The sequence below is a fragment of the Erythranthe guttata genome, chromosome 2, assembly GCF_056151865.1.
Source record: "Erythranthe guttata isolate IM_541 chromosome 2, IM_541, whole genome shotgun sequence".
Taxonomy (NCBI): domain Eukaryota; kingdom Viridiplantae; phylum Streptophyta; class Magnoliopsida; order Lamiales; family Phrymaceae; genus Erythranthe; species Erythranthe guttata.
In genome coordinates, this window is record NC_142534.1 from 10,160,582 (window position 1) to 10,211,922 (window position 51,341).

Sequence of the window (51,341 nt, forward strand, 5' to 3'; positions counted from 1 at the left end):
GAACTTCGTGTCTCTCTCTACAACAGCTCCACTCCGCGTGCCTTGAAATTCCTTCAAGCCTGAACTCCCTTCGATGCTATGAAGTGGTTTTTCTTCCAATAAATGTGCACCGTTATTCAGTGTCTTGGAGGATTATATAGCCACGAAAATAACCTCTTAGACCCAACTTGAACTTAAAGAAATCGATTTAACTAGGCAATAGAATCCTAGTCGATTTCTACTTCTATTCTAGATAAGTACAAAAGAAACCTAACTAGAATACAATACATGAAAATAAATCTAAGTCCTAATACAAGTATTATAAGAATAGAAACTAATAAATTCCAAAATAAACATGGAAAACAAATCTTTGCCAATCTTTAATTTTCAAGTATGGCGGATTTCTTAACTCACGGAAATCTGGCGCCAACAAGGTGGTTACAAACTTAACACCGATGGTTCTGCAAAGGAGGGGCTTTGCACTAGCAGTGACATTATTAGAGATTCAACGGGGTATATTGTACCAGGTTACTCGTCATTTTTTAGGCTTGGTACGAACAACTTTGCATAATTTTTGCATTGTTTATGGTCTTAGGTTGTCTAGGCAATTGGGGATAACACAGATTACGGGAGAAAGTGACTCGCTGTTGGTTTTTAACGCTATCAAGACCAGGGTCGTTGCATGAGCAGCTCGATTACATTGATCGACTCTGTCTGAAGGAGGTGGAATCTTCTTTTGAATTCCAGCATTTAGTGCGTCAGAAGAATACGGTGGCGGATCGTTTAGCTAATTGGGCTTATAGCCATAAATCAAGTCAAGAATATTTCTCCGGAATCAGCTTACCGGTTGAGGCACGGGCTGCTTATATCAGTGATAAGTTGGGTGTAGCTAATTTTCGATCATGAGCTTGTGGAATTCAAACAATTCTTCATCGTTAGTGGGAAGAATGGATTCGTCTGGGTTCACGGTTGGCTCCATACTCATGTACTAGGTTGGTGTGTATTTTTGCTTACTCAAAAGATTCTTAGATGGAATTGTGTTGTTCGAAAATTTGGTTGTGGATATTCATATAGAAATCCACAAAGATGCTAGTTGAATTCCGTATGTCCTCTTTCATCCGTTCGTGTGCACCCTCCACCCTATTATTAGTGTATGTTCCAAGATGATTACTGTTATTTGTTCATGCCATTACAAGCTTTTCCTTGAACGGATCCAATCCTAAATTAGCCACGTAAGCTATAGCCTCTAGATAAACAACAAGTGATTGTTGCATTGACTATCGATCAATAAGAGCCGACCAAGCTAACTGAACGACTTCGACACCTTATTTTCAGCGAGCATCTTCTTACAATTAGCCAACATATTCTTGTTGACATGCCAACGACACAAAAAGTGATGACTAGATGGATACACATTTGCTACTTATTTCATCAAAGCCAAGTACCGATGTGTTTCAATGCAATTAGGCAGATGACACTTTCCCATGGCCTTCACAAGGCTACACAACACTCATTCAAAAAATTTTGTCTTTTTGTGATCCTAGTTAGGGGTGAGCATCCGGATCAGGTTATTCGCGTTGTGACCCGACCCAGTCGGGTTTCATCCAGTCGATCGGGTAATTTTCAAGTCTACCGGGTTTTCCGGGGTTCGGGTACCCGGTGTTCTTAAACCGGGACGGTTCCAGGTTTTAGTATTCCTAGCCGGGTACCCGATCGGGTTTTATATTGCAACAATTTGTTTACTAATTCAAGTTTTTATAATGGCACCTATTTTTTATTATTTTTTTATAATAAATAAATTGCTTCGTAATAGGTAATAGTTAGAATATCAACATTATTATTGAATATTGATGCCAGAAGTAAAAAAAAAAAAAAAAAAAAAAAAGAAATAAGAAACCCGAACCCGACCCGATCCGAATGCCCACCCTTAATCCTAGTAGGCAAAGGCTATGAAGAATGTCTTGTCATTACAAGTAATACCCGCAAATCTCAAAAAATGGGAGTCCGTAACGATTGGATTGGTACGTGCAATTCATGATGAATGCGTATGGATAGGTGCATGCCAACTTAATGCACTTAGGGTGGGTTCACAACAAGTCGGTAACCTCACCAAGCTTGTTAGATCTATAAAACGAGAAGCATTCATCTTCATTCAACTTCGCGAACAATAATTGCAATTGAGATTTACCAGATAAGTCTTCGAACTTTATCTTCTTACGAACATTATAAATTGTCTTCATACTAGTTAAATTTATCCCATCTCGTTGCTTCAACGTTCTTAGAATTTCCATTTGTTTCACCATTACTTTCGACGAAATTTCAACAGGTAACGTCTCTTCTTATGTTAATCTTCCGGCATATGAGTGTTCTTACAAATTTACAAAACAGTTGTGGTTCTGAATACCACCGACAACAAACAACTCCCACCCAACATTTTCATCTTGCTTACCTAATTTGGTATCCTTCAAATTAAACAGACAATTGCATTTCCTAGAACCGGTGCTCCTTTTTTTTTTTTTTTTTTTTTTTTAACTTTTTTGTCGTATTCACCGGCTACCTTCTTGCCACAATTAACACCACCATACTCATCACCAAGCACCATATATGGTCTCCTACGTCCTTTTGCCCCGTCTTTCAAAACCGCGATCATCATTGCCATTCCGAGTGGTTTACTAACTCCACAAACTCATTCAAGTAAAGCTTCTCTTGTTGCAACTATATATGATGTGGTAAATTCATTTGAACAATCCACCAACACAAAAAATGGAGAACTTAAGAAATTTGTAACAAACAATTTTTGACACTTAAGTGTCAAAATTAAGAGTATTTTTTACACGTAAGTGTTGAAATTAAAAGTATTTTCGACACTATGGTGTCGAAACTTCTAAAAATTTCGACAATTGAAGTGTCGGAAATGACAAAACTTTTAACATTTTATTTGCTAATTTTTCGACAATTACATGTTTTTTGTAAAAAAAATCGACATGATGATATCGAAAATTATAAAAAATTCGACATGTAATTGTTGAAATTAAGCGACTGGGTTTTAAAAAAAAACAAATATGAAAAGTGACTTCCAAGCTCAAAAAAGAAATGAATACATACTTCAATGGGTTCTCCTTCCATGTAAAGTACCATCTTGTTGTCTTTTGTAAGTTTTTGTGAGGTTTTGATTTGTTTGGTTTTTGAGGTTTTGAGAGGGTTTGTGAAGAAGAAGAAGAAGAAGAAGAAGAAGAAGAAGAAGAAAAGTTTTGTGAAGGAGAGGGGTTTTGAGAGTGTGGCTTCAACAAAGAAAATGATATTTTGTGTTTTTGTGTAGTATTGATTTTCATAAAGGTATTAATGACATTTCCTTTTACTTTGTTAGTTAGTATTGAAAAGAGAAAAAAATCGGTATTTGTTTTAGCCGCCCCTTTATTTTTTCTTTTTAATTGATTTTATATAGACACTAAAGTACAATCTTGATATTTCAATAGATTTTTTTACGAAAGGTCTATTTTCTATTTAAACACACAATGTATCCAAAATTCCAAATGTTATGTTTAAAACCCATTGTCTTCATTCTTGTAGATTCTTTATATGGCTGCGGCTATATGCAATACTAATTTTAATCGTGCAAGACCAAATTAAAGAAAAATTTCAAAAGATTCTATTTTATTAAGATAAAATTACAAATATACCCGTAAATAAAATTGTCTTTTGTTTGTTCATGTAAGACCAAATAACACATAATCCAAAACAAAAAATTAAAAGAAATCATAGAAAAAATAATAAAAAAAAAATGAGAGAAAACCCACCCCTGTGAAACCCTTCCTCGTCGCCACACTTGCGCCGCACAAGCTCCGCCGCTACAAGCTCCTCGCCGCTAGCCCCGCAGCTCACAACCATGAGCAACCTAAACTCGTCCAACAACGCCGCTGCCGCCACCGCAGGTATTTTAATTTACAACTTTGATTGAAAATTTCGAAAAGGGTTCCGATAAATCCGTAGTTTTATTATGTTAAAATGACATTAAGAAGGTTCCGTTGATGAATTGTTGTTTGTAGGGCATATTTTTGATTTGTTTTTGTTGATTTATATGCCTATAGAAATCAATTAACCTAAGTTGTAATACTTAAGTTGTGGGAACAATATTCAGTTACAACTTTTATTCTTGTGTTAACACAGTTACAAACTACTGGAAGCAAATAAATGAATACAACAAATTAATGTGGTTCAGACACAAATGTACCCTACATCCACGTGGACCTGCAAACATGATTTCACTAGTTCAGATTTACAGTGTACATTAATAGGACTTATTAAAAATAATCAAGACTCCCTCTTTAATGTTTACGCCGTTCTTGTACACAACTCGAACTTCGTGTCTCTCTCTACAGCAGCTCCACTCCGCGTTCCTTGAAATTCCTTCAAGCCTGAACTCCCTTCAGAAACGCGGTTGATCGCCCTTGAGATCTATACAACAACTTTGTATATGTTGGCACACACAACGATGGCACAGTCCTGCTCCGCAGAATGCCTTAGCAAACCTTCGATGCTATGAAGTGGTTTTTCTTCCAATAAATGTGCACGGTTATTTAGTGTCATGGAGGCTTATATAGCCACGAAAATAATCTCTTAGACCTAACTTGAACTTAAAGAAATCGATTGAACTAGGTAATAGAATCCTAGTAGGTTTCTACTTCTATTCTAGATAAATACGAAAGAAACCTAACTAGAATAAAATACATGGAAATAAATCTAAGTCCTAATAAAATGATTATAAGAATAGGACTCTAATAAATTCCAAAATAAACATGGAAAGCAAATCTTTGTCAACCTTTAATTTCCAAGTATGGCGGATTTCTTTACTCAAGGAAATCTAGCGCCAACAATCTCCCCATTTGGCATAGATTGGTCAGAATCCATGTTTAACAATAACTCCCCATGTAGATGAGATTTCTCCCCTTGTAACAAAGAGTGTTAACACCAAAGAAGTTACAACATCTAGATTTTGTAACACGGCCGAATTTCCTGCAACACAAAGTTATTCGAAACAAGCACAAGGCACAAAATAAGGATAACAAAGCCAATATCCAAAAGGCAGAAAAATAATCCTAATTATAACAGTCCTAAATAAAGACATAAATTAAAGCAGTTCAAAAAGGACAAACAAAAAACACAAAATGTTTTTCAAGAAATCTTCCCTTAATAATCATAGTCGGAGAGCAGATCATCATCATGAGAACTGTTGGAGGCTTTTGCCTTGTCCTTTTCCTTGTCCTTTCGGTTGTGGACTGCTGCTTTCCATTGAAGTTCTCCCTTGCGTATGGCAGTTTTTGCTGGGGAATCTGGAGTGGTTGCTACTCGCCTTTTCTGACCAGACTGTGCCAAAGTGGCAAATTGTTCATGCATGGTTGTAAGAACAACTGTAATGCTCACACCGTGGTAGAGGCAGCATAAGTGTGCTCAGAAACAGATTGGTCACCATTCGAGGAGAATGATTCATCCTTAAGACCATACTTTCTCTCAAACTTCCGTTGAGGGCGGCGAAGCTTATTTGGAGCTTGGGGTTGTTGACTGCACATGTGGCCGTGGGCTCCGAATTTGTGGCCACGGGAAAGAGGAAACTTCAGAGACTACATTTGTTGTCACAAACTTTTTGTCGGATGGAGATGCAGAGTGGTTTGTGCTTCTTCATGTCAGACCCCTCGACCGATTTGTCTCTTGCCATAGTGAATTTGTGGAGCACAGGAAATAGAAGAGACGAGTAGTTTTCGAAAAACATAGAGAAAAATTGAGAGAGAAGTCGAGTAGAGGAAATATTGAGAAACCCTAGGAACCATAAACACGAGAATTTAGTGCACAACTTTTTTTTTAATGGGACTTGTCAAGTTAACCAAAGAAATTTTCAGATATGTTGACAGGATAGAAATAGATCCCCCAAAAATCTTGATAAAACATAAATATATTCTCACACGCTTTTTCAGGGATTCGAAACAAATTACGTGACAAGGCGGCCACGTGTCAACAGTCAGCAAGATGCCATAATAAACTCAGAAACCCTAGATCTCCAGAGATTTGAAAAAAATAAAAAATAGAAAGGAATATGTGTATATGTATATATATAGGGGTATTGCAACAGTTTGTAGAATCCAAGTTTTACAAGAAAAGGAAATCAAGGAGGTTGCAAGAGCAAAAAAATAGAGTGCCTTGTTTTCATGGATTAACCAAAAGAACTTAGAGCAAGACACAATAGAAGGCCACCAACATGCTCTTGGATGCATGATATACCTAGAGCCCCATGACCATACTAAAGACATCATAAATTAGGTATTTTAATGGGGTTATGAATGCATATGCGATTAGCACAGCAATTCGATCGTGAACTTCAAGAAGTAGTACCTGAACAACATCCCAAAGAATCACTCCCTTGTTTTCTTCTGCTTTTCCCTTTTTTTTTTTAATAATATGGCAAAAATCCGTAGATTTTGCAGACACATGGTTTCTCCCTTTTTTCTCTTTTGTGATTTTTTGACATGAAGTTCAACCAAATATTATGAGGGCAACCTTCATAAGAACTCACCTACCTTTTAATTAGAAGTCGGGAATGCATATGCAAATGGCATAATTCTTCATATATGAGTATGATCTTTGAGATGAATGAGGTCATAGCATTGATCACTCCCGATAGAGGGGGCAACACACTTATATCAGAACTTACCGCGGAAACAAAAGGTTAATCCACAAAAACTATCAAACCACAGTTAGTCAAAATAATACCCCTATCACTACTATTCCAAGAAAAATAAGGGTTAACATAAGCTGTGCTATGTTATCACATAAGAAGGTGACATATAATATGTCCGATTAGTAGATCAAGTGCAACCCGGACAGAATAAAAAGATGATTGCACTATCATTTTTATAGCTTAATTTTGCACATTGCAAATTCCAAGCGCTTTACGCAAGGAATCAAATCTAAGGAAATCCAGGGGCTTTGTGAAAATATCAGCCAACTGATTATCTGTGGACACATAGTCTATAGACACAAGTTTATGTTCTACTAAATCCCTGATGAAATGATGATGAATATCTATATATTTTGTCCTAGAATGCTGAGCAGTATTTTTTGAGATATTTATGGCACTTTCATCATCGCAAAATACATGCAATTATTTTTCATGAAATCCATAGTCATTCAACATATGTTGCATCCAAAGAAGTTGTGTGCAACAGCTATCTGCATCTATGTATTCAGACTCAGCAGTAGGTAAATAGATTTAATTTTGTTTCTTATTGTACCAAGATACTAAATTGTTACCCATGTAGAAACAACCTCCTGTAGTGCTTTTCATGTCATCCACGTCTCATGTCCAGTCAGCATCACTGTACCCTGCAAAACAAGTGTTAGTATCTTTTGAATACCACATTCCCAATTCGGGTGTTCCACTAACATATCGGATAATGTGCAGCACTCAGATAACTCTCTTTAGGGCTTGCTTGGTACCTAGCACAAATACCTACACTTAAACAAATATCAGGTCTATAAACAGTAAGATAAAACAAACTTCTTATCAAGCTTTTGTATAGTGTGGAATCACCGCATATGCCATCAAAATCACATCCTAACTTCTCAATTGAGCTCATTGGTGTTGTTAAAGGCTTTGCCTTTTTCAACCCAAATTTACTTACCACGTTCTTGGCATATTTGCTCTGTGGGATAAATATCCATTCTCTAGTTGCTTTACCTTGTCACGACGCATAACCAGTTCTCACATGTCATTTCGAGAAAACTGCTCACGTTCCTCTAGCATAGCTAACACCCATAATTCATCAAGAATTCTTTCTTTGATGTTTTTTGGTTCAATAGTGGAAGTAAAACAGACATACCTGACCATTTCTTGGTAGTCAACCTTGAGCTTATTGCATGTTTCATACCTTCTTTACCAGTGGTAACATCGTCAGTCGCGACATTAGATGTCTGCGCTGATACTTCAGTGATTTTGTCTCCTGGTATTTTTATTCCACTGCTCTCAGTTTGTTTACCCAGTCGAAAGTCACCACATGACGCTGGTGTTAGGATAGTAGACTAAAAGTCTCGCTTTTAGCTACATAATTTTATTATTGAATTAATAAAATAGTATATCATCATCTTATAATGCGAATTTGCACTAGGGAATTTAGTGCATTTGATTTATGGTTTGTCCATTAATTAAATGTGCAAGTCTAATATTCTAATAGTATTCGAAATGGTGTGCTATGGCGCACATAAAGATCATTTCCAAAGTTCGTTTAGAATATAAAGATAAACGTTCACAATCTACATGGAAATGGACTAACCATTGGTAAAAGATTGTAGCACAATATTTAAGTTGATCACAGTAAACAGAGAATAACTTTTGTAGTTATTGTTTTTACTTATTATGCTAGCACCCCCGGCATGTGTTGAACCGGACAAAGTGAAATAATTGTTTCATCACTGTTCATAAATGAAACTGTATTATTTCTAGTTGACAGTAAATTACTTACTCTCTTAATTCCTAGATAATTAACGTACACATTTAATTGATGATCTCTACTTTGATGTCACAATGGGAGAGATTCCTATATTGAGTCAAATGGCCCCCGGTGTGTTGGGCAGAGACGTTAAGAATTAATAGGTGGAAATTAATTATCGAAAGGAATCCACATCTCTGAAATATGTGATTGATAATAGCCCTTGAGTAGCTTATAAGACTTGTTTATGCCAAGTCCTGGCCAGGTGGATTTCGTATCCGGCATACTCAAATAAGTTAAGCGGGTAAGACTCATGAAAGAAACCACTTAATTTAGTTAGCAGTGAATAAATTATTTGGTGGTTATAAGATATCTTAATGTAGGGAGATTCTAAGTAATGATCGACCGGAGCTCGAACGTAATAATTGAGAATATAAACGGGAGTTCAATAATTATTTGGTAGTGGAAAATAAATAATTATTTAATGATTAATTAAATAAATTCTTTTAAGAGTTTGGATTTAATTAATTATTAGTTGCCCGATTTATATTTTCTCTGTAACACCCCACGTTTTCATAAGCATATTATAGAGATTTATTAAATAAATTATCAATATGCTCATATCTATACATACATAAGCTTTCATGAATTAATTAGTAAATGCTATGCACCTTAATTATTTATATGCATTAAATGAGATTATTTTGAATAAATGATGAATATGCACTCATGGATTAATTAGTGATTTATATGCTTTATAAGTGTTTAAGTGATTTTTATAAATTATGATATTTATGAATTAGGTGTACTAGTTTGGTTAAATGATTTGGTAATTTCGATTATGTGATTAAGTGATTTATGTGATCCAGATACTCTACTCCTACGAATTATATGAATTAGAATTTATTAATCAATTTAATAGTTTAATTAATACATCCATAATTAGTAATTTGTTAATCCCATGTGTTTATGTGAATTATAGTGTTTTATAATAATTTCATGTTTATGTTTATTAGATTCTACAATTTGGTTTCTTTCGAATTAAATGATTAAGATAATATGATTACATGAATAATATGATTCGAATTTTATTATTTGAATTAATATAAATGTTTTAGTTAGATAATTAATCTATGTTAGTGATAACATTCAGAAAATATTTTATGTAATAATAATTAAAACAATTTATGCAATTTTCTTTAATTATTTTAATTATATATACATATGTTTTATGAATATGCTTAGTATGTGGTTTGTGTGTATGTCGTGTGATGTGCATGAGTGTTCCAAATGTGTGTGTGTATATTTTGCCATGTGTTTATATGTAGGAATAGATTAGTGTCTTTTATTAATTGCTATTAGCACCCCCTGATTTTCCTATATTGCATATGAGCCCCTCAACTTCCCTATATATAGCACACTTCCTTCTCAAATTTTCAGCATAAAAATACCCTCCATCTTCTCTTTTCCTACGGCAGCCCACACACCTCCCCCTCTCTTCTCTTCCATCGACCATACATCTTTCAAATGGAGGAACTTTGTTTGCCACTTCAAGCCAAGAGGATCCCACATACTTTCCTACTTCAATTACTCTCCAAAATATAATATTTCTCTCCTTAAATCTCCAGAAAAACAGCCCCTTTACAACCCCAAAATCATCCGTCCTAAGAGTAATAGTTTCAAGTCAAAGCTCCATCAATCTTTCGATTACCCTCTCTTCTTGGCCATCGATTCTATATGGGTAAGGACCTTGGTCTTTACTGAAATAATAACCTAATTAATATAAATTATATGTGTTTTAATGAATTATATGATTGTGGTTTTAATTTGGGCTTTAAAAGATAAAGATCTTTGTGAACCCTAATTGAAGTTCAGATTCGTACTCTCTGTTTGCAGTGCATGTTCATCAGTTAGGTATTTTGTTAAAATTAGGGTAAATAGCACTTTACCCCCTTGTGGTTTCAACTTGTTGCACTTTACCCCCCATGTCATATCAATATAGGTATTTTACCTCCCTGTGGTTTGAACAATATAGCGCCCGTCAGTATATCCGTTAAAGGTTAACGTAGGATGGTTAATGTCTAAAATACCCTTCTAATTTCTTACAATTTACATGCCCTAACCACGACCCTCATACAGGTGGTAAATCGTTTCCCCCAAATTCACACAACTCACCCAAAATTCTAAAATTAACTCTTCTGGATTTCACAAACTTCTATCGTATTCAACCAGTTCTTCGCAAGATTAGGGAGTTAGTGCTCAAAGAATGTGATTACGACAATAGATGAACTAGGGGTTCATGAAAGAAGGTGCTTGCGACAATACATCAAATTGCAAACGAGTCATGGAAGTTCCCAAGTAAGTTATTCATTTTAATTCCTTCTTCGTCAATATTTATGCTGATTTTTTGTTTTTATTTCGTTAAATTGAGATACCCAGGTTTTTTTGTCCACAAAATTTTTTTTCTGATATGGCTCGAATCCCTAATTTACCTGGGCGAAATATTGAATTTTTTTATTGTTCTCATGTTTTGGGTTCAGATTTTGCCCTTATTATATTCTTTGAATTGTCCCTTTTATGTCACTTTGTCTGCTTTAAATGTGTATTGTGGTCCCTGTTCGATTTTTTTATTCTTTGGTTGAATGGTCCCAATTTTGGACCAATTTTATCCACTTAGCCATTATCTGGAACTTTTTTTTATATTCTTTCAGCTCTAATTATGTACTGAATCTTATGCATTATGTAATTTTTTCTTATTATAGGAACCCTGTGACTATAGAATTCCATTATGGAGGAAATTTTATGTGGAAACCTATGATCAAGTATGTTGGAGGAATGGTGGAGTTTTTAGAAATTGAAGATAGAACCACACTGTCTTATATGTACTTTGAGCAGTTGTATCACTCTCAGTTGGGAATCAATGAGGGATATTTGATCTACTATAGAGTGGCTGGTGAAACTTTAGATAGAGGTTTGAAAAAACTAAAGGAGGATGAGGATGTAATTCAGATGGTTACAGCTTATGAAGGCCTATATGTAATTTAGATGGTTACAGCTTATGTAGACCTATAGTGGGGTTAGATGGATGTTTCCTCAAAGGATCAGTGGGTGGTTAGTTTTTGAGTGCTGTTTGCAGAGATGGGAATGACAATCTCTTCCCACTTGCAATTGCTATTGTAGAATCTGAGTACAAGCAGACTTGGTCATGGTTTCTGCTCCAATTACTCAATGATATGGGAAGTGTTCAAGAAAGAGGGTGGGTGTTTATTTCTGACAGACAAAAAGATCTAGTTGAGACCATAAATGAACTCATGCCAGGTGTGGAGCACAGATACTGCATCAGACACGTGTATGCCAATTTCAAACTGAAGTATAAAGGCAAAGAATAGAAGGATCTATTCTGGAAAGCAGCATCTACTGCAAACAAGAATGAATGGTAGTACTACATGAATGAGATAAAAAAGGCTGATCCACCAACTGTTGCTGAGAATGGAGAGGAAGGTCCTTGTGCATTTAAGTGGTTAATGAATGTTATTCCTCAAAATTGGGCCAGGTCACATTTCAGTCCAAGAGCTAAGTGTGATATACATGTGAACAATATGAATGAAAGCTGGAATAACTACATCATAGATGCCAGAGATATGCACATCATTTCTATGCTGGAATGGATTAGAAAAGCTCTAATGATAACGTTTCAAGTAAAAAGAAATGGTATGCTGAAGCATGTGGGAAAGCTTGGTCCTAATATCTTCAAGAAATTGGAGAAAATTAAAGAAGCCAGTGTTAATTGCTTTCTTACTTGGTCTGGGGGAATGCTATATGAAGTAGAGTGCCATGAGGGGCCTCATGTTAGACAATGTTCAGTTAATCTTGAAGCAAGAAGTTGCACCTGTAGGATGTGGGATGTGAGTGGACTGCCATGTAAGCATGCAATCAGTGCAATATATATGAACAAGCATCAGCCAGAGGACTATGTGCATCCATGCTATACTAAGGAAGCTTATTTGGCCACCTATAACTTCCAAATATGTCCAGTGCCAGGAGAACATGATTATGTCATGACTGGATTGCCACAACTTCTGCCTCCAATTATTAAGAAACAACCAGGAATACCTAAAAAGAAGAGAAACAAAACAGCTGATGACCAAGACAGCAGAAATCCTTCTAAGGTTTCAAGAAAGAAATTGGCAGTGACATGTGCCAAGAGCCTCCAAACTGGACATAATAAAAGAGGATGCAAGGGACAAATGCATCCTAATTCTAAGTTGTTGAAGGTAATTTATTTACTTAATTTGTACTTTTCATTTTCATATTATTTGGATAATACTAATTTTTTATCTATTCATTTATTGCAGGCAAAAAATCTCCAACCTCCCAGAGTTAAGAGGGCATCAATTCCTACTGAAGTACCTGCAAACAGTGAACGCATTTCTCAACCTGTTCCCTTTGAGGTATTTGTTTTGTTTCAATATTTTATCATTGAGTATTTGTTTTGTCTCAATATTTTATCATTGAATATTCTTAAATTTATATATCTAGCTATTTTTATTGTTTCTGCAGAATTCATTTGCACAAAGTCCTGCAATTCAAGTACCTGCAGCACTGCATTCAAGTCTCTCCTCCCAACCACCTTTATCACAGTCCACTTTTGAGGTTAGTTTGCATTTCACATTTATTTCATTTTTCAATTAGACCTGATTTACAAATATTTAACCACCTTTTATGTTTTTTGATTTGAATTTATTTTCCCAAACTACCTCTTCTCAACCAACATTATTGCATGGGCCTAATGGAGCATTGTTCCAGAGATCAAAAACAGCTCCAGTTGGTAGTAAAAAGCAGGGAAAAAGGCAAGTGAAATGGAAGAAAAAACCAGTTTGGATGCCTTGATTCCAAACTGAGTTAAAGTAATTTTATGATTTTTATGTTTTCCATTGAGAGCCATCTTTTTGTTAGTTAATCTAAACTGATCATTTTTTTGTTAGTTGGCTCAGTGGATCTTTTGTTGTCTGTTGAACAATGAACAAGTTGTTTTTTTGGTTATTTATTTTGGCCACTTATGCAAAACAATGTGTTTGTTTGTTGAAACAGTTGGAAAATGTTTTTTGTTGGTGAATGTTAATTTTGCAGATTATATTTTGCTCAGTTGTCCAAAGTATTTGGTAATTGATATATGCAGTTTGTGGAAACAGAGGCATTAGTAGTCATTAGTAATAGCTTTTGATTTCAAAACATACAAGCAAGAATTGCAACTAAAATTAAATACAGAAAAAGACATCCAACCACCATTTGTTTCACCATTTCTTGTTTAGCTTTAAGAACTTGAACCCTAGTCTTTATGCCTACAACCATTTGCTCAATTCCCTCTCCATCTCTAGATGATGTTGTTCCAGTTGATATGCAATTTATTGAGTAGGGAGTTCACCATCCTTTAAAGCCACAATTTGAATCGAAGCACCCAAAATTTAATCGACCCTTTGATGGCTTCTCAGTTTCAACAATTTTTATGACAACTTTTCTTCCACAAGAACATATCTTCCCGTGGTATCGTAGATCGACAGTTTCATAGTTGTTTGAAGAAGAAGACATCACAAAAAAAATGGTGGGCGGGGGGGGGGGGGGGGGCGTTGTTCAGCAGCAAAACAATTTGAGAATTAAGGTTTAATTTGGAAAAGATGGTGGGGTATTTATTGAAGAATGAGTGGTAAATATTGAATGGAAAGTGGTTGAAAGGTGTAAAAATATTAATTTATGGTAAAAAAAAACTCAACCAAGTCATTTTCGAGCGAGTGAGATGCACTCTCCGTTAACCTTTAACGGATATACTGACGGGCGCTACATTGTGCAAACCACAGGGAGGTAAAAGACCTATATTGATATGACAAGGGGGTAAAGTGCTACTTACCCTTAAAATTATGAAATTTTACGGTAGTCTAGATATTTGTGTTAGCTTTATTTTGATATGAATTATACCTAAATCGGATTTATATTGAGTACGTTATGGATTGTTTTCTGAAACTACACAGTTTCTGAGTCATTAATGAATTATGTGTTTAATACGACTTTATACTAATTTTAATTGTGTTATTTACTTGGATACATTCTAGACTTAGTAAACTTTATCTTTGCAAAATTCCACAGTGTTTGGTTAATGGTATGAAGTAATTGGTATTTTTGTAGTTGATTGCTCTGTTCTGGAAAATTGACTGTGTCACGGCACTAAATTAATTATTTCTCTTAAACGGTTAAGTTTCTTGCTAAACTATTTTAACAAGGTAGAATATACTTATAGTTGAACATCTTATGAAACTTTCACGTAGCTTGGATGTATGTTCTAAGAGATGTAAATTTTTCAAGTTAAATATCGAAACTGCTAGACTTTCTAAAATAAACTATCTTAAACTAGAAAATATGTTTAGAAGTATGGTTTTAAATTCTTGATCCTTAGTTAATAGAATAATTAAACTTATATTAAGCTGAATTTAATTAGATCTAACTATGGTTGTGGTCATGAATTATTCATTTAAGTCATTATGTGCTACTATCTATATGTTTCGATTGATTTAGGTAAGTGTGTTGATATGCATTATGTGTGTGTTGTATGTGTGTAAGTATTGGAAATGGTTGAGATTAACTGTGGACTTAATAACTCGTTAATACCATGTTAAATATAAGAATATATATTTATATATCCTAGCATGCGTGGTCGTAGGAATAATTCCCGATCCATGGCTTATATACGTATACTATATTATATCTCTATAGCAAGCTACGTGGTCGTCGAGTAAAAACTCCAATCCATGGTTTATGTAAATATAAAATACTATCAAAAATATATGTATGTGTGTACAGCCATATGTGTATGTGTGTGATTAATAATCTTTACGTGATTTGTGTTTATTTTGCCCCGCTTGATTGGATATTTGTGATTTTGTGATTGAATTATGGTCTTAGTATTTATGTCCATGCATAGCATGTACTTTCTTAAAGTTTGGAAAATTAATGGAATGCTTGAGTGAATAAACGGGATACAGTGGGCCGGTATCCAACTATTGTTAAAGAGTGGTTTGATCCCACTAAAGAAACGGGCTCGTAACGGTTTATTGTCCAAGTATGGAAATTAATTTTTCACGGATCCGATAATCGAAAATGGGTTTTTACACGATTTTTATTGTAATCGAAAATGCGTTTTTACACGATTGTAATCGAAAATGCGTTTTTACACGATTTTTATGGTAAACGAAAATGTGTTTTACACGATTTTATGGTAAACGGAAATGGGTTTTTTACACGACTTTTATGTATTGATGCACGTGATTAAGCTATCGCGTATATCACGTATTCTTTAGAAACTTTGAAAAATTAACGAAATACTTGGCTGAATAAACAACGGATACGGTGGGCCGGTATCCAACTATAGTTCAAAATTAGTGGTTTGGTTCTACAATAGAAATGGGCTCGAAACGCTTTATAGTTTATTGCTTGAGTACAAAAATTAATTTTCCGCGGATCCGATAAAGTGAAAAATCATTTTTTCCATGCATTACATTCACGTGCATTTTGGTCATTTTTCATAATAAGTGAATTATGTGGAAACAATGTGCTTTTATGACTTATGTGGAAATAATGTGTTTTTGTTACGTTAGTGTCCTGATAAGGATCCCATTGCTCTCTGCATTTGTGTTCTTAAAATATTAAAATGATACGACGGGGAATTTTCATATAGGGACTTTATGTTCGTGAGCAATATAATAATTTTGCATCCGTATAATACGAAAGCGGACTGTGTGTCCAATTTACCAAGGTATTGAAGGTATAGGGTTATAAAGGTGAGATAATCTCACTCTATGGTCATCGATGAAAAGATCATAAGGTTATAAAGGTGAGAACATCACTCTATAGTCTTCAATGCAAATGTCAAGACCTAGGGTTATAAAGGTGAGAGATAATCTCACTCTATGGTCTTTGATCATAGGGTTATAAAGGTGAGAGATAATCTCACTCTATGTGTTTGGCAAGGAACAAGGAAGAAAAAGAATCCGACAAAAAGGAAACTTTGGTTTCGGATGTTTTAAAAAGGGACTGCGTGTCCAAAATGAATAAAAATAGATTGTATACTTTACTATCTTTAATTTTTAAAGTACATGTAAACGGTATCATATGTTTATTTGTAGGACTATATGTTATGTGATTCCGTGACCGTCTATGATAAAAACTTCATGCTATGTTCTTCTTAGCTGTAGAGAATAAAAGTATTGTATCCGTATGTGATTTTATGTGCTTTCACGTATATAATTGAATGTCCTGGTCTAGATAATGTAATATAAAGGACATAGTAAAAGCTTTAGGCCTATCCCTATATGAAAGAACATAGAGACGAGGACTTTAGGGCTCTTATAGGACGTGAGTGACACGTAGAGAGAGGCGTTGAGTATCATCAGGCCAAAGTTCTTACTGAGCCAGTGGTTGGGCTCACGCTTTATGCGAATTCCCTTTTCAGGTTCTCGAAGTAATCAGAGTGCGGAGCGGAGCGGATTTCGAGGAATCACGAACCTTGATGCCTTGCATGCTTTACCCGGATTTCGTAAAAGATCATGTTTTCACTTTCGCTTTTGAAAAAGGGTCTTATATAAAAATGGAGATTTTCATGATTTAATTTGTACTCTGATTTTAGGAATCTAGTCTATTAAACGGGGGTATTTAAATCAAGTTTACTTTCCTTTCGCCGTCTTACAAACTATTTCTAAACCCCGATGATGTTTAGCTAGCACTCTTTGTGAAAATCGTAACTTTGAGTTGTGAGTTATATTTAAAGTAAAGAAAAATACTTTGATAAATTCTAAATTGGTTTTCTCAAAGTACAAAGTGAATCCAAAATTTTTAATCAAGTCTAATTCTTTTAAAAATCGTATACTAAAATATTTATTATTTAACTAATATTTATTCTGTAAATTTCTGGACAACAGTTTTTCGAGGATTGAAGGCTTGGTGTGGATCCTCGTTCGTACGCCGAAGATAGAAACTAATCTACTCGCGAAAACTGTAAGTTGCTAGATTATATTTATTCCGCTTTAAACGAATCTAATCAAAGCATGTTAATAAAATTAAAACCTGCTAATCTAGAACATCTTGGGAATTATCATTGATTCATGGGCTTCACATCCCAACAGCTGGTGCATTTGAGTTTAGTCGGGGAACACCTTTCACGCAATCTGCATTGATATTTCGTGTTAGATTGTGAAAATTCAAATGCCCTAGTCGACGATGGCACAGATTTGTGATATCAGGGGGTGGTGAGGTGACACTGTTCAACTTGGTCAGTTTGATAAATTTTATAACAATTATCAGAGGATGTATAACCAGATAGAACACACTTGTTGTTTTGATCAAACACTTCACACTTACGCTTGGTGAACAACATTGAGTCATATGGATCACATAGCTGAATTACGCTGAGTAGGTTTGAATTACGCTGAGTAGGTTTGATTTTAAACCCTCTACATACAGAACATTGTCTAGCGTAGGTAATCCTCTAACATCCAAGTTACCTTCTCCTTTCATAGACGTCTTGTTTCCATCACCAAAAGTAACTTCTCCACCAGACAGGTAGTGCAGATTCTTTAAGTAATTCTTTACACCTGTCATATGCTTGGAGCAACCACTATCAAAATACCAAGAGTTAGTAGTACATGCTTTTAAAGAAAAAATAGCAGGAAAGCAGCTTGCATTATTCTTATTCATCCATTTATTATCAGAGTATAGGGGTGGAAATCGGACGGAATGGATCGGAAATACCTTATTCAGAAATTTTCCAATTTTTTTCGGAAGTTAAAAATAAGTTCCTATTTCCGTTCCAAAAAAATCATAATTTCAAAATCCATTTCAATTTCGGAATTCCTCGGAATCGGCGGAATTTCGGAATTTTCGGAAATTTCATTAATTCTTAAATATTTTGTTCCAAAATCGGAAATAATGGTAATTTTAAGATTTTTTTTCCCTAATATTTTCGTAATTTTCCGGCAAAATGCAAGAATCCAAAACAAAGGTCAATAAGATGAAATGTAAACACTTGTAAAAACAACATAATCAATTTATCAAAGCAAACATAGTTCTTGCAACATATGAATAGAAAAATAATTCAGAAATACAATAAATATATATATATATATATATATATATATATATATATATATATATATATATATATATATATATATATATATATATATATATATATATATATATATATATATATATATATATATATATATATATATATATATAGACGGAGAGAGACCAGAAATCTAAACCATATAAGCACATATATCAAAACTTTTATATTTTTTATACAATATATATCGTACATTATATATTTCGGAAATAAAATCGGATCGGAAATCGGAATTTCCAATAATTTTATATGTAATTCCAATTCCGTTCCAAAAATAATCGGAAAAATCTGAAATCGGAATATCGGAAATTGGAATGAAAAAATGGGTTCCAAATTCGGATATTTTCGGATCGGAATTGGAGGAATTCGGAAATTCCGTTCCAATTTCCACCCCTATCAGAGTATCTTCTTTGGGAATTGTGATCCCATGCAACGGAGTTGGGTGATTGATATGCTAAACTCTTATTAATCAATTTCAATCTTTTAAAGCATTTTGGCCTAACATGTCCAACTTTGTGACAGAAATGACAAGTTGGCACGAAATTATTTGTATAAGGGGGTGAGGCAACATGTTGTGGAGTAGGTTTGACAGTATTATTCACAAAATTTATTTTTCGATTCGGATTCGGTTTACCATCGACCTTACTCCCAATATAGCCAAGACAAAGTTATCAGTATTGAGGGGTGAGCATTTAAAATTTTATCTAACCTGTTTGTGGCAGTACGGTTTAACTTACTCACTGTGGCATCGATATTATTCATCATTGGCATGTTATCACACTTCTGCTTGGGATGAATTTCAGATTCCATCTTGGTGTGGAGAGTCTTTCTGATTCGTTTCGTTGATTCTCCATCATAATCTTGCCAATACTTCAGTAAATCCATCTGATTCCCAATGTCCTTCATGGCAAAGTCCAACTCAACTTCTAGCGTCTCATTCTCCAGTTCGAGGTCATCAATTTTTGCCTTTAATTCGTCTCTTACCAACTCAATTTCCCGTTCCAGTTCCTCAACTTTCACCTTCAAGGTTCTATTTTCATCAGTAAATTCATGGCACTGTTTGAGCAAGTCATTTTGTTGTTGTTGGATTTTTTCGATGGTAAGTTCTTCATCATCTTCTGAGTCATCTTCTTCTCATGTTGAAAAAAAAAATTGTGTTTAGATTTGCGTGATTCTCAATTTTACGAGTAGCATACCTGAGGTATGGCGGCTCAGTGCTTGTGATATCATCCTGTGTCACTTCAGTGATCCTGCATGTAGCACAGAAGTCAATACTTGTTTCAGCATCACTTACTTCACTTTCATCATCAGCTTTGTCATTCCAGGTTGTAGCAAGAGATTTTCCTTGCTTCTTTAGAGTGCTTGTACATTCAGCTTGAATATGATTAAAGCCACAACATTCTCTACATCGGATCCCCTTCGTGACTTCTTGTTTGTTTGTAGGATGTTCGTTCGGTTATACAAACTTTTCAAAGTTTTTTCCTATTAGTGACATAGATTTGGTTAGATTGACTTTGAGTGCTGTCATGGGAACAGAGGGCACGGATGGTGTCACAACAGACACAGTGTGTAAAGCGATTTTTCTCTCTTTTTCCATTCTACTGATGTTCACCTTGTTTTCAAAGGTCTATAGATTTCCGATCAGATCTTCGAGCCACAATGAGTCCACATCACTTGCTTCCTCTATAGTAGTGACCTTATATGCGAACCGGTCTAGTATAGATCTTAGCACTTTACGAACAAGTTTTACTTCAGGGTAAGTTTCACCGAGGCCATGGGCTTCATTTGCGATCGCATAATTTGCAGTTGAAATCGCTCACGGTTTCAGTTTCCTCCATCCGAAGATCCTCAAAGCGAGTAGCAAGCATCTGAAGATTTGATAACCTAACAGAGGTAGTCCCCTCATAGGTTGTTTGAAGTTTTTCCCATGCTTCCTTGGCACACTCACATGTAGAGATTATCTTGAATTGATTGATGTTAATTCCGTTGAATATAGCATTCAAGGCTTTTGGAATTCTTGTTTGCCGCAATTTGCTCAGCTTTCTTCAAGTCTCTTTCATGCTTCTCAATTTCGATTCCTTTTTCATCTTTGGCAACAGGTCGTTGCCAACCAGTCAGAACTGTGCGCCTGGCATCTTCATCCATTGACTTGATGAACATCTTCATCTTGGTCTTCCAATAAGAGTGATTGGTTCCAGTAAGCAGTGGTGGGCAAGTAGTGGAACTGCCTTCCATATGAGCATTCATAGTTCTTATCGAAGATAAATGGCAAATAACTAAAATTCCCAAAATCACACACTATGTATATCTAATGAGAGGCTATTGATGCCAATTGTTGATTTATATGTCTATAGAAATCAATTAACCTAAGATGTAACAGTTAAGTAATGGGAACAATATTCAGTTACAACTATAATTCTTGTGTTAGCACAGTTACAAACTACTGAAAGCAAATAAATGAACACAAGAAATTAATGTGGTTCAGAAACAAATTTGCCCTACATCCATGTGGACCTGCAAACATTATTTCACTAGTTCAGATTTACAGTGTACATTAATAGGACTTATTAAAAATAATAAAGACTCCCTCTTTAATTTTTACGCCGTTCTTGTATACAACTTGAACTTCGTGTCTCTCTCTATAGCAGCTCCACTCTGCATGCCTTGAACTCCCTTCAAGTCTGAACTCCCTTCAGAAACGCGGTTGATCCCCCTTGAGATCTATACAGCAACTTGTATATGTTGGCACACGCAACGATGGCACAGTCCTACTCCGCAGAACGCCTTAGCAAACCTTCGATGCTATGAAGTGGTTTTTTTTCCAATAAAATGCACATGGTGCTTTAGAGTCTAGGAGGCTTATGGACTCCGCAGAACGCCATAGCAAACCTTCGATGCCATGAAGTGTTTTTTCTTCCAACAAAATGCACACGGTTCTTAGAGTCTAGGAGGGTTATATAGCCACGAAAATACCCTCTAAGACCTAACTTGAACCTAAAGAAATCGATTTAACTAGGTAATAGAATCCTAGTCGATTTATGTTTCTAATCTAGATAAATACAAAAGATACCTAACTAGAATAAAATAAATAGAAATAAATCTAAGTCATAATAAAAGCATTATAAGATTAGGACTCTAATAAATTCCATAATAAACATGGAAAACACATCTTTGTCAATCTTTAATTTCCATGTATGGCGGATTTCTTTACTCATGGAAATCTGGCACCAACAGTTTTGATTCATATTCATTCAACCTGCAAATGTCATTTTTTAAAGGGAAAATTTGACATTTGTAGGTCGAATTTGGCTGCTATATTTCGACACATGTCGACTTTTATTATTGTTTCTCGACACCTTGAAGATGTCGATTTCTAACAATAACGACGCCAAGATGTCGTTTTTTTATGGTAAGGAATCGACATCTTCAAGATGTCCAAATACAGTAATAAAATCGACACCAAGATGTTGATTTTTATGGTCAGAAATCGACATCTTCAAGATGTCAAAATTTAACTTTTTGATTTTTTTTAAATGTAATTGTTGTTGGTTTTTTGTAGAGGATGCTCGGGAAATCCACAGTTCGTCCTCCTCATGCACCTCCCCCCCCCCCCCCCCCCCCCCCCCCCCCCCCCCCCCCCCCCTTGAAGCAGCAGTTCTTAGAACGTATAAATCGAAGAAGAAGAAGAAAAATATATGATTTATCTTCGATTTTTAGGATTTTGTGGATTTATGTTAAATTTTCTATATTTATGTTACATTTTCTAGACTTATATTAGATTATGTTGATTTCGTTGGATTTTGGCAAATATTTGTGGATTGTTGATTTTGTGGAATTTTTTATGGATTTTTGAAATATGGATGGATGTGCACTTATAGAATGAACTATATATACGAACGCTATATTATGAAATACGCACGTTTACACACAAGCATCAGATATGGTTTTCTACGTCTATTGAGTCCAGGATTTGATGACTTGATTGTAAAGACCACTCCGAGACATCTACCCACTTCAGCAATTCATCCCTTGTTACAAATGTATTGTGGTTAATAAATTCACTAGAGTAGTTAATTGTTAATTCCTTATTTTGTTCGACTTTCAAAAAATAAAGAGAAAAAAATTGAAAATGGTAAAAATCGACACCAGTGTGTCGAAAAACTATGCTAGAAACTGGCACTTAAGCGTCGAAAAAAGACCCAAATTTGACGTCAAGAGTATGTCGAATTTGGTACATACAAATCGACACCATAACGTCGAATTTGTAGCACAAAATTCGACATTGTGAAATGTCGAATTTTCTACTACAAAATCGACATCTCAATGTCAATTTTAACCTATCAAATTCAACATGTACATGTCGACTGCGTCTGCGCGGGATTTATTTTGGAAAAAACGATATTCCAGCTAAAAAACACATAAATGCATATTGTTGGGTTCTTCCACCGTAGAATCTTCCATTTTGATGTCTTCTGACCAATGTTTTGAAACCTGGACCGGACGGTAGTCCGGTCCGGTTGAACACATAAACCCGCAAGTATCAAAAAACCGGGTCACTGTCTAAGAACCGGAAAAAATCACAGTCGGACCGGGTGAACCGCAAAACCGTTTAAGGACCGGTTCTTACAAACCAAGAAAAAATAAGAAAATCTAGGCAGTGGGTGAGATGAATCTTGATGGAGATGTTCGGAAAGGGGAGAAAATAAAAGAATAAGTATGACAAAAAGAGAAGCTGTGATTTCGGAGGTGGCCTGATATAGGGGCTGGGATGAATCTTGGACTGTAGCTATCGGAAGAAAAGAAGAAGAAATAAGTTGCAGTGGAACTGGGTGGTTGTGGTTGTAAGAAGGAAGAAGAAGAGATATAGAGAGAGAAAGGAGAGGAGAGATAGAGAGGGAGCTTGGAGAGTGGGTACTGTCAGAAATTTTTCTTTTTATTTGTATTACTCATTTTTTTTGTTCAATTAATTTTTTGACTTTTTTTCACTGTCTCATTCTTTCACTTTTTTAATTAGTTTTTTTTTTTGAATTTAAATTATGGAATGTGTTGTTTATGTACATTTGTATTTTTGGTCTTCAGTATTTAATATTTATTGCTGGATAATTAGTTGAATTGAATATTTAGGTTGATTTTTAATAATTAGTAGGCTTTTTTAATTTATTTTTACAATATTTTTATATTAAATTAAATATAAATAATATTAAAATAAAAATATTCAAAAACCTGGTTGAACCTCGGTTGAACGGTCCAACCGTGACCCAGTTGGCTAGCCGGGTCAATGTCCGGTCCGGTTTTAAAAACATTGCTTCTGACTTCATACTTGCCATCTTTGTAAGATTTGTTGAGTTTTGAGTTTTTTGAATGTTTAGGTTTTGGGGGTTTATGGAGGAGGAAGGAGAAAGGTTTTGGGGGTTTTGGAAGATGGAGAAGATGAGAGTTAGTCTTGTGGTTTTGTGATAGGGTTTTTTGTGGTTTTGAGTTTTTGGTATTTGCACATTTGGATTTTTCTATTTTTTTTAACAAGTAAGGGTATTATAGTATTTATACATTGAAAAAATGAATTTGGTCTTGCACGATTAAAATTAGTATTGCATATAGCCGGGGCCTTCTATATTTAGAGATTTTAAAAATTTACTGATAAAGCCTATATGAATGTAGTGATTCTAGAACAAAAATTCAAATTCATACTCCTCAATTTGAACAACCCCCAACTCATATAGGGAAAAATTAGTAAGATCCCCTTCATTTGAAAAAGTCATGTAAGGTAGACTCTCATAACTCATTTCCCTTCAAAACAGCTCAAGACCAGGAATCGAATCAAGCACGTAGAGGTTGAAAAGTCGTGCATTTTTTGTACGGAGCCTGAAACTGTGGTGCATTTGTTTTTCGGATGCACGTTTACTTACAACATTTGGAGCATTATTCGGGAATGGATGGGCTTCCCTCGGGCTGCAACTACGCTCAAGAGTGCTTTGAAATGGCTGAAGAAGGAGGCTCGTGGCTCATGTTGGCGGCAAAAAGCGAAGAAGGTGGCCCTTGCTTGCACCGTTTATCAGATTTGGAGTGCTCGCAATCGGAAAATTTTTGAGAACGAGACGCCTAGGATTACTGAGATGGTGCGTAAGATCAAGATACTCGTTTACAAGACGGTTTTTGCCTTGTTTCCGCAATCAGCTTTGCAAATCGTGCATCCCTGATTGTTTTTTGATCTTTGGTTTGCACTTGACCCTTTTTGATCTTTGGTTTGCACTTGACCTGTGGGGTCTTGTTCATGTATAGGCATTGATATATATTTTTTTGATTACACTGCCTGGGTATGCCCAGTGTATTTGTAAAGTCCGTTTTGATCTATATATTTCACATTTACCGATCAAAAAAAAAAAAAAAAAAAAAAAAAAAAATTCTCTTCCGAAATTTAATTGTCTAATGTACCTTTCAAGGACCATAATCTCATTTTTATTTATCTCTTCTCCTTTTCAGTATTTCTTCTCTACTATTTTTTTTCTCTTTTCTATTTCCTACCCAAATCTCTAGTTTCTTCTTACTCAATCTGGAGATGAAGAACAAGAGTCGTCGACCGTTAGAACGACGCTCTTCTCCTTCTCCAGGAAACGTCGCGGAGAGGGCTACTGGGGACGACGACGGAGATGAAGAACGGGATTGGTATGCGCCGTTCCATTTGAGGATGAGCAGGAGCAACTACGGGTGGTGGTGGCGGCAGTGTGAGAGGGCAGGTGGTCGATGTTGGAGGGGGACGTGGCGAGGCGGAATGCGTTGATGGTATGGAGATGGTGATGGTGTGGTGTGGGGACAATTGGTAACATTTCTAGGGTTCTTTGGGTATATTGAACGGAGGAGGGCGCTCACGGAAGAAATTTGCGGAGGTTGGATCTATAATCGACTACGTTTCAGTAGTCAATTAAGGTTTAATTGAATATGTTTCAGTAGTCGGTTAAGGCTTAATCAACTATGCCTTAGTTGATAGTCGGTTAATACACCTAATAGCGAGAATTTTTTTTACAAATAAAACGAACTAATAATAATAATATAATAATAATAGTAAAAACAAAAATAAAATTAAAAGGAAAAACGAAAATGAGGATGGAAGTAGTGGAAAGAAGATAGTAAAAGGGCAATTTTGAAATTAGAGAGAAGGTGAAAGGACTAAGATTTATCTCAAATAGTGAAATATGAATTATGTTTCTCTCTATTAATATAAGGCTAGAGGATGTTTTCTCAATGAACCCCATTTATATAGAGTTGTTTAAAATTCTTACCCAGATTCTTCCATCAAATATGTATCCTAACGGACTAATATTTGGTTTTGGTCAACGTACTTCATACCAAAAACAGCCCTTGACCAAAGCCTATCCCCTACGGCTGCAGCATCAACAGTTGCATCAGCAGTTCACCGGACTAAACAAAAGAAAGAGCAAGTTTCTTAACAAACCTACTATTTTTTCCTTATACTATCTCAACTGAGGAGTTGTATGTCAAGAAAAAAACGTTCTACTATGAGAATCATGTAGAAAATGTTATCAGTGATAATAAAGTAAAAACAAAATATTGTTTTTTTTTTTTCACATAATACAACCGGAGGAAATAATATCCAGCAAGTACCATTATTCTATTTTGATACATGTAAAATCTAATGAGGGAGAAAAAAAAAAATCCTCATCAGTCAACCTACAACCTCTACATGTCCGGATGGACGACTCGTATGAACAAATAGGAGTTGGTCTTTTTTTACAAAGGTCTTCAACTTTAACTGCTTTAAGTCGAGAGCTTTTGTAAGCCCAATTCCGCTGCAATGAGTCGAAGTAATACTTGTACCAGCTCTCTAACCTTTGATTCCCTGTCAAAAGAGACATCACGAGATTTTATAAAGAGAATTATTTTCATATCACCTCTCAAAATTTCGTTGGCTACTCAAAATAAATGTGTTCCAATGGTAGGTCTACAAATACACCGGATTGTACAAACACAAGTACAAATGGAATTGCTAGAAAAAGTGATTCTTTGGCGGTGACTCATAACAAACAAACAAACAAAAGATGAAGAAAAGCTATGTGCATCATTTAAGAAAATATATGTAATATAAGACACAATGAATATTCCTCAAGGCAAACCATTCTCCTAAAAGCAAAAGGCATTGACGTCTAACAGCAGCACCAAACAGGTTAAAGGTCGTATGCCCTACTGAAAATGATCGTGAATATTCATACTTTTCGTCCTTATCTTCAAGTTATTGCCATTTGTTTGTATTTAGTTAGATTCAGTAAAGGTAAATGTATCCTTACCGAAAGAAAATGTTATCACGCAGGGGAAACTGCACAAATTACAAAATTAAATTATTAAGTAAAATAGCCTTGTTACCTTGACATAACAAGTTCACATAGTGATGGAAAAAGAAGCAGCAAATGGGAACGTCTTTTCATAGTCTCCTTAGACACGCCCTCCTTCAAGTGAGTATGTAAAGGAAGAGCCAATGCTGTTTCTGGATGAATTACAAGACGGTCAAGCTCCTGAAGTACAAATGTGACTTCTTCCACTCTTGCTGGAGGCAAGGAACGAACACCTGCGCATGGAGTGCAGTAATTCAAACTACAACCCGAAGAAGTAGAAAGCGTAAAGAGAGAAGTCGTCCTGTTACGAACCCAAGTCATTCTCATCTGTCAAGAATTTTCCTAATATGAAGTCACATCTCGACATCAGCGTCATAATTGATATTTTGCTAACTTCAGATCTAGACAAATTCCAATCGCCCATCTCATAGCTGCAAGTAAGATCTTCATCGTGAGATTTGAACAAAAAATAATCATTCATGAGACTGTATAGCAATTTAAATTTTACCCTAGGTTTCAAATTACCTGCTCAAGGAAAATATCTTCTTCAAGCATGTCAACGAGAATCTGCTGCAGTGTGAAGGCATAAGCTCAACAGTTTCAAGAGGCAAACAACAAGTCCGTGATGCGCATCGATCGAGGGTGGAAATCAGTCTTTGTAGAATCTGTGAATACAGCCATTTTGTTACTTGTATCAGAATACAAAAAACTCGTCAAAAACAGTGCAGAATAAAATATGGGAGAAGTTTCTAATTTTCATTCAGTGGAATATGCTTCTGAAGCAGCAAAAGCAAATATAAATCAGTTTCATGAAATACGTATTCAGTAAAAATTCTAATGTTCACGGAAGTGTATGAGAAAAAGTATAACCACCAATTCAGGCTGCCTGTACAAGAAAATCTTCAGATTGCTAAATCATGCTTACAACCATTATTATATGTTCACATGTCCTCACCACCAGTAAATCAAGAGACTATACCAACTTCAGTGATAGGGATCTACTGTGGCAACCACACACAGAAGAATGTGCATGAGAGCTCAATGTACATCTGGCATTATTTTTTTTCTTCTAGGTCCTATAAACAACGTGATATCCATAGAAAAGTATAACAATTAACAATTTTCATGTGACAAACCATAAGTATCCAAGAAAATATGGAGTAATAATCAGATAGATGGAAGTTACATCAAGAGGTATATCAGTATCAGATCGAAGAATCTCATCGCCCAGAACATCTAAGATTTTCATCTCAAGAGACTCGGTGGTCTGATGTGCTGTTGCTGATAGCGCATTGGAAGGCAGAGCACGACCACAGTGCCCCACTAAAAATAAGTCATAAACATCAGCCACTTCTTTCCACACTTGTATTCTTGAAGATCTGGTATTGGTTAGATCAGTTCCAGATGCTGGTTTCAGTTTTCTAACATCAGCAATCAAAATACGGTGAAAGCCCTCAACAGCTAATCTCCAAAGTGTGCCATCAGGGTCGTCCCTTCTTGTTGTCATACACCTAAAAGATGAACCAAAGAAAATCCCAAATTACATGGTCGAAACAAATTAGAATGACAGTTATAGATTCAAGAATCAACCATCAGTTATAAATAAGGAGTCAATATCCATGAATGACCATTGCATGCTACTGGCAAAACGCTCGACTCCCTTGGAAGAGAAATGACGAATTAGAAAGATACAATGTCAGGTGGAAATATTGTTTTCATAATGAGGACACAGAGAGTACCACCCACCACCCCCCCCCCCCCCCCCCCACCCACCCCTGCTGCCTCCTCTGTGTGTGTGTGTGTGTGTGCATGGGGTTTGCCAGAACTTGCGAAAATCCATTCCATGGTTCTCCATTTCCCCTTTTCCCCTTCTATATCAGGTTCTGCAATTTGCTATAACTAACAAAAAAGCATGATTGGGATAAGTTGGCCCGTAGCTGTAAGCTGTGATACATTCACTAAAAGATCCCATTCCAGCAAATCATTTATTATGAAATATTGATGAGCTTCATAAAAAAACAGGAAAATAAATAACAGTAACTTGGTCACATGTATCTACATTATACCCACAGCGATCGGCCATATGATTGTTAATTTGCTATTCATATTAGAGAGGAGCATTTGCCTTTTTGTGTTACCAAATTGTATAGCTACTTCAATTTTCGAGAACATGCAAAAAGCGATCATAGATCTCGATTTATCTTATCCAAACCAAGTCATTTCTCAACAACAATAGCTAAAGAAACACTTGAAACAAATGCTCTCACCTTCCTAGACTTCGAATTAAATTTGGAAAAACATTGTATTTTTCCTCAACTGGAGCTTGCAGGAAGAGATCAACTAGCACAGGAACAAGCTTCTCAGCAAACAGAGAATTCGTGTTGTTGAGGATTAACCCTTCACCATTGTTGTGGGCTGTTAAAGAAATTGACATAAGCAGGTCAGCTATGTCATAATAATCATATCAGATTCTAAATATTTTTTAAGTAGACAATCAAGGTAGATAGCAGGCCTTACTATGATTACTATTACGAACTCCCTCACGATCATCTTCTTTGTCGTCTGCGGGATCGTCTGCTGGAAGATAATGCAATAAAGTCACAAGGAGGAGAATCCACATTGAACTAAGGTGCGCTGCTGGACGTAATAGTGGTAAGATTTCGAGTATGGTCCGTTGCACAGGTGGTACATGACCCTATAGGACAAAACATGCATGTTATTTGTTTGAACATATTAACGATAAAAGAGTTCTAGGTTCTACAGTGCTTCCCAATGTTTTTATAAGCATTTCCTATTCAGCACCAAGTCAAATAACCATGTTATGTAACTTCTGTGAGCAACATATAAAGGAATTGCCAACAGATTTTTCCCAAAAAAACAAAAAACACGAGAGGAGTGTTTGCGATAAGAAGAGAGGGACGACAAGGATACGATGTCATGAAAAGGTAATATTTACATAATCTGCTTCAAAGGTAATATTGGTGATCTTGGCTTCTCTAATTGTCGAATCTACAACCAATATCAACTTTTTGTACATGTCATTGTCAAACATCCCTTGAGCCTGCGAATATAGTTCTCCTGCCAAAATGTAGAAGAATGTCAAACATATATCAGTACCACATTGAACATGAGGCGCCACTTTGAGGATGATCTCAATCTAACTGTAGATAGCAACCATAAAACAGCATTCATTACATACTAAATTAAGTAACGAAAGGGATGAGGTATTGATTTAGTACCAAGACCATGTAAGATCTCCTGCTTCACCTTGCCTGTGACATGATCACTACTGTTCTCTGATTTTTGAAGAACATCCTCATAAATATCAAGTACCGACTTAATGTATGTTATAGGAAGATTCCCCTGATTGGAAAGGAAGGAAAATGAGAACAAATAAACCCTTCCAAGTGATATAAGCAATAAAACATAAGGCAACACTGTAGTTGAGAAGGCATAATTACAAGAAAAGGGCAGCCCAAACAACAATGAATTAGGTTATTACCTTTGAAGAATGAGAAACCACAGTTGATTGTAGGCAATTTATTGCTGCAAGCGCAACTTCTTTACTACCATTTAAAATGCTATTCTTGACAAAGACAAGCAATGACTCCCAGCCTGAAATACAGATGAAATCTTTGACAGTTTTGAACTCTAAATAATATAAGTAAGAAAATGAGAAACAATAAATTAAAGCGGACCAGACTGGAAGTTTCTTAAGCTTCTAAGAAACGGAAATGAAGATCTTAAAATCCGAGCAATTCCACCCAGTACCAGCGCAAGTGTCTCATCCCATTGCTTTTGAGCTGTATTGCGACTGCCAAATTGTTTATCAAGATGATGGGTTGTGTTATGAAATGATACAGAAGGCAAATTGACATAATTGGGTTAAAGCAAGCAAAATTCCAGCATACCTGTGATGTATAAGCATATGAACTGCTATTCCCTTGCGAGTTCCAAGTTCTTTACCTTGCCATTCATCTTTTGACGAGGTTGCAGCCTAAAGCAGGAACCTTTCTCAGTCAAGAACAATAAATAGGAAGATTCGTGTACATCCAAGAGACGTGGAGCTTACCAAGTGAGATGCATGGTCTAATGTAGGGAAAACATAATTCCAAAGACAATCTTCCCACATCCTTTCTGAAAGTTTCTGTCCATGACTTCCAAGTGTTTGAAAAAGCATCCTTATTGCTGAGTTCCTAACCTAAACATAGATTTTCAGACTTTCAGTTGTAGCCAGCACACATAACCATCTAGCATTAATGGAGCAATCACAAAAATAATTTCTTGCCCAGAGGATAAGGTAAAAAACAAATGAAGATGAAGCAAATAGCTCTTTAACGCTACCAGAAGACACTTAACAATAAGTAATACTGTTGCTGGTGGTATTGATGTATCAACCAACAAAATTTTGTAGGAAAAGGTTTATTATGAATTATCATATAAAATAGGAAAACAAACAATCAAGTCATAAGAAATATATTGTGAGATGAAATAAAGTAAAACCAACTGTGATGGAATATACTAGTAGAATTGAAGACATACACATCTGATTCTCAAGGACTTATGACAAAACCTAGATAACCTCATTGAAGTTTTATACCAACTTGCCGTATAGTAAGTACCACAGGGAACTGGTCCCTCAATCTCAACTGCAGCTATATGGTGAGTACATTTGCACATCTCACAAGCAAAGTTACATAAACGGAACAATTAGGATGACATGAAACATACATCAACTGTAAGATGTGCTTCTGGAATGAAATTAAGAATATATGCAAGAGATGAGACATGTTCCAGCAGTAAGAACTGAAGCCACATTATCAATTGTTAAGAAAGCACATCAATGGAACAAGTATCTCTTTTTTTATATATAGAAGATGGTTTCCTAATGTCTCGGTAGAACATTTGAAAATTAGTTACTGCAGTTTCATCTTGTAATAATTATCTGAATTACCTCTGGTCTCTCATCAGCTCCCAGCTTATGAAGCAAAGAGAAAACAGAAACAAGCAGTCTGTCACGTTGAACAGTATCTGAAGAGAATGTGACATTAGTAACTTTATCATGAGAATCAGTTGGCTCTTCCCTTGTTTCATGATCTCTAAGATCTGCAAACCAAATCAAGCAATATTTTTCCTCAGAAACTAATATATACGGAAACTAAGATACCCCAAGTTCAATTGAAGAAGCTGAACCTGTTTCAAGTTCTTCTTGAGTCCTCTGCATAATCGTTTTCACAATGAAGTCAATAGCGGTCCATAATAGACCTACAGCTGTAAGACTTATATTCAACTCAGTCTTCTGAGCACTGTATGCCCCAGCTACATCAATACATCTGCAAGACAAGACTGATTAGGCGTGTCTAAACAAGTGCTGAGGTGATATTCAGTGACAAAGCGAAAGCAAAGGACCAGTTTGTGATGAGCCCTTCTAAAATATGAAATGCAATTGTCATGATCCCATGGTTAAGCATGACTACCCTGTTCCCCCAGCTAGGAAGGATCCATGGAAAATTGTTTGTAAAAGTAGTTGTAAGTATCTTTCTCAGAATCTCCACCCCCATCAACGAATGAGATTGCAAGTACAACGATATCCATCACTAAATAGCTACCAAGCAAATGAAACGGAAATCTGAACAGAGGATGAAAAAAAGCTTACTCATGGAGGCAGTGAGCAGGTATATTGGGCAGCCCATCATTCATTATCACACGGAGGCTCTAGACAGAAGAAAGACTATTTTAGTTTCAATTTGAGACACAAATCAGGAATATGGTTTGAGCATCTAGGTTAAACATAAAAAATTAGATTTTAAAGAAACATACTAAACCCTAGAGTATACGTGATACAAATCATTAAATGCATCTGTCAGCTAGACTTGATAGACCACAAGAACTAAGCATCACAAAATCTGATATTCATCACATCATCAAAGTTATTGAATGATTGATCCAGGAAAATCACATTATTTCTATGGTTAATCCAGCACACATGTATTGTGCATAAATTGTCTAAACCAATATCACCATACTATCAATCTTCTCATGGTATTATTGAGAGGTATCACTGGCACTTATCAATGTAAAATGGGAAACTTCTTTGATGCATATGAGAAAGAGTGCCATTATATACAAAAAAACGATCACTTCACTTAATTGGTTTGCTAAAACACAGGAGAGGAGCATAAAGTTAAACAGAGGTATATTGAAAATGTTAGATCAGTTTAAATGAATCTCTCCACAAATAATCAGATGCTGTCCTGCACGCATCAGTTATGTAGTTATACGATGTACCCTTTTAATCGTTTGCTTTGCTGTATTGAGTCAGTACTTGCCCATACAAGACAAAAATACAGTGCAGCTCCCAACTTCTTATTAAATAGCATCTAGGAATTTATGACCAATTATAGATTTCATGAAAGTCATTTAGTAATTGCACGTCAATTCTGCTATCTCTTCCTCTAGTAACACTTTAGAGCATAATTTTGGAAATGTGTGATGAGAAAGAGTTCATATCGTATAAGTCATTTTCATGGAGAACAATTTAAAGAAGTTATGCAAATAACTTTTGTTGTTCAGTAAAAATTAGCAGTTTGGGCTAATTATATTTAATTACTTCATTAATTCATTCAAAACTATTTGAGCATTTATGATACATTTATATCTTGTTGCCAGACAATATCCAGATACAGCCTGACTAAGGGCAAACAGCACCTACTGAAATAATTGCAGAAATCATGACTTGGTACCTTGCATCAAATATCATGAGTTTGTGATCAACTCTAGGTCTCTAATTCTTAAATATTTGGAAAACTAACAATGAAAATTTCAATATAAATTTGCATAGTTGTTCGCGAATTGGCCGAAAATATTTAATTATCAGATAACAGTTTTTAAAGTCTAAAAATTAGCATCAATGCTTTATAATTTGCTTCTAACCTGGAATCCAAGTGCAATGAGATCTTTTTCTGATGCATGGGCTACAGACCTGGAACCAGACAGTATTATACAAACGTTACAGTAATGAGTAGTTTAAATCATCAGATAATGGGATCAGAAGTAAATAAGCACCTTAACATTTCAAGAATATTTGGCCAACTGTAGTGTAACTTCTCCCCATGCCTCTACAAGTCGATCAGTTAGACCAAGAAATGGATAGTGAACCAAGATAGAGGGAAATCCTTATCAAATGCATGGTTGATATTTACCTCCAAAACATGAAGAAGAATCTTCAGAGATGCAGCACGAACTTCAGAACTTTGTGATAAAGAATATAGATCATTTAAAGGAGATATGACAGCACATTCCAGTGATCTTAACTTTGATGCGCCAATTAGCTTCCAGAGGATTTCAATGAAATTGTGTCAAATACAACCACAAAACAATCCGAAAGAGAAAAGACACAGAGGATAGAGGTAAAATTCATACATTGTTTGATGCATCAACAGAGCTTGACAATGCATTCTCCTGAAACTGATTAGAGCCTAAGACAGCACAAATGGATTTATCCAATGCATCAAGGGCCATAGTTTGCAGTTGTGGGTTGGGACTATCAGCAAGCTGCAAAGCATGTTGCAGATGTTACGAAGGTTGCAGGTGCACATTTGATCAAAAGATTGATAAAAAGATTACCTCAAGGAAATGACCAACTATATCACCCCATAATGGTTCCACCCCTGTCAAAGAGTAAAAAGTATATAACGATCGAGTTGGTCAAACCATGATGTGCCAAGATTGTAAGATTCTCATCAGTCATACCCTAAGAGCAACGCTGAGTACAAGCTACAAAATGTTTTGATGTCCATTCTAACTTTAAACTGAAACATGCGTCTTAATCTAATTCTAATTGATGAACTCTAACTTACTATTTGAATAGAAATTTCCTTCACTGTGGCATTGCTTCTATTTAAATGAAAAAGGGGAAAATAAAATTTAAAAAATCATAGGCAACGCCTTTAAGATTCTTAGGCAAACCAAATTTCAGCCTAGCATTTTCCACTTGGTGTTCTAGTTTCTACCCCAGGTGTTACAAATAACAAAAAAAAAAAAACATTATTCTACCAATATAATTAGGTAAATAGGGTAATTACTCAAGTGAATATGAATTACAAAAGTATCTTGTTAAAACAGTCTTTATACAAGATTAGTGAAATACAGAAGTATAACATGTGGAATTTCATCTTAGTTTGGTACTACCCTAATATAAGAGCGATGAAAGATGAAGGAATCGCATTATCTTGACAAAACTGAATTTATGAACATACTGTGAAGATTATTGGTGAGGATCAATAGTATTCTGTCCACTGAAAAACTAATGCTTCCGAGTTTGTGATTTGATGTCTGCCCATTGCTACTCAAAGTTGCTGCCATACATTGACACGACAACTGACGTAGAGCAGAAAGAAGCGATTGAACGGCTGACACATGCATCAAAGCCGAGCTCTCAAAAAGCTATACAAGGTTGTAGAACAAGAAGGCAGCCACAGATGTGCTCAGTCAATATAATGTATCCAGGCTATTGATGGGGAAAAAAGAACAAATGACAAACTTACCTGAGAATTCAGTGAAGAGAGAATATTAAAATCACTATATTGTCCAGATGAGTCTTTAGTTAGCTTCGGGACAGCTGTGGAAACCTCCTACAAAGTTAAAAGACCCAAATTTGATGAATGGCCATCCACCAGCAAAGAGAACTTTACTGAGGCTAAATGAAACTAGTTTGAAAACAATTTAGTATCTAAACTGTGACAACTATAAAGCTTCGATGATTAAAAGTGAATTCATTTACTACATAAAACACTACAAATGATTGTGATGACTGATATATATTAAACAAGTCACAATAAATGCAACAAGTTGATGCAGCTGAAAGTGTAATTCAACAGTAATTTGTTAGATGAAATAATTGTTGATTTGATGCCCGGGAAGCAACAAGAATTCCCAAAGTAAAGACGAGAAGAAGGCAAACATGTAGCCAGAGTTATTAATCAAGTTAAATCCTATTTAGCCATTATTGCTATCATGGTAGGCATTTTAATCGGTTTCATCGACTGAAGAGTGATGAATTCAGAGGTAATCCTGAGCATGAAGGAAGACACATCTCTGTCAAAATTTAAGCATGAAGAAACACATGTTGACAATGTTCCAATACCATAGAGTGCAAGATTGGAAGCGTTTTGTGCTCCTTTCAAGAAACAAAGGTTAAATTTAATTTGCACCAGGTGATGGGATACATACTTTATATTACCAAGAGGCAGACATAAGTATATTAATCCAAGAGGCAGGCCTGATTTCTCATGTAACTCAATCAGCGAGTGCTAGGCATGATCCAAAGATCAACATTACAAATAATGACCAATCTCATCTTACCAGCAACAATCTAATATCAGAGAGGAGAGGGGAATATAGTGTCTCATAATGTGCCTAAGGGTATAGATTGGATAATCCAATAGACAAAGGGAGAAGAAACTCAATTTGTTACAAGGTAGATGGCTCACAGCCAGGGTTGGTCTACGGAAGCTGGAAACGAAGCTGAATTTCATAGTTGAATCTTTATAGTATCTTGTGGTAGAGCAAAAATTTGGCTTCCAAAGAGGTCAATCAACAATTTAAAAAACAGGCAACAATCTCAACAAAATGGTAGTGGCTGCAAGGGAATTCGGGAAGAAATCTTGAACTACTTCACATTCTATTATTAACTAGAAATTTGACCTTAATATATACAATAGAAACTCCATATTACCTGTGCTGTTGCATGCGGAGAATGAATTGCTCGGTCAAGAGCAGATAGTGTTTCCAAAACCTCAAAATTGTACAGCAAAAAAGATATTAGAATCCAAAATTCAGTTACGCTGTATGTTTATTATAAAAAAATAACCTACCAAAACCCATGAAGGACCCAGTACATTCTGTAATCTATGAGCTATGTTGAAGAGAGTCCGCAGAGCCTTTATATGCAAATATTGCCAGATAACCATGAATTGTTTAGAAAATAATAATGGCGAATGGAATTTCTAAGCTACAAATATAGTAGAACTGATCCAGAACAAGTTTAAAACTATGAAAGAACAAACAACAAAAGAAACCTGCACGTTTTTAGGAGTAAGAACAATGCCTTCCCTCTGGTCAACTAATTGCTCAGCCCGCTTTGAACTAGGAGACATCATTACACTGCACATAAGACGTTAACAAGCTACTTATTCAACTGCATCTTTATAAACAAAATTCGTTGTAGGTAAAGCAAAGTAGACATGACATAATATCTCACACTTCTCATTTGGATGCATAATAAAGATTATCATCATTTAAACGAAATACAGGAAGAGATGGTCTCTCTCTCTGCAGGGTTATAAGTAGTAGCAAAAAGTATCTGACACAATATTCATAGAGCAGCTTCGTAAAACAGAAAATCTAATTATATATCTATTTGAAAAGGATGTTATTTTCACATCAGTTGTAAAGATAGCTTCCTTTGTTTACTAGCTACGTTACAGAATTCTTGAAATTACTTTCAAGATCGTAACATTAAGCTGCTTCCTTTGTTGAGAATATGAACAGACATCAAGCATAAGATTCTATGTATTTTTTTGTAAGGATGAAAAAGTAATGGCTAATGCTCTAGTCTACGTCTGTATATCCTGTATTAACTAGAAGCACACAAAATGTAGGTGCTCCTGGAATCTCCTCTTAGCAGTAAATTAACACAAAATTTATGCAATGAAAGCCTAGGAATTGTATCACAAACATACCTCCTCTTTTCAGCTTCATTGGGAATATATATTGTGAACTTGCAAAGCGAAGCAAGAAAAGAATTTAAAGGTTCTACAGCACGAATAACGCCACATGCCTGTAAAGAAAGAGTAACATTCAGCACATCGTTGTATGACATCGCACAGAATAGCTTAACAAGCAGGTAGCACCTATTTCTCAGAAAACATTAGGCAGGGTATGACTGGAGAACTCATACAGCATGAGGTCGCCTTAGGATTTTGTTATGAAAATAGAAAATAGACTTAGAATCTGTATGTACCACAGAACAAGAGCTATAATATAGGTTATGTTTGATTTGTTTTCGAAACTCACTTCTTCTACCAACCCGGTAGAGTAGAGTGCTTGTCTTTCTTTCCACTTGATTCTCGGAACTTGCATTTTAAAAGCCTAACTTTTTTTGCCCAAAAAACTGCCCCTGCAGACTGTCTCACCACTTACCCAGCCCAAAGCATCATTTCCCCAAGGGAGAAATAATGCCCGACAACAAAATATAAAATAAATAATTTATATAGCTCAGAACTATCATCACGCCTTTTTCCATTCTTGTAATTTGGATAGCTTAATACTATGTATCATTAGTTTTTGTCACTAAGCATCATTATTTTACATTCAATTAAGTATCATAATATATAAATCACATTATAACTTAAATAATTCAATTACTCAACTTCATCATTTAATAATGATATAAATATATATACTATACATCTCATCCAATCATTAAATAATATAAAAATAACTTAGTATTCCGTCAACCATTACTTATCCAAGCATTTCAAACGATTGCTACAGTATGATCTCTCCCCCAATCTACATCTACAAACAAACATTAGTTCTTTTACAAAAAAAATTTCTCAAACGCTTCAACTGCCAAAATAACATGGACAATCATTCCCAAAATCTTTCCAATCAAAGCATAACATCTTACTAAAAATATAATTACCTGTGTAAATGCTTGGTAACCTTTCAATATCTCCAATATTATAGCCTCGCCCTGTGACCTACGATAAACAAAACGTCATGAAGCACAAATTTTGATTACTTCAGAATAATATGACATTAGAAAATACTTTCAACCTACTTCATCAGAATCAGGGACAAAGCATCTAGTATTGTCAACCATGTCGAATCAACAATTGACACACAAAGGGTTGCAGTTATCCCAGTACATTTTGTAGCTGGATCAGTATCACATCTTGGGGACTCAAGCTGATTGCTCCACGATGAAGTACAACATAGAAAGAAACAGGGTCATAAACATATAACCTAAAGCAACCAGGAGAACTGAACTGCACATCAACTTTATCTCACCTCACCGTCATCGACGGCCTCATCTGTCAAAGTGGCAACAGCAAAAACAACTCCCAACAGACCCTCAATTGCCAAAGTGATGGCATGTGCTTCACTTGCAACCAAGACAGTAGCATTTGATGCGTCAGTATCTAAACTCCACTCAATACCTGAAACAAAAACAAAACCCACATGTCTTCTGAAACTGCAACTTGCAATTAAATTAATTAATTAATAACTTTAAAAAAAAAACAGAAACTGAAAATTAACTAAAAAATGGATAGCATATCTCCAAACATCAATCTTTAAGAGTAATACCACAGTCAGCCAAGAATCATAAGTAAATGTATTACTTGAAGTATTTGTCCCAATTATTTAAACACTTCTTAATCAAATAGAAAGCAAATTGTCATTACATTTTACATGAAGGATCAATCCAATGATTGTTGTCCATATCAAGAGGTATGTTAACCATCTTACTAACTTATCAAACGTAACAGCTAAAGCCTAAACCAAAGCAAGTCAAGGATCTAGCTCTTTTGTAACAGACAGTGCAACGACGTCAACCATAATTTATTCCAGAAAAGGTAATAGTACTATCTGTTGACATTATATACCTATAGCTGCACAGACACAAGAGGGACGGACAGTAATACTCAAGTCACATAATTCAACCATAAATAGATATAATGCAGATTCCAAATGATGCTCTAGTTTCCATTAAGCCCAATTCTACTTGTCTACCCATCAGCTCGTGATCTTCAGGATGCAATACACATAAATGGTAACTACAAAACCTAATGTGATTCACTATTACATAATTTAACTGAAAAAAATATGGATGCAGTGGTCAAGTTGAGAAGAACTTCAGGATCAGGTACAGGCATCAATAAAGATGCAATGAAATCAGATTATAAACTTAAATATCCAAATTAATGGCATATTTTACCTTTCGCTTTACTGCTAAACATTCCAGCAACAGCTGCAAGGCTCTCCTCACCAGTTTCTAGGTACTACAGTGATTTCGTTGATATTGAGAAGGAAAACAAAAGCAGCATAGCAGATGAACAAAAAAGCAAAACTCAGATATATAAGAATATGCAAAATGGGATTAATTTTGAAGAAGAGCTTTAAGACTTAAAGCCCTTTAAAAGCAATTTGACCAACAAAAATACCAAGGCCCTTGTCATAACAGATGAAAGGTAACTTAATAAGATGCATGAAGACGCCTTAAACTTCAAGTTAATGTACTGACCAATAAAGCAATTAGATTGGTGATGTAATTACTCTTATATAAACATTTCTATTCATTCTATACCAAGCAAATATCAACCGATCATGTTAAGAGTTATATTTACATTTATGATGTTTCCAGATTGTACATGGCTATAGGATATGGCAGCTACAGAAACATTAATCATGAAATACATCTCTAAGCCACTGGTCTTACATGCCCAAATTATAGAAGCATTGAGAAAGGAAGTAATGATTAAGATTTACTTGTACATTTGATGCATGCTCAATTAGGCAATATCTTATTTGATATACAACGGTGTAGCGATAATAGTGATTTTGGAGGTGCTTGTTAGAAATAAAATTCACCAAACTACCCACTACAAAATTCCAAAGTGACAACTAATTAACGTCAAACCATACTTTTGCTCACGGTGGTACAAGATAATTAGCAAGACTTAAACATTGTTGCTTGTGCACGTCCAGTTTTACTCTGTTTTATGTTTTAATTCATGCGATACAGAAAAGATATCTTGGTTGCAAATCAAACATGTCTAGCAGTTCGTGTATATAAAGAATTACAGATTCAATGTCAATCAAGATCTATGATTGATTGTCTACATTCTTCAAAAAATGCACATGACTTGTAATCCTGAGCGTGATATGAAATGGATTTAGCAAAGAACTTAATCACTGGAATAAATACATGCATCAGTACAATATTATTTACATAAATATTGGTCTATAAATGTTTCGACTACTACTCCTCGCAGTTGTCAAGCACTGCTGCTATCACATGCAATTCTCTCGGCTTCATTTAGTTCAGTCATTAGTTAGCTCATTATAATTGTCAATGAATTATGTCCTAATCAGATCAGCTCAAATTATAGCTTTTATAAACCCCAATCCTGACAGCGGTTCTGCCACAACTTCCATTTCTAATTCTCTATTGCAACCGAGATCTCCAGCTCAAACACAGTTCCAATTAAAATTTAATTTAGTAATAGTGAACAGAATTAGCAACTCTGAAGCAGTTCACTCAATTTTATGGATGAATTAATTTAGATAAATAGAAGTAAAGGAGAATACTAAATTTTTAATTCAATTAACCACATACATGGCAGTGTGGTGCTCAACTTTTGGCAGATATAGTTCGAATGAGATAACCCCTTTATTTGAAACTTCAGGAAGCTGCAACCATTTAGGAAGAAAGAGAAAAAAGTGACAGCCAGTGCACTATGGATGGTGGCAGGTTTTGAAACTTCAGCATGTCTGGAACAAAATGCAGGTTGTTACTGTCTTTTCCTTCCCTCTTTTAGTTTTCTTCTTCTAAAATATTTTCTAGTTAAATTAATTTGAGTTACTATGGTCATATTAGCTTAGGAACTGAACCCTACGATGAACATGAATTTGTATTGGGGAAATAGACTCCTGTCTGTGAATGTAGTTTAGTAGGTGTTGAACAGAATAAAGTTCGACAATCAGACCAGCAATATAAGTATGGATTATAAGAGACTATTGGTTCTCTAAGGTGATATATGCAGCACTCGAGCTGAGCTAGGCTAAGTTTAAATGAACCAATGAGCTGAGCCGAGCTCAAGCATGATCTCAAGTGTTTCAAAATAGACGAGTCAAACTCATGCTTGGCGTTTATTCTTAAGCCTTTCTAAATAGACTAGTCAAGCTCAAGCAAATAATGTAGAAATTGAGCAGGAGCTCGAGTCTTCAAATTTACCACAGCCTGACTCCTTTGCACCACTAAATAAAGCTACCATAAAAGAACATGCAAGAAGTTAATGGTCCAGCTAACTTGCTTATAGAAGAAGCAAATATTAGTTTACCTAAAGGCAGAGAAAACAGTGTATAGGAACTTCAATGCAGTATGACAAAATATACATTAATGAAACAAGAGATCTCTTACTTGTACAGTGGAAACAACCCTAGCAAGAGCTTTTACCATGCCTTCAACCACATTTGAGTTGTTAGGGTGCCTGCAACAGACATTTAAATAGTTTACATCTATATAAAATAGAATAAAAAATAAATAAAATTAAGAAAAGTTTTCATTTTTTATAGAAGGAAAAAAGTGGCAAGTATTAAAAAATTATAAGAAAACCAATAACTTAATCTTAGTTGTTTTACAAATTGTACAGCTAGAATACACAGGGTAATCTGTTAATTGAGAAACAATTTGAAAGAACCGAGTCGGCTGCTAGAACTACTGGTCTTAGAACTAGTATACTCTATTTTTTATGGGAATATTATACTTGCAAGAATTATCATGTATTTAGCTCCCTGAGCCACCATTTCGTTCTCCCTTCCCTTTCTCACTGAGCCACCTAACCCAAGTTCTGAATCAGCAGCTTTGTAGTAAGAAAACCAGTCTGGCAATCCAAACTTGCTAGTGTGAACAAGTATTTGCAGTTTATTCATGGGTACTATTCTAAATTCTCTGAAACAAGAATAAAATGTACTTATCCTCCATAGTGACTTCGAAAAATAATTTTACAGATAAAAGAGAGAGATCAAAGCACTAATATTATGTCCTTACAGGTCAAAATTTTGAAAAAGAATCCTCAAGGTGCGTGCTTCTACACAGAAACCCTGTCAAATTGCAAAATCCCAGATATAAGTTCCAATCACTTGTTTTAGAATGCAGACAGAACAAAAACCTTTTGTTTTGTACTTGTTGATTTTGTTGTCCTTACCCTCAATACTTCAAGGACGAGAATGCGATGCCATAGGGGTAGATCAAGAGCTATAACTCGCACTAACATACTGAGAAACACCTACCCTCAAGAAAAAATGTCTCATATTAGCACAGAATGCATAAATGTAAACAGCAATAAGTTTATGCAAATGAGCAAACATTTATAATATAATTTCTATGTTGTGCTAGAGAACTTGATTCCTCTGTTGAAATCTTGATCAGCAAGTGATGTATGGATGAATAGTGTGATATTACGCATTATATAAGGCACTGTTAACAAACATCGAGTAGCAATGAAGGTTAATTTACCGTGAAAAAAAAATGATTAGATTATCTGTGGTAATTTTGTTAAAATGGATTTTTTCATTTCAATCAGGTAAGTTTCTTCTTTTCAGCAGAGACTATGCGTGAGAGATAATACTACAGAACTTGCAAAAAATCACTACTCCAATTAGTGTCTCCCCTCGCAAAATCCACTACTCCAATTACCCTCCTTCTAACAAACTTGTTAGTACTTTAATCAAATTCATATAGTAAGTTTCATTAAAACAAATGCTGCTCACGAGGTTTTGGATACAAAGAGGCAGTGTTTTGTATTTTTTGTATTTACTGAACAACAGAAGCAATCTGTGGGGGTTCCACTACCCAGTATTAATTAATTTTCATTGTCACATTTTCTCTTGACATGAAATATATTAAATCTTAAGAGTGTATATTGGAGTCTCTGGAGTTGCTTTAGAGTGATATTAGAGATAGTAAAAAATTGCAATTCCATAATTTATTTCTCCTAAAATTTGGGGTATCTATCTTTTTTCTTCACATGAACTCTTCCATTTTCTTATTCTACTTTCCTCGTTATTCTTCCATTAGTAATACAGAAATATATACTCTCCCAATCCTTCTTTTGTTGTGATTATAGCATATAGGAAGACTGACAGTTCTCTAAGCATGTGAGCTTTCCAACAGATAATTTCCTAATCCTTCTCTTATTCTGATTCTGGTTATCGCATTTGAGATCTCCAACAATACAATATTTCGTTTTCAAGAAACAATGAAATAAAATAATATCAAAAAAGAAGAAACTTAATACCTCGGATTCAGTAATAAGTGACGAACTGTAAAGTCGGATTATATGGGCTACAGACCGCAAGACCAAGCGGCGAAAGTAAGGCTCTTCTGCCTCACCTTCAATCTAATAACATAATCAATTGGGCGAGGGAAAGAACATGTATTAGAATATCGGTTGACGTTAATTTTGTTCATGATTACATTCATAGCAAAATCATTTTATTAAACAAAAACCCACCTCTGAGTTGGTACGTAGTGATGTCATGAGAAGTGAGCAAATTTGGTGACGCAGAACCTGTTGTTTAGAACTAACTATTAGACAAGCATAGTTAAAGTACAGAAAATCATAATTTGTTACAAACTTAGTTTCATACTTTCCCCAGTACCTGTTGGAAAGGAATCAAGGTCCTGAAGAGTACCACGTAATTAGATAATATGAACCTGAAAATTGCCATCAAGACTAGGTTTTAGTATTATACATGTCAAACAAAGTAAAGCATAATTCAAGAAATCATTTCTACCAACTGCAACTATATAATGCATAAAACCTGATGGTTATGTTTACGAGGAATATTTCAATTTTGTTTTAAGGGATGTTATTTCACGAGTAATGTTTGTCTGTATTACGAGATGAGACAGATTCTTCTTTAAAAATCAAACTAGTCAGAAATTGTTCGAAGATAGATGATTTCATGATTTTTTGAGATTGTTAGATAGAATCATTGGATAATATTTATAATATGTAATAATAAGGTTAAGTCTAAAATATTGAATGATATTACTTTACAAAAGTATTTATTTATTACTGTTTTTTTGTTTATCAATTAAAAAATTATTTAATACCTTCCAATTGAAAAATAAATTGCAATATTTGAATTTATTTCTACAACAGAACAATTATATTCCCCATACAACCACAAATCTCTTATAAACACAGTAAACGAGCATAGATTTATGTTTACGAATCGTCAGTCATAATAACATAGGTAAATATAATAAAGAATAGCCTGAAACTTCTTACTCAAGTAAGTCAAGTGCAAATGACCGCTGAACGGAACCAACACGCAGCCAAATAGCCTGAAAACATGAAAACAAACAAATAAAATAATTTATGACTCACGACACGAGTTTTGTCAAACAAATATGAGATTTTTTTGGATGCATCTAATAGACACCAATATTTAGATTCAATAAAATTGCGATATCTCGATTCAAATCTAGCACATACAGATCCACCTGCAGCAACAGTTGTCAAGTCCTCTAGTAAACAAAGCCCAAGTTTCCCAGGTTTTGTAAGAGTTTCCCTCATCAATGACGGCCCTCCAGAAATAACTTCCAACTCCAGCATCCTGCTTGTGCATGGTTTATTTATTTTATAATGGGAATTTCAACAATGACATCTAATTACAAGGTTTTTAGTCAACAAGCTAGACATAATTTAGGTGATAACTAAAAACAAAAGGAGCGAATATAACATACTCTAGGCGTTTTATGTTGCGATTGACATCACTAGTTACAGAATTTGTTCGAGAAATGTATCCTCCAGAACCAAATCTGCCTACAGGCAGCGACTCTCCGGAAACCACATTATCAAATATCAACGCTACTGCTTGCCTGAATGTTGCTGCCGCCGTACTGATTAAGATCCCAAAATAAATTAAGAAGACATTCTTAGCGAGTCAAGCATTGTCGGACATGAAGATAAAGGGCGGAGAGAGAAAAGGCTTCACGTGTACAAACATGATTAATTGTTGCTTACTTTCTCACACTGTCAGATGACCTATTGTGCTCAAGGAGGCGGATACAGATACCAAGAGCATGAGCCATATTCTCCTGCCAATAAGGAAAGTAAAGAAACAACATACTTCAATACTCAGACATGTCCTCAAAGCCGACATCCTTTGCTTTCTTGTTAAAACATGTAATTAAAGAAATTAAATGAGCTATGTTCGCCCTCAAAGAAAAACAAGCTATTTCCAATTCAAGTTCACGTGAAAAGGAACCCAACTTAAGCCCACCAACTAAGAGATCATTGTTACACATCCGTTATTTGGACGAAGTCAACAAACTTATACATCAAACTGGTCTTGTCAGGATACTAAAGGGAAGATGCAATAATACTGCTACCATGCCACAAATGGCAAAAACTATTCATCAATACCAGCTCCCTTTGTACAGTTTTATCTTCGGCTTGACATTTGAGACATTCCACTTTATCTAGTACAACAAAAAACAACCAACTACATTCTTGAATATTTATCCCAGTTTAGATCCCCCAAAGCCCTAAAACTTATATTGGAACGTGATTTACTGTTACTCTCTTCAATTATTCTGTTGTCCTTCATTACACAGATGAATCTCGTTTTTTGTCAACAAATCAAGTTTGCATCAGAAGAAAATGATGTATGTCTCTGAATCCACAGATAACTTGATATTGGAATTCCTACTTATGCCATGGAGTTATGAACTGTCAAAGACATGAGATTCCATGTAAGCAAAACGAAGTACTCCGAACTAAAATCAGGATTTTAATCCAAAATAACATGTACAGAAAAGTAATTGCCTCAAATTGTTTCACGATCTCATACTCCATTGATGAGAAAATGTTAAACATCTACTGCTTCAGAAAAAAACAATATATCAAAAATGTCTAGCAGATTACTGAAGGTTTGTAAATTAAATGTTTCATAGAAATCATTAGCAAAAAATGTTTATCGATCTTTTCCATAACCAACCCAGGTACAACAAATCAATTTTTTAGATATTGAAACTACAACGGCAGAAAATTTTAACAAAGAAAATTTACTGCTGTCTCAACTCAGGTATATCATTTATAGAGACATATTACGTAGTCAAACTGACATTGAATATTCAAATAAATAAAAGGAGTTATGAATACGTAATGTCACCTCGTTATCAGGCTGTAGACGAGATTGAAAAATTATGAGTATAGTTTGCAGGGTCTTAAGTTGAATGCTCTCATCAGCCATCTCACCGTGCTGCGAAAAGAGGAACAAGGGACTGAGAGATCTGAATATAATTTAGTAGCATGGCATGGATTTATACAGAAAGTTAAGCAAACTAACAATATATTGACTGATGAATAGATTTTCATCAAACAACCCAAAATAACAAAGAAGACTCCCTTCTTGAAAGAAATATAACTTACTATAACTAAACTAAACAGAAGCCCATAAGCGATGGTGCAGAAAGCGTGTTGGTGCTCGCCTTGGGCCAACAGGAATGCAAACAGTGTATATACGATCATTGTTTTCAAAACTGGATCTAAGCGAACAGTTCAAGTGGGAACTGGTGGCCAGTCCAATCCAGTTAACTACAAATATCCGGAAAAATCTCTCCAGACTTCAGTGTGCATTTGCTATCGAAATAGATATCTGTAATGAAGACGGTCAAGTGTCCCCACAATACAACCTAAGAAAGAACTAAAAAGTGTATTTCCTAAATAAATAATTGTCTAAAGATGGGGACAGGAACTCTAGCCAGAGACTGTCATAAAATTGCAACATTACCAGCTTTTATGTCACTTACCTACATGTAAATGTGAAAGTTTAACAACTAGATGAACCTGTATTAAGAAAAGAGACTACGTGGATAAGAAGAACAGAAGTTGTGGAAACCTAAATGGAGTGGTCTATCATGCGGCCAAAATATCCTCCCATAAGAGAAGCTTGTTCACATTATCTATTTTGTATAGAATCAGTGAAAACAAAGGTCACTAAACCGGCAAAGCAATTTCCAAGGTCTGGAATAAAAAGAAGTCAAACTTCAATATAGCCCATCCTCTTAATCACTTGAAGATCTTGACTGCTTGAATTCCAACGAGTGAATATTTACTTCAGAACTACTACCGAATTAAAACAATTACTTTTTGCTCCAAACGACTCCATCCTAGTTCCCTTCGTCTTTTATGTTTAATACTTAGTTCATACTAACGAGGTGATCCCTTCACTTGATGTCTGGATTATTCCAAAGAAGTCATGCTAAAATTCCCGATTCTTCCGGGCGACTGCCATTTGGCATTTATTTCACAATGCAACCACGTAGAGAGAGAGAAGTTAGCAAATTTTGCATATAATCTTTTAATGGTTTTATCTAACACTAGGTAACAGAAAGGTGTACAAGAAGAATTTAATCCCAATCGAACTCCAGATATGAAATTGGCCAACCTAAAATAGTAAATTGCCACAACCACCACTACCAAAAGTATGATGTGTCTACCCAATATTCAGTTCAATTATTCAATTACCATACATGTTCATCATAAGAACCAAAATTTCTTCAAAAATGTACAACACGAAAAAAAATTGCTTGTCGTTCTTAAAAAATCACCTCATCTAAAAGCTTAAATTGTTATTAAGGTGCATCATTCAATATTTATATCTCTAAGAGGCCTCCTCGCGTGCACGCATGTTACATCTTAAAGCCTTGAATGTGGGATTTTTTTAAATATGTGGCAGTGGGATTAGAAAACAGGACATTTCATTTGGCCTATCAGATGATACCATGTTGAATGATCACCTCATTTAAAAGCATAAAAGCTTAAGTTGCTACTGAGGTGCATCATTTAATATTTATATCTCCAACAGTTGTCAATGCAGAAAATTACGTCATCAAGAAATCAGAGATTGGATAAAATATTCTCTCTTTCCGAACCACATAATAATGTAATACGCCTCAACAGGAAAGTTAAATCTACTCAAAACATCAACCGCCCAGGTGAAGAGAAAAAGGAGTGAACTTCTTAGTTTATTAGACCCCTAGGGATTGAAACCAAACACTAGATCCATCATCAATCAAAGTAAAAGGAGAAAAAAATAAGCATTCTCTAATCAATCTCTATCATCTCAAGACCAGAACCTTTTCTTGCCCAAAGTCCTTGTCCGCGGACCAACTAACCCAATCATATTCCGTGTCAACTAACCCATTTCTATGCCCTATCAGAGTGTGCTTTCAGTAATATGGCTTTCTATATTTTGATTTAATCATTATCTACGTCCAAGAAAAACCCTAGTAAGCTTGGAAATTTGTATTATATAACCATTGAGCAAACTCAAGGATAGAAGGGTTTGACAAAATCTTATAAACCGATCTCACCAAGCTTATGGGATGAAAGTCTTGATTCTTGATTGAAATTTCTTACTAGAGATTAAAGTTATAAAGTAGAATTGCATTTTTATGTAGAATCCCTTAAGTGAAATTCAGCCGGAACACTCATGAGCTCTTTTTACAAAGCTACTCAGTCGATCACTCTATCCTTAATCTCATATTCCTGAAAAAGGCCTCTTTTATAACACAGTTAATCACTAGTAGTAACTAATAAAGGAAAATTTTCAGAATTAGCATAGACAAAGCGAAAGCAAAAAACTCGAGAAGTGCTTTAAGAATTCGGAAACAATAAAAAATTTATAATATAAAGCACCACAAGAAAACCACTAATTTGACCAAACAGAAGCTACCCATATAAATTGTATTCACAAGTATGTCTAATTCAATCATAAAACCATAAAAACAAGAGGAACCAATGAGATTGGAATGTGAAAGTGATTATAGAGTTTTGGGCGTTCATGAAGTGAGCAGATCAGTATATATAAATTTGGACTTACTTCCTTGAGAGTGGAAAGGATTTCATTCAAAGCAGAAGGAGCAATGGCGTCATGCGAAATGAGCTTTTGCAGACATGACAAACCAATCACACTTAGTTTTACGTTCTTAGCTTCACAGGCCATCACAAATATCCTCAAAATGTCATCGTTGTGCGCAATCTCACTCGGGCTCGACATCGATCTAAGCTGAAATTCCCAAATTATCTCACTTGTCAGTTTAATTATCAACCGAAAACGGAAGCCCAACGGTTCAATTTTGGGTCTTCGACTATCACATCACCAATCAAACAAAAAAAAAGAGCAATCCGAAATGAGGAAGGTAGGGATTCGGATTGAGACCTTCAATATAGCATGTTCGGCGGCGTCTTTGACGGCGGGATAACGGCGACGAGCCTCCGCTGAAAGAGCCCTTAGATCAGACTCTAAGACCGTCATGAAAGCGGCCATCTCGCCGTTTACTGAAACAGCTGGTGGTTCCTCCTGTTTTCTTTGTTTTCCCTATTGATTTGCAGGAGCTGCTCTCTGTTTCTTCTTCGGGGGAGTGGGAAGACACAGATCTGCATCTGCCACGCACGTGCGCACCACGTGAGAAATTTACTATTAAAGGTTTTGGTGAGATTAAGGCCCCATTTGGTTGGTATTACACTGTTCGGATAAGCCAAAAATTAATCAACCCTTCTTTGGTTTGTCTGATTAAGTTTCATAGTGAATTATCAGATTAGATCGTTTTTGCGTTTTCTTCGTGTGATAACAACACATAAAAATGTAATAAATCGTTTATGCCATTCGCCTTTGCTTGTACAACTATATAAAGTGGATGCCTCCTTCTATGTACTACATAGTATATGTATTTTTTTTTCTTTGTCAAGCAATGGCCTTACCTTTCTTTTGTTTGTTACAAAAAAAAAATTGGTTGTCAATAAATATTGCATAAATTATAAAAAGACGATGAGCTAACAGTTTTCGTGGCCAAGTACGGAACATGGGGTACTTTAGCAAAGGCCAGGGTCATAACCATCCTTTTGTTTGCTACTGTGGCATTCCCGTGAAGGTCCAAACTTCGTGGACGGAACTAAACTCAGGCCGCCGATTCGTTATATGTCCAACGAGAGGGGTAAGTTTAGGTCAACTTAGTTAATGCCGAAATATTTCCTTGATTAACGTCTTGCTCTTTTTGGATTTTTTGTAGCAAACTAAGTGTACCTTCTTCTACTGGTGTAATGCTGGAATTTGTGACCGAGCGAAGAACATAATACCCACGGTTTATTGAGGAAGATTTGTGCTTAAAACTCAAGGGAGGCTGCTCGCAAATTGAAAAGTGGAAATTTCTTGCATTATGTACATCACTGCTCCTTGTAATGACAATAATCTTATGCGTCGTCTGAATTTGTTATGTAACACTTTGCATTTTGTATGGCATCATTATTCTCGTTGTACTTGTTTTTTATAATACTGCGTTTGGAAAGAACAGTTGATTATTAACATGATTTCAGTCCAAGAACAAACTACCAAAACACCTACAGATCGCTATTTCGTTGGAACTTGGTTGTACACGGGATGAATACCGTTGTTTATCTCAATTGTTAAAATGCAGACTCATTGTGATGAGAAGACATCCAAAACTAAAAAAGTATAAGGTCACATATGCTGGTTTATTGTAGTTTGTGTGTTACCCTAATG

The 51,341-nt window shown here is 35.4% G+C and overlaps 1 protein-coding gene across 1 annotated transcript; it reads right to left on the reverse strand.

Annotated features, from left to right (window-relative positions):
* Positions 1 to 26,153: 26,153 nt before the first annotated feature.
* LOC105974555 (ARM repeat superfamily protein) lies at positions 26,154 to 50,442 on the reverse strand. The gene is made up of 44 exons (XM_012999669.2): positions 50,001 to 50,442; positions 49,662 to 49,847; positions 46,947 to 47,036; positions 45,797 to 45,870; positions 45,517 to 45,672; positions 45,266 to 45,386; positions 45,059 to 45,114; positions 44,424 to 44,478; positions 44,276 to 44,332; positions 44,060 to 44,161; positions 42,968 to 43,048; positions 42,811 to 42,863; positions 42,181 to 42,250; positions 39,976 to 40,039; positions 39,048 to 39,196; positions 38,818 to 38,945; positions 38,680 to 38,737; positions 37,715 to 37,812; positions 37,052 to 37,136; positions 36,848 to 36,913; positions 36,709 to 36,768; positions 35,519 to 35,605; positions 35,231 to 35,417; positions 34,599 to 34,642; positions 34,395 to 34,526; positions 34,175 to 34,303; positions 34,038 to 34,090; positions 33,906 to 33,954; positions 32,629 to 32,687; positions 32,166 to 32,305; positions 31,927 to 32,078; positions 31,045 to 31,173; positions 30,884 to 30,969; positions 30,671 to 30,786; positions 30,475 to 30,587; positions 30,212 to 30,335; positions 29,929 to 30,050; positions 29,490 to 29,667; positions 29,240 to 29,387; positions 28,159 to 28,483; positions 27,498 to 27,637; positions 27,285 to 27,403; positions 27,004 to 27,205; positions 26,154 to 26,482 (listed from the first exon to the last, which is right to left on the reverse strand). The coding sequence occupies exons 1-44, from the start codon at positions 50,106 to 50,108 to the stop codon at positions 26,401 to 26,403; spliced, it is 4,833 nt and encodes a 1,610-aa protein (XP_012855123.1). The 5' UTR covers positions 50,109 to 50,442; the 3' UTR covers positions 26,154 to 26,400.
* Positions 50,443 to 51,341: the final 899 nt, after the last annotated feature.

Bases quoted from the DNA above. Each gene is read 5' to 3' on its own strand.
- LOC105974555 (XM_012999669.2), bottom strand. From the start codon at position 50,108: ATGGCCGCTTTCATGACGGTCTTAGAGTCTGATCTAAGGGCTCTTTCA. The intron at 31,174-31,926 runs GTAATTCAGATA...ATCTATGTTTAG, and splicing joins GAGCTGATGAGAGACCAGAG to GTTAGGAACTCAGCAATAAG. The intron at 29,388-29,489 runs GTAAGGCCTGCT...TTTCTTTAACAG, and splicing joins AGTTCGTAATAGTAATCATA to CCCACAACAATGGTGAAGGG.